This window comes from Gasterosteus aculeatus, chromosome 11, assembly GCF_964276395.1.
Source record: "Gasterosteus aculeatus chromosome 11, fGasAcu3.hap1.1, whole genome shotgun sequence".
Lineage (NCBI taxonomy): Eukaryota > Metazoa > Chordata > Actinopteri > Perciformes > Gasterosteidae > Gasterosteus > Gasterosteus aculeatus.
In genome coordinates this window covers 7,733,163-7,803,084 of record NC_135699.1, presented here as the reverse complement: position 1 = coordinate 7,803,084, position 69,922 = coordinate 7,733,163, and the positions used below count along the sequence as shown (strand labels likewise).

Genomic DNA, 69,922 nt, shown 5'->3' with positions numbered 1-69,922 from the left:
CTTGTGGCGTAACGTTGCTGTCATGCACATGACACAGTAACAGGTTTCTGCAGCCGGTTCCTGTTGGAGATGCACAATGCTCGTCCATTGACTAGCTGTCTGCACCGGACTAGTGGCTGTTCGCCCAGGAGCAGAGGGATGTTTTTGTGCGTTTGTACCCATTTGCTCTCTCCCCTCAAACAGAGCCTCTATTGTGATGTTTCTGGCACTCTGCGGTAACATTTGACTTGGGTTTTCTGCCAGTTCCTCGAGCCCGGCTCAAAAGAAAAAAAGACGGCGGGGGAAACTCTCTCCCTGAATTGTTTTTCCCCACAAAAGAGTATTTAGTGCCATAAAATAATAATAAAATGTAAAGATTTACTTTTAAGCCTATTTATTGCAAATCTGATCATCTACCCTGATTTGTAAAGCCTACAAGACATTAAAAAATGGTCTTTTCTGATGTGATTAGAGCTAGCACTTCATCTGAAAGTCCCCAAATGCCTTTTAAATGTCAGAATTTTCCGCTTGCTTTTGAAGTATAGCATCAAGTATAAGGTCTCAGCCTCATCATCCCCTCTTTCCGGAGCCATTCAGCTGCTGACATTCAGCAGGTTTTCGGCAGGTTTGATTGGAGGGCACCAGGCTGTGCGATCAAGCGTCGGCCCAGGTGACCGTCTCCCGTTTCCTCACAGCAGTTCACCGATCTCCTGCCCTACACGGGGGGGCTGCACGCCCGTCAGTCAACCAACCCCCCCCCCCAACTCCCTTCCTCCCTCCCTGCTGAGTGACAGCTCTGACAGCAAGTAGAGGGAGAGGGGAGACTGAGCGAGTCCGGTCACATCTGTTGTTTTACAGGCAGCCTGCATTCGGCCCCAGGGATCTCATTATAACCCGGCCTGTCGAGTGAATCGCACACGAAGCACTCAGCCACACAATCACGCAAAAACACTGCACGCTTTGAGACAAAAAGAAACGCAGGCGTATGTTGCTCGTCCACTACAGGCAGGTTCGACCAACGTGCCCACCCAGACGGACGTACAGAAGTTCACCGACAAACGGGCACAAAAAAGGTCAGCAAATGAAGCCTTCTGAAATGAAGCAGTGAGGTGTGGCTTCAGATTGCCCACTGGCTCTTCTTCTTCTTCCTCTTGATTAGCCGTAAGCTCATCTGCTTCACAATACTGGTTCTCACCGGCACGAGGGGCTCCATGCTAATTGTTGTCGCCTGCATTAATGCAAGTGTGGGTTGTGAGTGAGAGAGTCAGGAAAGTGAGTAAATGAGGAGAGCGCGCAGAAGGAAGGTGGAGTGTGAGTGATAGCATGGGTAAAAACAGCGTGCATGCTGGGATAGGCAAGCCTTCTTGTCACTCTGGCTCGATGCCCATTTACCCCCCACTGTTAATTACGTCGCAGTGCAAACACGCACAACATATTACATGCTATGCAGCCGCGCTGTCCTTCATTCAAATGACTGCTGTGGCGCTTTTCTATTTAACAAAACAACAAATGAGAGATGCTTTCAGTTTCTTACAATTTAGATGTAATTTCCTCCGCCCCACTCACTTAATTTCTGTTGTGTACGACGACATTGTTCTCGCCACAGCAACTGTAAAACCCCAAATGCCTTCCATGATCTTGGTCTAATTCTACATTGCACATAAACACTATGTGCACAACTAAAGCAAATTAGATGTGTTCCAGATAGCTGTGATTAATACCATAACTGCAAATACGAATAGATTCATTGTTTTGATAAACCAGAGCCATCGTTGATATCCTGATATACTGCGTGAGAGACAAACGCAGCAGTTAGTCTTCATGTACCTTCGGTATTAATCTTTTACATCCAGCTCACTAACAAAACAGCCATCTCTCATCTCTATTTCCTTCAAGGACTTCTGACACGATCCTTGTTCATCGTTCTCCCTCTCAATGTACATTAAATAATTCAGCCCACTCCTCGCTTTTAGTGAACACCAGTGACCCGTGCCCCCATGCGTCTTTTTTTACTGGGACGCCAGTAAAGCGTATGAGAGTGTTTTTTTTTTTTTTACCGTTTGAGATTTTCAGTCTAGTTGTTGGGGTCAAGATCGGGAGTGGACATTAAAATTCATAACGGAGCGATCCAAATCCGAAAGGCATGCGGACACCCAGAGAGAGACGAGACGATAAACAGGCGAGCCTCTGGTCGGCATGCACAGACAACAAGCCCCAGGCCAAAGCAAGGCCACCGTCTTCTCAGTCGACTCACCTGGGCTCGCCGGGGGGGCATTTCTGTCCAATGACTAGTCGACCTCACTCGCAGATGATTTAGACGGGGATGTTGCGTCTCACATCGCAAACTACACCACAGTTTCCCATTTATAATACAGTATCTCGCCAAAGGCTACAGACCATCTCAGACGATCCTTTTTTTAACCAGCGTCTCATCCGCTGTTGGCTAATCGGGATTGTTGCCTGTCAGAATGTAGAAAAAAGGTCAAAATCACACACGTGTACCTGTTCAAACACGTGAAAATGTGACTTTGCCGTCCGTACGTGACAATGCAAAAATATGTTTAAAACATCAATACAATGGATATGTTACATACAAGAATGAATGTATATGAATTACACGTATTCAAATCAAAGATGTAGTGTAGATCAAATACATGTTTTTCATATTTAATTCTACGCTGTTCTCTTTGTCTGAAACAAACACTGGAGAGACCGTGTGTGCACTTCCGAAGAAGTTATTATCTCAAGCAATTGTGCTATAAAAATGAAGCAACATGAAGCAAATATTACAGTAACGTCTTGTTTACCCAACGATTAGTCAAATGTGCAGTGCAAGCACAGATGATACTCAGTATTGAAAAATGGATACGATCATACTTTTACTACTTCAAGTCTGAGCCTTGGGCAGTTTTCGTTCCTGTACAGAGGGGGAATATAATGTGTGCTGTGAAATGCCTCATCGGTTCCTTTCATATTCACCTGACATTTTCCAAAACAAGGGGACCAAGAGAGCGCATAACAATGTCTGATCCAGCCAACTAAACAAGCCATTTTCTGCTTCATTCAAATACTGGAATACTTAATGGGCTTGTTCATCGATCCCTCAACAAACTGAACGGTGGAAAAGGGTAAAATAAGTCGAGAAATAAGCCTGGTACTTTGTCATCACATGAGGCAGGGCCGTGCCGTTATTAGGTCTGCAACGACCCTATTGATTTTCTGTAGTGTGTCTGCCATAATAATGAAGATGGCGGATGTCAATGCGGCCACAGTGTAATCAGCGCATCTGACAGCCTGTGATAAAGTGATAAAGATGAGACCGGCCAGGCAGGCGGATAGACTATTGGCGATCAGTCGAAAGGTTTTTGTTCTAAATGGTTTGATTTGTGGTCTCAATAAAAGACCCATCAAAGGCCGATCCGGTGACATGGTTTCTGAATACACCGCCTCACGCTCCCTTAATTAGCTCCAACAGCGACACAGCTTGAAACACACTCACAATCTCGGCATTGGCAGCCATGTTGAAGTAATTTTAACTTGTAGAGCCGCATGCGTAACAAGCCAAAAATACTATGGGTGGTCGACATATGTCTGTATCCTTATGGTTGAATTGCACTTATTGTCGCTTGGATAAAAGTTTCAGCTAAATCACATGTAATATTCATAACTGAGCCATATCACGATTCAGCACAATGCGATTAAGACATGCCAATATTTGAAATATCAGAATATCGATATATAGTTCGATATGAAGTTTTTAGTGCCATCTACCTGACACGGCTACTGTTATGCTCATGGAAGCTCTGTGTGATTTACAGAAAACATTTTTTGACATGCCCAAAACAAATTCCAAAACACTCCTGGTCATGTTTTTAGATACGGCCAAATATTTAAACACTGTCACTTTCCAGCGGTGGTTAAAAGGAATTAATTCCTTTCGTTAAAACCACTTAAATATAGTGAGGAAAAAAAAATAGACTTCCAACAATCTCTCAGAAATTACCTCACAAATATGCACAAACACACATGATAACCCAATGCCAAGTTGTGGATTCTGATTTGATTGCATGCACATTTATATTGAGGGTCATTTCTATGTATTTCTGCAGCTCTTCCGCATCCCTTGACATTTACATCATAAATAAGCCAAGGCGGCTTTAATCCTGCTGAATACAAATGATGACACTGCTCCACAAAGTTTCGCACGCGCTCCACGGGCACGCCGGCCCGGTGCCTCGAAGGCACGTGGTGGTCAGATTAGCTACACTCGAACCTGCTAAACCAAGAAGAGATGCTCCAACGTGCAGCGACACGCTGCCTGAAGAAAAAGACACAGCTGCTTTTTCAGAGACTTGCTGGTGATCAAACTATACGTTGAGCAAATGACTGAGGTACATCAACAAATGAATAATCATTTGACTTCTTTATCAAGCATAAATTGCCAGAAATGTGCTAGTTTCAGCCTTTTCCCAGGAGGAGGATTTGCTGCTTTCATCCATTTTAAATAATTACTAATTAAATATTTTCTACATTTAGTTGGTTCTCTAGAAAATTGCTTTTTTGGGGGGCTATTTTCTGATATGAAAATGAATTAGACGTATTGAACAGTAACTGGCAGACGAAGCGATGGAAATAATGAACATTTTCCATTAGTAACAGATGGAAGCAAATTTACTTGTACAAGAAAGTGTTATAGTGACCTGTAATTAGACAGAAGAAAAATTAACATCATGTTTGAACTTAACAGACGGCGCGTTCTCTTCTCCTGTCTGCGAGGTCCCAGAGAGGGGTGATCTATTCATAGAGACGCTGGCTCGCCGTGACTTACTGCTCCTCCAAAGCCTTTTCATCTTGTGAAACTTTCTGTCTTCTGCCTTGATGTGCAGAGTGCCGGCTCTCTGGGAGATGATGGACATCAGAGTCTGAACTACAGGCGCTCCTTTCTGTTCCGACTCAGGTTCTTGGTTCTGTTATTCCGCTCGTGCTCTTTGTTTTCTGCCAAAGAGAAGAAGCGTTGCCTTTCATTGATACCTCGTTCCCTAGATTCTGATTAGATGAGGTGGGATAGGTGCTCAGCATGTTAACAACTAATAACTCAATTACCACCTTTTAATTAAAGATGTATTTTGGCATATTTTTAGCTCGGCAGATAACACAGAGGTGTTTTTTTATGCACCGTGTCAAATTCCTTGCATGTCTGACATACTTTGGCAATAAATCTTCCTGCTTCCTGATTTTAAAGCTATGAAAACATTTGCCTGACTTCACATACACATGATCAGTCTGGTGACTCAACCAAATATTAACCAACATTTGATGTTGGTTAATATAAAATAACATTCACTAAAGTTATGGAAAGTTAGTCAACAATTATTACAGGTGGATCTATGCAGATGATATTTCTAGGTCACTTCACTGTGCATTATAATGTCCTACAGGGTGGTGGATCATCTGAAGACAATGAATGGAGAAACCGTTCTCTTCTTTAAAGAAAATGAACTCAAAGAAAATCTGTCCTCTGATTAGGACTTGATAACCGTGCGCCCCTGTGTAAATATCGTTATCACCACTCCTCCTCATTTCTGCAGCTCCTCCCGCTCGCTCTCCTCTTCACTTCCAACCGCTCCCTCTCAGACAGAGAAACTCATTACAGCTAAGGATTAAATTGATCAGTGTGAGGGGGGAGAGGCAGCAGGCCAGGTCCGTGCAATTTATGCCAACAATGGAGCTCATCGCTGCATATCCTGAATGCTTCACAAAAGGGAAACACTCAGCAGCAAACAACTGGCTGACACACACACACACACACACACACACATTAGCTCACTGTGCTCAGTTCATCTCAAACAAATGGACAAAGAGGAGTAGAAACAGCAAAAAAAAAAAATCTGCATGATGATGAGGGTCGGCCAGGAAAGTTGAAGGTTAAAAGACAGTTTCTCACACATGCAAACGGAACTGCAAAAAACAGACTCTGCAGGAAGCGCAGAGCCTCCTGTAATTGCCCTGGAAACCAGCGAGTAAACACAAGTGGGATTGGGTTGTTGCTCTTCGGCGTGTCTTCACAGTAGCCTCATCTCGCTCACCTTCTGCACCCTCGGCCTATCTTTATTTCCCAGATGGGTAATGTTGGCTTCAGTACCCGGTTTCCCTGACTCAGGAACCCTCATCTCCTCAAGGTGTGCGAGTCTGTGTGTGTGTGTGTGTGTGTATGCCCCATGTCCACTGTTGTGGAGGTTATTAGCGGATTAAGCATCAAAGTAGTGAATGCAGAGCTTTCCATAAATTAACTTTGCCTTTTGTCTCTATTTCTTCTTTTTTTGTGCCTCATTATTATTATCTTCAGGTGGAAAACTATCAAAATACGGAGATTTGGTCCCTGGTTATGGGTGATATTGGTACGTCTAATTGTTAACAGTAGGGAATTATCGTTGGTGGAGGGTGGGCACCTGGTGAAGTGGTCCGGCCTGGGCTATTTTTCTTTACTTCATTTTGAGGCTTTGGCTGCAGGCCAACAATGCTTTAGTGCAAAAATCATTTCACAAGCGGGTCTCAGGTGTAGAAAATTGAAAGAACAAAAAGAGAGATCGACAACTTTAAAATGTTTGCACAATACGGGATGCCTTGTTGTCTCTGAGCAGCGAGTCGGTTTTTCCAAGCGTATTCTCAGCTGCCTTATCGATTTAACCTTGTCCATAAAAAGGCTGTCTTTTGAAATTAGCACAAGCTGTCCAGGCCCTAATCCCGCCCATTCAATGGATTACATACCTGGAAGATGGTCAACAAACAAGGCAGTCAAGTGCAAATCCCAGCGAGTCCAAAAAAGCAGCGACTGGGAACATTGTGCCGTTAATTCATTTCCCCTCATGGGTGCAGTCAGACAGAGCAGCATCCCACTAGCAGAGACATGTTCTCTGCACAGAGGAGATAACTGCACCACACCTGGCGCCCAGCGCTCCCTCCGCCTCCAGCAGCACCTGCACACCTTTACGACTGTCCACTGCGGCGGCCACACACCCACAAACTGAATCACTGCACCGCTCAAAATTCACCAGAAGGGAGAGGAATGACAGGAAGTCAGAAATCCTGAATTCAGATCCTGATTAGACGACCAGGACTGTTCGTGTGGATGTTCTTGTCTCGTCACTTCTAAATGTGCATGATTTGATTTGATCAGAAATTTGATGCCCAATCTTAAGAAGCTGGCACAGCGAGGTTGTTTTCATGGCCAATCCCACCGCCGGGAGCGCAGTGCATCATCCCGCAGTGTGCCTGCCAAACGTTGATCAGGCGACCCACTGGTCAAGGAGATTATTATATTGACTCTGCACTCACAGTTCATGACAAGCATCAAGTGGTAACAACAGGTGATGGAGAGCTGTCCTACTGCACGATGGCCCACCAGAAGCAATCTCAGCCAAGGGCCCTTATCCCTGCAGGGAACAAGGCATGTGATTGTCTCTGCGTTGCCTGGATATAATATGAAGCAGATGCAGCGTGGATACATGGCGACAACTTAAAAGCAGAATATTAGAAATGCTCAGGTTGTAGCGGAGTCTCAGGGATCAGATGGATTAGCGGTGCTAATTCAACCACGCAGATAGTTTTGGTTTCACTGAGGAGTTTTTGACACATTAGTCATTTGTTAAGTTGAAAGAAGCTCCAGCGGCAGCAAGAACCAGGAAATTGTTTCAAAAAGGGAAACGTTGCTTTGCAAGTTTTTAAAATGTCACTTGGCAAAGCTTTGTGCAACAGAGGTTCCATTTAACTCCATTTTACTGTATTGGATACGAGCAGAATCGTCAGAGATTTTGCTGTCACGTTTCTAATGGGTAAATATTGCTAGAGTATATTCTGTTACACAGAGGAATATTAGGTCATTGAGTGGGAAGAATTGTAATTCAATGAGAAATATGCGCCTACAATGGCAATAAAAGGTTATTGCATTCATTTTTCAAATTTAATTTAATTAAACAAGCCACTGTCTTTTGATTATTATTCTTTGCTCATTAGAATGTCCACAGGAAAGTTCATCATTATATTTAACAAGACAATTCAACAAATAAAATGAACATAAAATAAAATACACAACTGACAATAAATAACTGGACGCGTGCAACTAAGCATTAAGCTGCAAAAATGTAAATAGCTTCACCGCTGCTGTAAATATACATATATATACATATATACAACATGTAGACAACATTAAAAATCTGTTTTACACACCCGGTGGGCTGGTGGATGCTGCGCACACACACACACCATTCCTTGTCACACGCTGTCACAGTCAGCGTGTTTCTCACCTGTCTGAACGTTATTCCAGGACGCATCCTCCACAATATGATCTGTGTCCGACTGGTTCTGGGTCCCAGTATAACCAGTCCGTTCAAATATACCCAGGCTGATAATGGTTAACTTCAACTGTAATGACCTGTAAAGTCTCCATTGTAGGTTCCCGCCAGAAGGCTTCCACAAACTCCATCAGGGAAAGGGAGATCAGGTGAGCCAGGAGACGCACCTGGACCTCATCGAGGACAGGGGACAAAAGGACAAGCAGGGACGACGTCGTGGCAGAGACGTGTTGGGAGAAGGAAGTCAGATAACGGCCCCATACAGTTTGTTTTATTTAGTTAAATGAAAAAGTAAATGAGCTTAATTATCTGTTTTTCATGTCAGTCCTCTGTGCAATCCTGTTACACTATACAGATAATTAACAAAACGCCCCAAAACTGTATTTTGTTGCACCCTGACCATTGATCAGTACATATTGTTCTGTAAATTAGCACGAGCGGTGTGCTGATGAGCTGCGTAGTCAGCCTCACAGATCCCCTTTTGGAAACGAAGCAATACAATCAATTGATTTGATCGTACGAGGCCAACAGCAACTTTGAGAGCCGTTTATTAGGCAGCTTCTTTTCAAAAACTGCTAATTCCGCGATGGTGTTGAGAGGCAAGGGTGCTGATCCTGAATTCCCTTCAAAACCTTCTCTCTATTCTTTTCAACGGTCCCCTCCGCAATCCCCTCTCCTCTGCGTTGCCGGGTGAGAAACAGCTGCTTCTCTGTTGGCCGACCTCCAGATGGATGACTGAGGAAAGTGAATGGGTTTTTAATTTCACTTGTTAACGCCGCTTTCTCTGTGGTCTCTCCTCCCCGAACCTCCAGTGGAGGAAAATAAGTTGGAGTAGAAAGTGGTGGAACAAACAGAGCCTGATTCGAACATTAAACCTTTTAAATTAAGAGGACGTTGATTATGCATAAGAGGAGCTAGTTTGAAGTGTGTCATTCTTCTTTTGTTGGGTTAATTGATTCCGAAGGGTTTTAATTGAGTATCTCTGAGGAGGGTTGAAGCACAGATGTTGTTCTGCTCCTGCCTGATCAGACCTCCTCCACCGCTGCCTGTTCTTAAACAGCCAAAACCAGAGTGAATGCGAGATGCCTCTGACGAGATGGCCCACAGACCACCATGAAATCCTTATGATTCAACCCTTTTCACATTCACTCTATTGCATTATCGATGCGACCTTTCAGTAAGCCACTACTTCCATCATCAAATGAGCAAACAAGGGGACGGGAGCATTTCAATTACATGTTTTTTTCAGGTGTCTCAGATATTTTGGACTGCACCTGAGATATTCATGTAACAAGCAAGCTTCTGTCTCAACATTTCAGACATCAGAGGACTAAAATATATAGGTAAAAAGGTGTTGACTTGTTGCAGCTATAAGGCTAATGGTGACATCCAACAGACAAGTTTAGCCAAACCTCCTAAAGGTCAGCTTCTATTGTAGACACACTAAAACAAGAGGAGCACGGGTGGGAAACTGCTGGAGTATATAACCCCTGGATGCTTTAAACTGAGTGCCTGCGGCATGCAGATGGATGAGCTGTGACATCCATCCTAAGTAAGATGGATTATAGAGAGCCAGATTGATTTGCATAACAAACTATTTGCTGGCTCTGATGTTTTGCTGCAGAGGTCCAGGTCGACCCGCCAGACGAGGCCCACGGGCTCCCATCACTCCAGGTGATGCGTTTCAAACATCCACTTGCTTCAACATAGTCCAGCTGGGCAGATGAGTGTGGAGGCAGAGGAGTGCGCGTTGTGGCTCGTACCCCCGCTGTCACTTAGTTAACTACATTGGCAAATATCCATCGGGTGAGATCACACGAGACACGAGACAAGACACGAGACGTCAATGACACACTCTGAAATGAATCTGTAGAGCTCTGCGGAAAACAAATAGTGTGACCTAGTGGGGAGAGACAAAGGTCGGGTCAATCAAATGACAACATGAGCAGGAGGAAGCGTCCCGTGCAGCATGCGAGGTGCGCTCTCTTGTGGAGAAACGGCAACATTGCAGTCCACACTGCACCATCGATTCTAAGGTTCATTTCTTCAAAGATACAAACAAATGGATAATGTACAGTTTTTCTCGGTTTGCGACAGTCAACAGGGAACAATTACACGAGAATTTCCCCCACGATTAATAATAAACCATGTGAAAGTACAAGCTTTGAGAACATAGACTTTATTCATTTCATATGAAACTGACACAAAAACTTAAAAAACATACTGACAGGCGCTTCAGCGAACCTTCACAGGGACGAGAGTCTGCGTCGCAGAGACGATCTCATTGGGGACCAAACCGATGGTTGTTACATCTTCACCTCAGTCAGTTGACATCATTCTGAGTATAAAACACAAACCTTCCCAGTGAACCCGCCAGCAGAGGCCGGGATAAGCCTGGGACAGCCGCCACACTATTTTTTGCTTGCAGGCTCCCTCTCTTTCTAAAACCCTCCCTCCTCCTCCTCCCTCCTTTTCTCCTTCATCCAGTTTTCCTTTTTTTTCTGTATTTTTTCTGACCCTTCATGTCCCTGAGCACTCCTTCTCTGATTGGTTCCAGACGTGCCACTGAGCTCTTCTTGCCGACTCAACATTCCACAGCTGGAGACTGCACACAATCACAAACTCACTCACACACTTCTCGTCCTCCCTTCCCCCTCGATCTTCAGTCCAACTCATGCAGCAAAAAAAAAGAAAACAGCTCTGTGAGACACCAAAAGCCTCAGACTAAAACAGCTCCCAGGAATTTCTGCAAGCAGAAAGCAAGAAATGCACTCAGAGGAGTAGAAGAGTTGAAGGCAGGTTAACTAAAAATGTGCTCATTACCCTGCGCAAATGTAAAATGACGTAGCAAAGGAAAAAAAATGTTCTCTTTCAAAATAGTAAATTCCCTTTTAAAACATTCTTTGGCTCTCATATATACAAAAATCATTCACTTGAGGGATCTTTTCCTTTGTGGGGCAATTAGTTAGATTTTTGGCATTATTCCCTTGAAAGTAGAAACATTTCCAAATGTCTTTACCATTCATATTTAAGTGAAAACACATAATAAAACCTGCATCATTAAAAAAGAGGAAAAAAAAGAATAATATCCAAGATAAAACACAGAGAATAGGAATGTGACTATAAAAATTATGAATCAGACATATATCAAACTGCAAACCCCTTTTCATGGTGCATCTTGGGAGAATGGCCGCCGAAAATTGTTGAATCAGCACCAGATTGTACATTAAGAGCCCAAACAAACACAAGTTTGGAATGACTAAAGGCAAGTGGATGACAAAAACTGACTTAGATCAAGATAATAGAAGAAAGTGCCAAAATGTATGCAGAGCCACAGGATGTGAAAAAAACTTTGGAGTACCTAAAAGACAATGTAGTCTACTTAAAGACCAGCTTTCAACACTGAGAACAGAACTCAGTGTTGGTAATGTGCACAATAGTGTCGAGTCCTCAGACGGTCACCACTAACTATAGTCCCCTGTCACCCTCCAAACATTCACATTTGGACGTCTTTGTCCTCTGCTCTTCGACCAGCTGGTGCTGACGTGTCAGATCCGAAAGGAGGAGAGAGGCGGACTCTCACACACCACGCATGCATCATCAGTAACAGTTCCCAACAGCTGCGCAGATAATGACAGATCAATGGGAAGGACACAAATGCAAAAAAAACAAAGACACCTATCAACTTCCAAAAAAATACTGTCATGGCGAAACAGAAGAAAAGAAAAAGGGAATTGGTTTCCATAGAAGACTGTGGCTTTGTATTGAGAAGATAAGAGACAAATGGTTTTAGTTAAGCGTCGACCCGTGGCTGTACTTTTTTCTGAAGGAAATTTACACCGAGCAAAAAATTGACATTGGCAACAGAGGAGATGGTGAGGAGTCATATCATAAAACCAATTTATGTTGAACCTTTCCAGCTGCCGCAATGAACTTAAACTCCCAGTAGATTCGTTCGTGGCCTGAATGAACGCTTCAGAGGGAAAAGCTGTAAATACGGATGGACCTGATTTGTCTGGAGAGAGATCGGTCGAACGGTTAAGTCTTGGCAAAAGAGGATTGAAAAGGCGGGGATTCAATTTAAAACCAATCTGCTGCGCTCTGCACAGCCCCTTCCAAAATACTTTTTGGGGTTTCAAATGACACAACAAAAAACATAAATGCCACGACGTCTGTTCTGAATCAGCCTCTCCTGGGTACGGTCTGGGTCGGGGGTCTGGTTTGGTATCGGTACGGCTGGCTTCCTGCTACTCTGCCTGCTCGTTCAGCTCCATGTCAGATACCAGGATGTTCTTCTCCGCCTGGTCCGCCAGGCTGGAGTTGGTCCGGCTGTAGCGGGCCCCCTCGTAGGACCCCTGGGACCCAACAGTTCGCCGACGGTACAAGTAGATCCCGCCGACTATCAGCGCTACCAGCACCAGGCCCGTCACCATGACAACGATCAGAGTGGGCAGGTGGTTGTCCTTCACTAGGGTTTGGATAGAAGGTAAGCAGAGTAAACCATTTCTTCTGAGTTTGGAGTGAACAGAGTAACGCGGCAGCAGCTAAACACGCTCACCTGTCACAACCGGCTTTTCAACAGCTGAGAAGCAAAGAAAGGACAGTTAGTAAAAAGGGACAACTGATCAGGGACATCATCATATCACAGGCTACTGCTATTATGTAATTACGTATTCACGTGACTTTTTCCATTACTCCAATTCTTATCATTATTAATCCACCATGTTCCCTGCTGTTATTATTGATAATGTTGCCTTACTGCTCTCATTAAAAGAATCCTCTATGTTGTTTTTATTGAATGTGTTACTCTGTAAGGTTGTTCATTATTACAACTCATGTGCTTTTGTCCATCCTGTGGATCCCTGGAAGTGTCATCCTTATGAATGTTTTCCCAATAAAAGAGGGCGGTTTTGGCCGGACTGATGGGACATGAAGTGTGGTATGTTTGCAGACTGTAAAGCCCTCTAGGGGCAGTTTGTGATTTTGGGCCATACTAAATAAATTCACTTGAATGAAATTGTGTTGGCTCTTGCGCATGGATCATTACGCTCAACAAACACAGTGTGCGTGATGAGGGCTTAATTGTTGACAAGCTGGTTTCGTTGACTAACGCGACCAGAGACGGCTCTGAGGATGACGTCCCCCTTGGCTAAAGCGGGCGTCTGTGTTCTTACTCCGAGGCAGCTTGCAGATGACTCCATGTGTGCGGTTTCTGCACGAGCCGGGCTTCCACAGGCCGCTGTTGCTCTGGATCCAGAAGCAGGAATTCGGAGACAGAACAGAGAAGGCCACATCGTGCGTCTCCCAGTTGGTGTAGGACATCTGTGTGTCCTCGCTCCAAACTAGTCCTCTACCTGTACCGGGAACAAATGCACAACACAGAGGAGCGTCAAACAAAACTCAAGCAGAAGTGTTTAGTTTTATGGGAAGATAATGCATCATATCATGCTCTGGCACACATCACTGTTGAGGTTTTCCATATTGGATTCAGATCTTATTCATTTACCAATCGTAATTAAGTACATTACACTCAAATGACCTAATTAAGATGAATTAATTAACACTCTAATTGACAGTAAAAAGGCAATAAATTCAATGTTCTGGGATAATTCTCCTGGCTTTATCTCAATTATTTGACATGAGAGAACCAATTTTAATTAATTTTACCATAGTTGTACATTTCAAATCAGAATCGGTTCCATAAAATCTTTTTATAAACAGCCCAAGAAAAATAAACAGCCTTATTCAAATAGCCGAGCCAAATTATCTGCAAGCCGAGTAAGATCATTTCAATACAAGCAGCCTAACATGAATATACTTGGATTTAAAATGACTTTGGAAAAAGTGAAGGCTAATGAGTTCGCTGCTGTAGAGAGCGATGGAACGGACTGTCTGATGCAATGTGGCTGGACCTTTCACACTGATGCCCAGCCAAGCTCCATGTGCCTGCTCTGCATAGCTCTGGATGTGTTCCCACACGAATCCATTCTCCGTCTCATCCAAGATAGAGAGAAGTTCAGCTCCCACTGCAAAAGACAGAAAAGAGAAAATAACACACGGACGTTGAACAAAAGGCAAATGGGGATTGATAATACGAGGAGCAGTGGTGCTGCTAACCCAATGATCAACACGTCTAAATTTAGGCCTATCGATGCATTTTGTCAATCATGTTTGCGGTGGTGAAGGTCAGAACTGGGTTTCAGTTCAGTATCATGAGCTGCGCCGGCAGCGGCAGGAGGAGAGGTACCTTTTTCACAAGATGCACGCGCGTCCTGCTGCAGTCTAAGACTTTGCAGGTTGAAGGCGTAACAGTGGTTTCTGAAAGACACCCATGACCACTCCCCCAACGAGTGGGGGCACTGGCCGGGGTACATCCAGTCATGACGCACAGGCTCATCTGGCAAAGAGAAATGGCATAGTGGGGGTTTTAGTTTGGTGCAATTTTGCCACATGCTAGATGCTATTACTGCTGTTACATTACACACAGACACACACACACACACACACACACACCACTAATTTGACAGATAGCAGCCTCCAATTTGGCGTCGCAGGGAGTCAAAGTCCACTGGCCGGTAGTGGTCATGTGACCGCATCCAGCCCGGAGATGGGGCTCCCCATCGTTCCAGTTTGAATACGACACTTCCTCGTCACCCAGCCACACGACGCTGCGGCCCTGGAAACGCAAACAATAAGTTGCAATTCAGTGTCGTTTTTTTGTCAGCCAGGAAACGCTGTTGCACCTTTGTGACTCTATTGATTTTATAATAAGATAAGACTGTAAGTCAATGGGCTCACTCCGTAATTGTAGATACCGATCCAGGCAGGCCGGCGCAGGCTGTTGATCAGCAGCGTGAGATAGGCCTGCTGGTAGGGATCCTTAGCCGTGGCAAGAGTCCCATTCAAAGACTCACAGAGGTGCAGGGCGCCGGTCCAGTCCAGACGCTTCTCCACAACCCGGTAGGTCACCCCACCCAGCTCTACTGGCTTCGACAGGGAAGCAGGGATGAGAGCCGGGGCCGCCGGTAGACCCGATTCTGAAGGAACGAAAAAGTCAAACACTTTTGTTTTTAGTTCCAAATATTCTGCACTGCATATTGTGCCCCGGTTCAATATCACACCTTGGGCCCTCTGACAGATGAAGCCATTGCTTTCCATCTCACAGGCACGGGAGGCCCACATGCCAGTGTTCTTCTGGGGGGTGCCATGAATCATCACCACACAGTTTCCCTGATGGAGGACAGTGACATTGTCAGAACAGGAACCGATCGAGGACAAAGCGCTGACATGTGTACAGGTAGGTGGGTGCCGTGGGTACCGGGCCCTTGTCGTGGTGCGGGCCGCTGTTGTCCACTGGCTGCCCGGGAGCCCAGTTGGTGTAGCTGAGTAAACTAGCCTTGGCCCACTGGAAATGACCTTTACAGTCTGATGTCAGAGCCACCCAGAGGTCAACACTGGCATTTTGAAGCAGGGTTGTGACGAATGCTATCAGGAAGACAATCGATGGCATCAGTATGCGTGTGTGTGAACAGTGACAGGTGCACAGACAGTTTAATATGAACATGAAAATATACCAAAACTTTTTCGAATTGTTGATTCTTAGGAGTCTCGTGACACTACACTACAGTGACAGTTGATAATTGATGTTCAAGAGGAGAGGTAAGTTCATTAACCTCCCTGCTTTCGACTTCACACCAGCTGTAGTCTGCTGTAATTACCTTGCTCCAAGTGATTGGACACCACTGCCAGTACACCTCCCTGTGTGTCACATTTCAGCTTGGCTGCAGACCATGTGACTCGGTGTGACTGATCAAAAACTCTGAAACACTACAGAAACACCAGATGTCATTGCGCACATAAAAGAAAATGGGGTTGAGGTTAGTTTTATTAAGAAAAAATTGGTACAGGAAATAAAACAGTAATAGGTACTTAATCTGATGCATTTTCAATATCCTGCATCCTGAATACAACAACACAAAAAGTGCTCTACCTTGTGTCGATGGGACGACCACCCATCGGGACAGCCTGAAGGTGAGTGGGGGGGCGATGGAGTTGGAGGAATGGTGCCGGTGACATTCACTCTCTTGCATATGTAGGGCAGGTCAGAGTGGCATTTTTCATCAGCCCACTCAGCTGTTTTGGGAGTGAAAAATACGAGCTCATTCACCTGCGTGCTGCATGTGATCTCGTCATCTTATCAGGCCTCATATTTGAGTGGTTCCTACCTTCGCTGGAAGACAATTTGACACATCTGCGATCCCGGCTGACCGGGTGCGGCCTCCCGAGGGCCCAGAACACGTAATTGAGCACCGAGTGGTCTGACCAGCGGAAGCGGCCATCGTTTTCATAGGTGTGAAGCCCCAGCCACCAGCTGTCGCCCTTCGCCTTCACCATCTGAATGTGAGAAATAAACTGTGAAAAGGCATGTCGAGGCCTCACACGTCTTTTTTAAACATGCAGGGCTTGAGTGTAAACAAGGCTGCAAGCACATTAAAGACCATGATGAAAATGATCTCACGGGTCGATGCTTGTTCGGTATTTCCGAGGGTGTCGTCCCCTCAAAGCTGGCTCGCCCGCTAAACTTTGACTAATTCATTTTCCATTTTGCATTATATTGACAGAGGTGAAGACGTTTTTGATCAAGTGTGCAGTGCCTTGTTCAAAGTGTTTGCCAGGAACGCTTCCTCCTCAGTGGAGTGGACGGAGGCCAGCGAGGAGTCAATCCAGGAGCAAATCCTCTGGGCCTGGTCCCAAGTCGTGCGTTGGTCAAAAAATTTATACTCGGCCTCCTGGAAGGGAATCCACTCCGGTGAAGTGCCTGACAGATGAGGGATGAAAGAAGGAGGAAAGACGGGATAGGAAGGTTTTCAAATAGGGCCTCGGGAGATCAGTTCAGTATGCTGAGGGAAGTTCAAAGCGAAGACGATGAGACTGACCTTCAGAGATTTCTGGTTGCTTGTCAACGCTACCTGAATTCACACAGACAAGATGAAAGCGTTTTCACGACATGCGCAGTGTTGAGTTAAAGGGAAGGGACTTTCATTGGTTGTAAAAAAGAAGGTCCAGTATTGTACCTTTAGGGATCTTGCAGATCCAGTCCAGCTCAACGTCACATTGCATGGCCAGCCAGGTCATAGTGCCCAGGTCTACTGCAGCGCATTGTCTGAAGTTGTAATCGCTGCGGCCAAAGTTCTGGTATGTGAACTGAGACGCAAGCAAAGAGTAAAAAAGGGGTGCGGCTCAGTACATGTGGACGGTTAGGTTGCGTTTAGTCTTTACTCACGACCAGCCCATCACTCCACTTCCAGCTGCCGTTGTCCATTGGGTTTCTGCGGTTCAGTCCAATCCAGAACCACTGCTGCTCGTGGTCCTCTGACTCCCTATGGGCCACATCATCATCATCAACGTCGTTGATTCGGCGTGTGAAATCAAAGGTCCCCCGTGGTCGACACTCACCCAAAGGCCTCATGGAGGATCTGCACAACAAAGTGTTCCTCCTCGGCGCTGCTGATGCTCAGCAGGTTGGCTCCGTGTCCGCGACAGGACAGGTGCGCTTGCAGCCAGTCCAGCTTCTTCTCCAGCTGGAAAGAGTGAAACACCTGCACAAAAGTAGAATTTGGTGCTGTTTTTTTTGTTAACGACAACAATTTAAAGGACAAATGTCGGTATTTCTGGTATTGTTTTATTCAGGTTACTTTATCATGGCTATTTATTCCAACCAGGTATACATATTGATAAAACATCTGCATTGAATGCTATGTGCTGTATCAAATCTCATAAATACATATTTATATGCCAAATGTTACAAGATGTATCGATGTATAAATGATCAACTTATCAAATTCAGAGTTACATACGAGGTCCAACCAAAACTACAGTACATACGTGTTCATAACCCTGATGAAGTGAATTTAAATGACAATGTTATCATAAGACTGGACATGTTTACACAATGAATAAGTTCTGTGGTCATTTGTGGTCATTTACAAACAATAAACTGAGACACGCGGGGGTGAACCTTGTAACAGTGGTGCAGGTTGCTGTTGCTCTTCCAGCCGCTGGGGCAGGAGCCGCTGAGGCTGGGGGTCGGCTGAGGGACGGGGGGCTCGGGGCTCAGGGACGCGTCCTGGTTTTGACGGCAGAGGAATTTCGCCTTTGAGGACACGCACGCCTTCACCTCCCACAGACCTGTTGCGAAGCCCGTTGCCATGGACACGCAGCCGCCGCGGACGCTGACTGAAATAAATACAGGGTGACGGGTAGGTGAGTGGAGAGAAAGAGACGCTGATGAAATGTGCGGAAATAGAGGAAAGGCAAAATAAATGGGGAAAAGTTGTTTCTTACAAGGCAATTATGAATGCATCATTTGCTGCAGACCTTGGTTTGTGTTTTTATTATTGTACATGTATCTAAGATATGTCCACTGAAGCTCATATAAATACTCTTTTCTCCTAAAATAACAAATATAGGTGTTGTGTTTAAACTGCAACTGTGGCCTCATAGGTGCAACCTGCGGGGGAATTTCATATACAATGAAAGTTCATACTAGAAATGTGACCAGAACCTGAAATTGAGCAACAAAGTGCCGCTCTGATCTGTGCCGAGGTAATACGGTTCATATCTCCGGCTCTTTCCGTGACTCTAAAGCCAGAGAACTGCTTTTTGCATCACCAGGTCTGGTTTAGAAATGTAATCAAAACTAGCATGACTTTTCCCAGAAAGCAGTCTCCTGTGTGCTGCCTCATTCAAAACACTAGGGAACAATCCAGTTTCTTCTGAGTAGATTCGATCCAGAATGGGCTCCGGTTCAGAATGGACCTCGTGTTGAGGTTAACTCATCACAGACACAGGAAGTCGATCGGGAACAGACGTTCTGCGATCATGTTGGCACTTTCCCCTCAGTGGATCATTTACATCCTCGTTGACGTGTGTTTCCTACCTGGCTGGTCCCGGTTCCAGTTGGTGTAGGACACTTCATCCCCACTGAGCCAGTGGAAAGAGCCGCGGCTGCCCTGGTCATGCAGCCCGATCCAGAACGAGTCGCCAGAGCGACCAAACACAAGGCTGTTGGCGAAGGCCTGCTCGAACCTTGAAAGATTTACAGGGGCTTTTAAAAAGGAAGCGCAGACGAGGCACAGCGATGTCTTTGTGTGTGTCTCGGTTGTTTGTGTGTTGTTGTTCGCACCTATTGGTGATGGTGACAAGGGCGGCTCCATGTTCCTCACAGGACTTTCTGGCTTCATCGAAGGTAAACAGATCCTCTCCCACCCAGTAACAAGCTGGGCTGTGCCACTTCCAGCCCTGAGCGGAGAGGAGGAAAATGAAATAGAAAAAAATAAAAATAAATCACAAACCATTAAAAAAAGGCAACCATCTTTGAAGACTAAAAAAAAGCTAATTCAATCATTTAAAATCTGGATATCCAGCTTCAGTTATTGAGGCAATACAGAGCACTTAAGGAACATTAAAGGGAAATGGATAACAGACTTAACACCAAACATTTTGCACGTAGAGACCAAGTAATCAAAGACAGACCTCAAAGATATACAAGTAAACGACAGCTGAAGCATCCGCCTCTGAATTGTTAAAAAAAATCTATAAACATAAAGCATGTCTCTCAGAAAGTGCTTGACAGTCAAAATAGAAGTGAGTCAGTTTTTACCAGTCGACTGGCTCTTAAGGCGCAGACTAAAGAGAACGCGTCCAGGCATGCATAAATAACTTTGCCTCAACCCCCCGACAGATCGCGTAGGCCGGCTTCAGTTGTCGACGTGTACAGATGCAGAGAACAGCCAACACACAAAAGGCCACAAGCAGGGAGGTTTTGCAAGACACTGTTGTCAGAATCAGTCTACGGTTTTGTATGAATAAACTCAACCTTTTGCACAATCATCTTTGGCATCTGGACAAAAGAAGTGTCGACTAGCGAGTCTCTGATTGTGTCTGTCTGCTGACAGGTAGTGTGCACTTTCTTTTAATGACATAAGCTACCTGCTCTGGTGGAAATTGATGCATTGAGAATAATAGAAGTGAACTAAAAGCCAAAAAGGGTAAACGGCGAGCTAAATCTCTGTAAAGCCCAGGAAGTGGTAGATTCAAGGGATGATTCTCTGTGGTTTCACCAATCAGAGCGACGGTGTTTTCAATATAGCGCCACAATTTGTTATTAAATATAATATTGTTTTGCTGTCGTTCCTTGAGAATTTCATGTTCTAGAAAATCTACAGTCTTTAAACAGTTAAATAATCCCCCAGAAAAGAGCCACTACTCCACTTCACTTATTGTGGGGTCTCCATGGCGACGGAGCGAACTAAAGCAGCTGTTCGCGCCCCAGGCAGCCTCTGACTGCACAGATCGTTGTCGTCGCATCGCTCTGTCCAACACTCGTCTAATGAGCAGGATACCTGACAGCGTCACACAGTGATGAGAAATCATTTCTTTGAGTAATGAGTCCAGCGCTGGATTGGGGGGGGGGGGTGTATGTGCGGTCAGCAGGTTTTCTGTCATCCTCGTTTCACACTGTGTAAGACTGAGCGCACCGCCTCGGGGCGCCGCAGGATAACGTGCCGAGCGACCCCAGTGGCGCTGCCGCCCATGATGCCTCGCTCCCCAGGGAGACGGGCGAAGATGCGTTACACCAAACAAAGGGTTATACAGCGAGAGCTGAATGTGGCAGCGGAGGGTCCACGCGGCTCTCCGCTAGGCAAAAAATACAACACTGCACAAGGTCACAAAGATACACAAACACACACTTTATTTTCATTTCTAATAAAGGATTGTCCACATTAGTCTCACGTTACTAAAAAAAACCTGTTAAGTGTTAACTTGGACAGTCAGCATCGGCAGTTATGGTCAGGTAGGGGCAGGTCCGGCATGAGAGTCTCATGTGGAAAGACGATTAAGGGCTGAAATCATAAACAGATATAGAGGGATTCTCCAGATGGTGATTTATTTCACCATGTGGGTTAAAGTAGTCAGGCCATATGGAGCATTTCTGTTGAACGTACCAAATACCCGTGTTGAATGAAAAATACATGTTTTAACTAATTTTATTGGGTCGGTGGAGCTGTGACTTGGGGCGGAAAGTTGACCCTGCATGATGAAGGAGAGCTCCGGAAAAAAAGGGGTCAAATGTGAAGGAAAGGCTGAATTAGTTAGAATAATAACTATGCCCCCAGCAACACCACAGACTGTCAGCAGCTGGAATAAGAGCACAGAAATACTACAGGAGATCTGAAAGGAGTCTTTGTGGAGTAAAACGGTGACATATAGAGAAGACAAAATATAAAAGAATTGTGTATGTGTAATGTGTAGCGGCACAAATAACTAACAGGAGTAAGATACGTAAAATAGAGAATCCTCCCTGACCAGTCGGATACGACCATCAATAACGGTTCTCAGGGGGCTTCTGCCTGCCTCTCCTCCAGCACAGAGTTTCAAATCTCGCGTTCAAACGTAGCTCCTCCCAGGTTGGACAACATGACATTCCTTTCTGCCCGCAGGCTTTTTTATGACCCTCTCCCCCCTGGACAAATCTAAAAAATATCTCTCACTGAGCCGACCAATCCCATTTCACTTAATATTACAATACCGATCACACCTTTGACCTAAAGTTTCTCCCTGTAAACATAACATAGCATGCATAATATCATTAAGAGCTGATACACTCGAATCGCGACACATCTTAAATCATCATATTTGATTACATCTTTACGTTTATCTATTATGTTTAACCGATTTGATATGGTTCAAAATAAAAACCTTCATTGAGGAGAAAATATGGAAGAACTCCATCAAGGAAGGTTGAATCATCCTTCCCCCAGGCTCACCTTTAGCTTTACATTCTGGCAGGATGTCTTGTGTACAGTAATGAAATGACTTATGTAGATATTCATATATATTCATATTGCAGACATTAATCTAACATAATAATATAATGACCACAAATGTAATGATGCATGTAACAATGAATGCAAACCAATAGAAGGAGTGATACCTGTTTGCAGTCTTGGTGCTGTGGACTCCCTTCACTCTTTGTTCCCGGTTTCTTACAGATGGAGGGCAGAGTCAGATTACACGGGCTGTCATCCCAGCGCCCCTCCTGCACGAGTAAAGCAAGACACAAAGAAACGAGAGACAACACAGCTGTTAACTATAAACAAACAAAGGAGACCCGCTGTCAGCGAGAGTCCCTTTGTCCGTTTGAGGGTCCATTTGAGACTTTGAGGGTCGGTGTGAAGGTGAAGGGGTTCACTCACGGCTCCCCAGATGGACACACAATCCTCCTGGGTGTTGCGGAAGTTGTTTGGTTCAAAGGGGTGCCAGTAGGTGAAGATGACGGGCGTGTGGTCAGTCCATTGGAAGTCCATTTGCATATCGGTGTCATGGAGCCCGATCCATAGCTGGTCGATATCTGAGTGTTTCAAGCCATTTTGAGGTGTTTTACTCGAGTAAAAGCAGCAACTAAACAAGTACAAGCATGGATTTAGAGAGGGTGAATCTAAGTAAGTAAACGCACACACGTTTTACCATTAACCTTGATGAAATGGGTTAAAATAGGGACACAACGATGACCATAATATGAAACTGAGGTTCCTTGGAGCGATTCCATGACCTAAATACTAGATTCCGTATCCCATGTGCTGTTTCTCAGCTCAGGGAAAAGAGTGAACGCCTTAGTTTCCACTACATTTCAGCTTGCTAGAGAGATGCAGGCGTGCATTTTTTTATGAAAAAAATGTAAACAAATCCCTCGCAAAGATTGATTCATCATTTTTCTTTTTTCAGTCTGAAAGGCTAAAAAAATCTAAAATATCGCAGCATTTTGCTACCGTGTATATTAAAAGAAATAGAAGAAATTATAATCTTCGTTAGTTACACAAACTCTATTGTGAGACTTTTATTTTTTCAGAAAAACTCCTAATTTCCACTACCAGTGGGTTTTGTGTTATAAACAACAAAGTGGATTTTAACTGAGATAATTTCATTACATTTCTGGCTCACATTAGCAATCCAGTTCAGAAGAAAAGCTAAAAGGGTAATTATTAAAAAAATGGACAAATGACCTTTCATCAGGTTGCGGATGGTGAACTCCAGCTCAGGTAGGGTGTGGATGCTGAGCAGGTTGGCCTCCATCCTCTGACAGGTCTTCTGAGCTGAATCCCAGTCAATCTTCTCAGAGGTCAACTTGTAGCAGCCGGCCTGGAAGGCCTGCCAGCCCACGTCACACTCATATTTCTCATCATCCGCCCACGAGTCTGTGGGAGCAAGAAAAAAGATGAAAACCATCAAACTCTGAACGCACTGCACCTGCTGTAAAAACGTCTAAAAACTGACCAGTGGTGAAGGGGTCCAGAGTGGCATTGGGCCTCTTCTTACAAACGTAGGGCAGAGCTTCAGAACAATCGCGGTTTTGCCAACGGCCCGATGACTCGGTTCTTATCACAGCACAGTTCTCCTCCTCGGCATGGTTCGGTTGTTCTGAAGGAGGAGAAAAAGAAAACAAACTCTTCAAAACGCCATTATTGCCGCGGCACCCTTGTTCAAGGTATTTAGCCCCCGGATGCTCCACTGTAAAAAGGGTTAAAGACTGCAAATGAAATGCGAGGTTTTTAGTTTAAATGGGTATTTAAACTCAAAACATTGTGTTACTAAAATCAGCCACTACGTTCGTTCAGCCTTCTGAAGACCAGAGAAACACAAGCTTTCAAAAAAGCCCAAAAGGTTGAATGTTTTTTTACAGTCTGACCTGACTCCCAGTTGAGATATTTGAGCGGTGAGGAGTCGGCCCATTGCCAGCCCCCATTGATGTCCAGGTCATTGAGGCCAATCCACAAAGCAGCACTGTAGCCGGTCAGGAAACCTAAAACGGCGGAAAGACGTCTTTCTCAGATGTTTCTTAAAAACATGTTTTTTTTCCCGTGTCATTTAAACGAAGACCTTATAAGAAAACATTTAATACTGTGCTTCCGCTCAGGCCAAACAACCTCTCCTGTGTCATGATTTCAACTGTGAACAATGTACTGTACAATTGTTATATAACAATGGACTACTATTGGAAAAAGGGTCTAAACAAGTCAATTATTCCTGCTGGTGGAGTTAATGTGAATACATTTCATCGCTTTAGATGAAGGGGTCAACCAAACAACTAGAAACTCTATATTTTGGTTTTATTTTTAAATTAAATTTTTCTCTCTCTTTAATCTTCTCCAATATATCAATAATTATTATCTAACTGAATTCTCAATGTTGATTATTTTTTGCCATCTGCCTATACCCGAGGTTCTATTTGCTGCAGGAGGCTACAAGACCCAAACGCACGCGTTGACCTCACCGTTGATGTACGTCTGCTCGTGCAGCTTGGTGATGCTCAGCAAGTCGGCTCCCTGCTGCTGGCAGCTGATCCTCGCCTCGCTCCACGACAGCGTCGCCTGGAAGTTGAACTGGTAACAGCTGTCCGTCAGAGGGTCCGTGTCCCAGAATGTCTCGCAGCCAGTGCCTGACAGCGAGGGAAGGAGAAGGGCGGGGCGGAGGCAAACGGTAAGGTTTAACAGTTGGGCGAGAGGGCGTTGTTGTGGAGAAGCGGGGGCCAATTTATAGGGCGTGGCCCGTCGCTCCGGTCCAAAAGCGATGACTCACTCTTCACAGGACAGAAGCCCCAACGCTCGTCTTTGCCGTAGTCGTGCGTGGTGGCGCACCACAGGTGACCGTCCTCGCGCCCGATGCCCGTGCAGTTGTGGAACCACTGGCCGTCGTACAGGAAGGGCAGATAGCAGGGGCGGCCGTGAGAGTTCCCCTGGATTGTGTAGATCTCTGGGGAGGAAAAAAAAGGGGGAAAACCTTTGAATCCCTGCACGCCGCAGGAGAGTCCCGCCGTGCTCGTGTTGCCTGAAGTTGCGGCTCTGAACTGCGCTGAACTGAAATGCCGCATCTGTTTTCCCAGTCGACTTGTGTAATCAAACACATGGGGAACAACAGAGGATGATGTTACAGTCAAAACAGCGATGTCAAATAGTGGTCAGCCCGAGGAAGAAGAAAGAAAACAAAAATAAAGCAGCTTATCAGAAAAATGCTGTTATGGACTTACTTTAAAAACGGAATGATCAGCTTTCATTTTGAAAAAAAAAAAAAGATTAGATCAACATATTTGAATTCCATAGCGACATCTTTCTGCACCATGCAAGTTTAATCTATAAACTACTCTGTGTATCTATGTTTCTACAGTCTAACAAAACACCCTAAGGTCGCTGTATTGGTCTCCAGGTTCCAAACGTACAGTGTGACCTGAAGAAAAGAGCAACATGGAGAGGCAGAGGCTGGATGAGTAGAGTTACCAGGGCGAGTCAGGCCAACGGAAAGTAGGGCAGACATGTTGAACGAGGGAGGAAAGATCTGTGAAGCTCCCTCCCCGACTTCCCTCTCTACTCTACCGCTGACTGGCTGCAGTGGAGTTGCTACTCCGCTGACTAATGTCGGAGGCATTCCTCTCTGGCGGCGAGTTACCTCGCAAAGAAACTCGTGAAGAGTCGGCACTTGAGGAGTTGAAAATGTCTAAGCGCCCAATTCCCTCCAGACATGTTCTGTTCTTACGTCTACGGCAGATCTGGCTTTAATTGCAGGGAAGCGGAGCCCGTTTTGCCGTTGACTCCGCATGAGAGGCTGAGCCTCGCCGTTGGGTTTGTTAGTGAACAGACGTGACATTTGATATTGGTAAGACTGGTAGTGATGGAGGAAATGAGGCTTAGCTGTGAACCACCCTGGTTTAATCTGCACCGAAAACTGTACGTAAATACAGATATTCTCGAGGGAAAGGACAACTCGCCGTGTTTACTGCAGTTTACAAACGCCGGCAGGGTTTTCTTTGGCTTTCTGACTGGCAGTCAGCCACTTGTCCTCAAAGATGCCCTGAAAGTAACATCTTTCTAAATCCATTTGATCCGATACAGCTGTGGCACTGAGGCAGCACAACATACAGGAAAGGAGCAGCTCACTGGGTCACTGTATGAGGCTTTAAACACGCACCCAATGGGTGAGGTTCAGTTCTTGTTTGTTTTTTTGGTTTTCCTGGTTTAGGTGTATTATTTTTCTGGTTTGTTATTACTGAAGAGTATTTTTGTTACAGTATATCACAGCGGGTCTTTTGACAATAAGTAAATGTTATTTTTCCATCGGCGTAGTGCAGAAAATAAGCTCTGTGCCAAACAAACGTCCACCATTCTTACAGACTCACATTTTCTTTGGTGATCACTAGTAGTCTTTTTGAGACGTGAATGCAATCGGCAGATGTAAAAAGCTAACCGCAGGTAACAACCAAACAACACCACATTGGCATGATTTAATTGTAGGTACGCTACACAAAAACCTTCACACTTACCACAAAGTGGTACACTCAACTATTACTTTAGAAATATTTAGATATTTTCTTATCTTGATTCTTTTAGTCTTTGGATTATTACTTTTATCACATCCATTTTTTCTGTTGCTGCATTTTAAATTGAAAATACCACAAAAACAACTTTGATTAGTGAAGTGGGTCTTTCATGTATTCTATTGTTGATACAATATTCTATGTTGCTCAGGATTTGTGATTTAAAAAGTTTAGAAAGTTCGACTGTCACCTGAAGAATCCAAATTTTGCAAATCTGATCTTCTCTGATTACAAGCACACTCACCGCGATATGTTTTAGAGCACAGGTCCTGCCCCCCACCATGCAGCGTCCACTTGAGATTTGGAGCAGAGGAGCTTAAGGACATGTTCCAAAAGGTGGGTATGGGAATGTAGTTGTTAAGGTTGTCCAACACCTGGTCACAGTTCCAGGTCCAGTGTACTCTGGGAGGCTCGCGGTCGCAGGTGTACACGCCCAGAGGAGACTTGTCCAATCTGGAGGTGACATTCCCAGTGGTCACGCCCAGGCACAGGGAGGAGCCCAGGTTGAACAGGCGACCCCGGGTCACCCACTTCCAGCGCTGGTTCGCTTCCTCGCAGGACGTCGACAAGGTGAGGGAGTGATCCCGCACTCCCAGGCAGGCCTTGGGGCCCCCATTGAAGAAAGCGAACTCGTCAGAGTCCAGCGGCCCTGTGCAGACGGAGGGAAACAACGGCATCAGTCGATGGGGTTGATTGAAACGAGGTTGCATGCTAGCAGCTAATGCAGCAAGAGAACGGGTCAGCAGACAGATCAATATGTCCAATAACGGTCGCAGCGCTGGGTTAGAACTAGTTTGAATTGTGGCCTTGGATGTTCCTGCATTATACGCTTTAGTGGTATTAATAATAATAATAATAATCCTGTAAAACCCTGCACACATTTTGTAGGAATCTTATGCAATGAACTGTGAAAAGTAGTGTTTTTAATTAAAGTTTAGTGCACCAGGTGTCAAGAATGCATTACTCAAGGTTGGACCTGGATTCGCCTTTCATCTTGTTCAGTACATTTTGCGATGCCCATTGGCCCTTGTTGGTCTGTAGGGTGACTGTGATACATCTGATCCAAATAACTGTCTGAATTACGTTGAATTAAACAAATACCGATGCTTCTATTGGTCTTGTTTCAGTGTAATGCTTGGAGGAACTATAGCTGCTGTGAGGTGTGGAATTGGACACCTTTGCAGCAAACGTTTGCAAAACACTGAGAGATACGGAAAAAACCCGTAGAACTTGACACATTCAGAGCAGTGGCTGGACGCCAGCCTCACTGACAGGAATACAGGAACAAAACACAACTCCCTTTTATTTGAAAATGTATGCGGCTTTCCTGTTGTCCTCCCCCCCCCCCACAATTATTTTACTGACCGATTGACTGATTCAAAGATTAGTTACCTAGAAGCCAGTATCGTGAAAATACTGGTGGTGTGTTGATGTGAGTCTGTGCGAAGCCGCAGGATAGAAAGTCAAGAGTGTAGGAGGGATTCTAAATTAAGAGTCGCTAAAATACACACAAATCCCTTCTCTAGGCCTAAGATGTAAGGGGAGCAAAAATGAGACCCTCAGCATTCCTACTCGGCCGGCTCGTGAGAGTGGCCAGGAAGTGGGGAAGGTAGGAAAAGATCACTGGGCATTTTGCTGAAAAAAAACAACTCTCCTATGTGGACACTTCAGTCTGCGGCGTTTCCTGACTCTAAGCTTAAACACTCCGAACCTCCAGCGCCGCTTTTATAGACACGGAGACAACAGAGTCACATCGAGAGCCCCATAAAAACTCCCTCCAATCTGGACCAGGCGACGCACACGCCCCCTTCTTGCACTCTGCGGTTGAGTTTCTCAGAAGTAGCGTGAGCTCATTTGGTCCCCAGCAAACACAGAAGAGGGAAGCGGTGCCACAGAGGTTCGGCAGCGTTTTGGAAAGGCTCTCTGTGGTGCGATCAGGTGTAATCAATCGAGCGTGCCATTTAAAAAAAAATAATTGTAATCCCTTTTGCAGTAACACCCAGTTGTTGGGCTGTAAAGCTCACTGCGAGTTCATTGTTTTAAATCATGACAGATTCAAACCACTCAACTCAACACTCAGTTGCTTTGGTTCAAGGGTATCATGTGTTTTTATGAGCCAGATCAAATGTAAAAAAAAAAATACAATTTTGAAAACACACGGAAATTCACGGGAAGTGGAAAAACATTCAAATCTGAATATTATAATAATTTTTTGATTACAAATTGAATATTAGAACTGGAGTTTTTGCGAGGGGGAATCTTGCTTAACAAATAGTTGAATTGACTTTCTGTTGACTGACCGATCGCAAGCATTATATTTTGCGTCCTCAAGATAGCTCATATAAACCCTCTGGGACAGGCTTGTCCTCAGTTGGCTGCTGCAATTCATCTCTACTCTGCAATTACAGTGGGGTGTCTACCACAACACACAATAAGATGTTGATCTACTATAATCTTAGCTCAGGATTTAATTACACCGTTTTTACTCAATACAAGTAAAAACTTTTCATAAACTCGCCGTAGCCAGAGCTAGACAATGCTGGCTTGCTTTCAAGAGACAAGGCGCACATGCCAGTAAATCGGTCTTATGCCGTTTTGCCACAGTGGGGATTAAAGCCACCTTTAAAAATAGACCACACTGCCGGCTCAGATGGTGCATATGGGAAGGTTTTCACACCAGAACAAGCCCGGTAACAGTCAGCATCACTGTAAGTGTTGAGTAAAGATCGGTGTTAACATAGTGACCGTATCAGACGGTCCTGGCGACAGCTTTTGAACCGGCAGACAACCTGAAGCTGCAGTTCCAGACAGCGAGAAGCCAAATCAAAGTTTTAATTCCAGTCTGAAAGGGACACGGGTGGATGTTTGATGTGAGGGAAAAACCCGTGGGGGCAATCAGAGGGAGTGCAGAATTCACGATTAACCGTAAGCCATTGAGCTCTGTGAAAGTTAAGCCACAACAGCTCTCCTGCTGGGATCTCATCCTCTTCTTTGGCCTGTCAACCGCCTAAAACTTCTTTCAACACCGGAGACAGTTTCCTGCTGAAGACAGGGTGGAACTCACTGGCAAAGACATGCGCCGAGAGATATTCCCAGAACCTCCACCTCCGCAGTTCTGTTGGACCATGTTTGAGGACAATACCCGAACGTGGGTGTCAAATAAACAGAAAATCTCGGTTTTAGAAATGAGGAGTTTAACAAACTTCTCCATATCACATTGTTTGGTGGAGTGTCACTCATTGCTGATGGCATATAATTAAAGCGTTCCTCTATTTTATACACTAATGCAGAGCGATAGATGGCATCTATCCTGTAACCCTCTCCTTATTTTGACAGATGTATGATTTTTTTTTATTTTTTTTATTCCTTTAACTGACCACTGTGATAATGTGGCAAACAACAAGGCAGGAAATTCCAGCCTGCTGTGTTTGTTTCATTGGAGTTTAACGGTGGTCCGGCCTCTGAAGCAACCCGAACTGTGCAACCTCATCCAATGAAGTGAGGGAGAGGAGCAGCGTCACTCCGAAACAGTAACTAGAACCTTTGCAGTGTGCATGAAATTTAGAAACCAAAGTGCAAACTGTAGAAAGCGTTGTATCGTCCGCACACTGAAGTAAAAGTATAACAACTGTGAGACAGTAAACGCCTCCTGCTGCTGCCTCCAAAGATATATGGGAAACTCATTTTAAATCCTACGTTAGATGTTCGTCGTGCCCAAATAAACTCAAAATTAATTAAAGTTTCATGCAGTTCCGCCAGTCATCAATCCAAGAGAGAAGATTTCCTATAAATCATCTTGTATCATCAATGTAACCCTGTTTCTTTCCTTCGATGATTTCCATGAGATATAATTCAGAACTGCACAAAACTCTCATTAAGTCACAGCGGAAAAGTTCATGACAACAGCTCCTCCATTTGGTCCAAAAGAGATTGAAAGGGGATTTTTTAACTTTGGCACTGAGGGAATTTGATGGCAGATGGTCGCAAGTCATCTGAAAGTTGCGAAACTAAGCCTCGTCAAAAAGGAGCTCAGGATTATTCCGGATGCAGCCGTATATTGTACGAGATACCAAGTAAACCTACACGATCTTGTTATTTAAATCTGACTAACTCTGCACATTGTCTTCACTGCTCTCTGCAGTGTTCAATACTTAAAATTCACCGGATGGACTTTTATCTCTCATTCTGTGCCAAACAGAGAGACCATGCCAAACTTCTGTTGCAGTCCACCTCATCATGTCATTAACTCGTGGAAAGGTCACCGACAGTGAGCCAGGTACGCTGGAAAAGACTTTCTAGAACTTAATGATTTGGTCAATCTAATATTTACCCTCCACAGCATCCCATAACGTATTATGGTCCACAGGACCAGACTGGATGTGTTAATTACAGCCCGTACCAGGGAGGTTAAGGTCACATCTGCCGGCAGGCTGCCGAATGGAGCGTCATCCAGGTTTACATTGCGAGCAAGCCGAGTGGGCAAAAAGCAGAACAACACAGAGAAAACCCGAAAAAAGAGCACGATGCTGTCGGCTTGAAATAAACTTAAAGTACACAAATAGAAATCACAATAGAGGCAGTACGCCAGGAGCCACTTCCCTACTGCCCCCCCCCCCCTCCCCTCCACATCTGGTTCCACTCACTGCGTGGACTTTTGGTTCGTGGCATATCGAGGCACCGAATCCCGAATACGCAGATATTCTCTCAGTATCTGCTTTATGAGGCGTTTTCTTACCGTTACGAGGACAAACGCATGCAGACTAGATCTCTTTTTTGGTTTTGTTTTTACTTTTACATCAATGCAGTGAAGCAAAAGTTCAATTTTCTCACCCGCAGCGCCGCCCTTCAGTTCCACACCGAGGATGAATAAATATAAAGTGCATTTGTAAAATGTAAATTGCCCGTTTGTCCATGTTGTCCTCGATCCCTTGTTTCGGTGTCGGCCGTTGCCTTGCATGCTCACGACTGACTTACAACACGCGCACGCACGCACGCACACACACACACACGCACACGCACGCGCGCACGCGCGCCGCAGAGAAAACAACAACCAAACGGAGGCGGAAAACAGGCGAATGAGGAGCAGCGGCGGCCCGCGGAGCTTCACCCCGACGACGGTGCTGCGGAGTTGGTGGCGAGTTTTTGGCCGCTCGAGCTCCGTCCGCCTCTCAGTCAGGAGAGAGTGAAATGAATGGAGCGGCGTCAACGTGTGTGTTTGACGGGTCCCAACGTGAGGTGCGCGGACCTCCAGGCGCCGCTTTGTACCGCGGTACACAGCGGGACAGTAAAACACAACAGTGCTAATGTTTATAAAATTTAATACAACTAAGTATTTTGTATTTATTTTTATTTCACATTTCCTTTGTATCCAATGATATGTGTTTGAGAGTCTTTGAGAGCTTTGCCTCGTTTTCAATAACACTCAACATGATTTAAGGCCTTAATGCACAAGGAGCATGCAAAAAATATGTCGTTTTCGGATTTTTTTTTAAAATGTATTATTATTTCAGGTCTATTTTGTCTGCATTTAAAAAAATGTTTTTGCATGTTTGTCTTGAGTTGCAAATTAGCTACAACCGAATTTTCCCAGGTTCAAGTTAAGATGCATTGGGTGGAAGTGGGGGAAGTTTCCGACAGGTTGCCTGAAGTGTGGCTTCGACCTCAGATTGCGAGGAGCAACAGTTGGCCATTCCCTTCGGATTAGTAGAGGGATTGTGGAAGTTTGCTGATCGATGTTTTTATTGGATGAAGACGACTTACGACTCGGGACTGTGGGGTCCTGCTGGGGCTGTTGCTAGGAACCAGCCGGCCCTTATGTGACAGGTGGGAAAGTCGGGGCAGTATTCCAGCATGTTTTCAGTCCATCTTGGTCCCTGTCGTAGTTGTCCCTTGGGACGAATTCTGTTTGCAATTTTCATGGACCAAATCTCAAGGCAAAGCCAGGGGCCGGACAGTCTGGTTCGGGGGGGGACCACATAATTGCTTCTCTTTGCCGACAATGTGAGTCTGATGGCTTCATCTGAGAGATGAGAGTTGGCGCTAGAGGGGGTTTGTTCTCATCTGGGTTGGGTTGAGGGGGTTGCTATACTCCAAGAGGGTCGTCGGTATCTCAGGGTCAACGGGTTGGTTGGTGTGGCGTCAGCAGTTATGCAGCCATTGGTGGGAAAGGAGCTGAGCCAGAAGTCAGAGCTTTTGCTTCAGCGGTGAATCTATATTCTAACAGCTAAGGTAATGCATTTAGGGAAGTGACTCGCAGAACAAGATTCAAGTAGATTAAAGGTATTTCCGCCGTGAAATGGCTTAGCTCATCCGAGGGGACGGGAAAAGGAGCTAAGACGTCCGGAGGGGGGGCCGGAGTAGAGCCGCTTCTCCTGTGTGTCAAAAGGAGTTAGTTGAGGTGGTTCAGGGATCTGATGCTTCCCGTTTGCATCGTTTTGGAGGTTTGACCCCTGGGGGAGACCCAAAGCACATTGAAGATATTATATATTATGTAGATATATCTCATTTGGTATTCCTCAGGATGACATGATATTTTGACCCACCCAACTCTGCCTGCTATGCCGTACCCTGATATTCATACTCTAACCCTCACTAATTCCTCATGTGCCGTTTATACGTGTACAGATATTTTTTGACTGATTTATACTTTGGCCAAGTCCACACGGGCAGAATTCTAGTTCCCTAGAACAGATATTTTTTTAATGACTTTATGTGAAGATTTACTTTGAATCTGTGTCGACACGTTGAACCGAGTGTTTGGTAAACAATGACGTTGTAATATCACAGATGGTCTCACTTTAACACCCTGGAAGTTCTTGTTCTTGTTTGATACTATTCCCTGGTTGATCTGGTCTTTTGCATGAGGAAACTAGTTCTCCACCGTCTCAGATTCTTCCTTTGCAGGATCCTGTTCCTAAAAGGCCGCAGATTTCTGTACACTTCATAAAACAAGACTCCCAATTAAAGTTTACCAGGCTTTCATTGACCTGTATTGTAAAGTAACTGCAACTACACCTCAGCATCTTTCCATACAAATCTAATTCCATTTTTCGAATTGGAGCAAATACGTATTAAACAAAAAATAAGCTAGTCAATAGCTATTTATGCCAAAAGATAAGCTCACTCAGCAAAAGTATTAGCCAATCAGAGGCTGAGTAGGCCGGTACGCCCCTTTGCCATTGGACGATTTGTGATTTAGCGCTTTAGGCTACCTTCTTTGTCTATTGCCACAACGAGCCAGCCCCAAATATACAGCAGAATATGGAAGGATGAACGGGTGGATCGGATGCATCACCATGAACATGAAAAGCATGTCCAAGGAGGGAGAGCAACTTGGTGTCTTCACAGAAAATCAATGTTTGAGGTCAGCTCACAGGGCACGCGGGCAATTTATTCAATTCGTGGCCTTTTATAGATTCACTTGCATGCCAACCTCTGTGCTAGAATGCTCAGTGAGTTTGTTTAACATCATGGTTTCACAAGAACTTGGGAAATGTTGTTTGTCATTTCCTGACAGAAGCATGGTGACCGTACCTGCTCTACGTTCATCAGGAGGCTTTCCTCCGACTGCTGCACTACACTGACAGCACATCAGCCCGTTCTCAATTAGAATAAAAGTTAACTACAAACGCTGAGGGTGGATGTGAGTCTTCTCTAAGGAATAGCTTTAAAACTATTTTGTTCGACACTTGAAAATGTATGGAGAAGAATACGATTTAAAGACTACAAAATATGACTTAAATAAATGCTCATGGTAAATACAATGAGACAGAACAAACACATTTCAACCAATAGTATTTAATGGTTTATGCAACCCTCTGCTAAGGCCCAATCTCCCCCAACAGTAAGGTAAACCAGTCACTTGCATTTTATTGGCCAAGAATAAATTCAAACATTGCTAAATAAATATGTGTGTTTATGGTATGGGGGTCAAACGACAACAGTTCTAATTAAAGGCAACTTGAAAAACACAAGTTTTTTTCCATAAAACTGGTTAAATTGAAATGTTAAAAAAAAAAAGAAAAGTAAAAAGGGTAATTTCTCAACAGCTTCCACTCCATATCAAGTGACACTAAAACCATTCTTTATAAAAAATGTAGGGTGGAACACTGCCACCAGCTGGAAGTTATAAGCTTTGGTCATTGGAGGAGACGGGGAGGGTAAGGGGAATAGTAGCTTCTGTGCCTCCTCTTCACAAACTACCTGGGTCTGGAATTTAAGCAGGGCAGGGGATCCCAGGACAGCAGGTAGGGGCGACGTGGTGCCTTAGATACTTCGGTCTCAATGCAATAATTGAAGACTGGTTCTCTTCAAAAAGGTTCATTGAGATGCGAACAAACAGAACGTTTGAGCTTGGGGAGTTCTGACTACCGTGGACCAGAATGGCTCATGCATGGGTGTATTCGGCAGTGAGTATGTGTCCCAGCGCCATCACAGCGCCTCCCATCTGGCCAGGCTGAAGTACTTCTACACTTCTTTATTTTCTCTTTTTCTAAGCAAAAAAAACAAAAAAAAGAACAAACCCAAACAGGAAATCCCACTTCCACCTAACAGAGTGCCCTGCCTCTTACTGTGAGAGTCGTCCAGGGCTTTGACCCCCAGACCAACGCCACCACTTTGAGAAAGCAGGGTGGGGGGGACGCGAGATGGATGAAGGGTGGCGTGGGTCTCCTGTGCCAACCCGTCCATGACTGCTCATCCGTCCCTTGCCGTCGTCTGACCCGTTTCTCTTTCTCTTCATGGCAAGGTGGGATGCTGTTGGGAGGGGGAGGGAGGGGTGGGAGACACACACACATTGCCGTCCACCCCCAGCCCGACCCCACAATTTCAAAAGGATCAGTCAGTCAGTCGATTGACGCAGGCTCAGTTTGAGGCGCTGCTGTTGGAGGAGCTGGATGTGGAGGCCACGGCCGTGCCCGAGGTGCCCGAGGAGGCCACCGACTTGCGGATGTGGGGCATGAGGAAGGGGTCACTGGCCAGCTGGTGCACATCGATGCGGTCCTCCTTACGGTAGACTAGACAGCGCCTTATAAAGGCCTGCAGAAAGACAGAGTGACAGTGGAATAACTGAGCAGGTACACATCTTAAGAACAGAAACCAGCCCTTTACCATTTTTATATGGTATGATATGAAATTCCTAAATATGTGTTAAAAAAAAGAAAATACGTGGAGGGTGTTGTGGTAGTGGCAGATGCAGATGCACGGGGAGACAAAAGCAAAGCAGAGGTGACCAAGTGCAGTACCTTAGCTTCAGGTGTGACAACTGGTTTTGGGGGAAACTGCACATCTGTTGCCTTTAGTATGGTGTTCTCCTGCAGGATGTCCTGCTGCGACTGGTTGTGGCCAAAGGGCTAAAGAGCACAGAGAAGGAGATGAACGTGCTAGAAACAAAACCAAAACTTGTACAAACTAAGGTTTTTGGTAAATTTTTTAAATGTTCCTAATATTCTTTTGTCTTAAGATAATTATCTTAACTGTTGGTGTTAATTTATGTATCCAAAGGAAACTATCCCCTTTGCATTTTGACCAACTTAATTGCTAAAATGTCTTCTTACAACATGGTTTTAGTGTCTTACCTTGCGGCCGTACAAACACTGGTAGAAAATGACTCCCACAGACCACACATCCACCTTGTTGGAGATTTTAGGGGGTTCTTTTCCAACCACAAAGCACTCTGGGGGCAGATACCTAAAAGACACAAGAGTCATTAATCTCATTCAGTTTCAACGGATGAAATAGTCACAACCCAAAGACTTGTGTACAAATAACTATTTCAGTTCTCCGTCCAAATATATGAAGTAGTGGCATTAGTACCAATTACAATAATTTTAGTAAACTCTGCATTGTGTGATTATCAAGCACAGGGGTAAGTTATTGTATTTATTTGTGTATGAGGCCTCTTGCATAGGTGACCTTTGGGTGAGATTGAATATCCAGCCACGTCGTAAAGGTGAAGCATGCATCAACCAAATTGATCCTGGAGCTTTGTACATTCATATACCAAGAAACACCTCAGTAAAATTATAACTATGATAATATAATAAAAGGGGGTTGTTGATTCATCACAATACATTTTTGCATATGAATCTTTGGCATATTGCTCTCTGGGTGGATTGTCTCAAATCTAGTTCATTGTTTTTAGTTTAAGTCCATTACTCTCTATTTCTTTGCATGATGCTTCTACAAAAAGGGGTTATCAAGTCTACGGATCCCAATCTGATTATGCATCCAAAAAACTCATACTGCACAAATTCTGCCATTTTATTTTTTTCTACAGCATTCAAAATGTCTCAACACATAATTACTTTTAGTTGCAGAGAAGTAATTCAGCCCTGCCCAACATATAGTTGACCATATATTATATCAGAAATGGTGGCACCCCTGAGGCACAGTGGCATCATCCGGTGTAAACGTACCAGTATGTGCCTGCTCCCTGTGACGTCAGCTCCATCCCGTCCACTGAGTTGTAGCTGTCATCATCCATGATCTTCGACAGGCCAAAGTCTGTAATCTTGATCTCCCCACAGGCGGTGCCGTTCACCAGGAGGATGTTACCTGAGCAGGGCGAGGAAAGAATTTACAGGAATCAGAGAAAAAGGCTGCATAACTAAAACAGATATTGACTGACCATCATCAGCAATTTAACTGCAGCGGTTAATCTAAATAATAGTTTTACTGCTATTTTAGTTTGAAGCAGAAAAACTGAGAAAGATTGTGTAAGCTCATAGAATTTAAAGAGCCTTTGCGCATTGGAGACTCACCGGGTTTAAGGTCATAGTGGATAATGGGCGGTCTGATCTCATTGAGGTACTTCAGGGCGTTGACTATCTGCATGATGATGGAGCGGCCCTCCTTCTCTGACATAAGCTTGTGCTGCTTCAGGTAGAAGTCCAAGTCATTGCCTTCGCAGTACTCCAGGACCGTGCAGAACCTGTTCAAAAACAAGGATTAGTCCTTCTCTGCAGGATTTGGTAAATGCCAGTTAATGCTCTACATAATAACAAAAAGCTCAGTTAAGACCTTCTGGACAAACACAATTGTTTAAATGGAAATTACTTACGAGTCAGTGTCAAGCGAAAAGTAATCGTAGAGTTTAACTATTCGTGGGTGGTCCAGTTCTTTGTGGATTCTATATTCTCTGCATGCGTGTCTGAAACAAAGCATTCCAATGGTTTAATAACTGGTGAAAAGAATATATTTGATGGTGATTGCATATGCTCCATTGTATTGCGAATGCAAATGGCACAACCCTTACTTGTGATAGTTTTCTTTCTTCTCATCCCTCCAGTTCTTGTTTAACTGGTGGATTTTGACAGCAACATACCTTTGTTCTGTCAAGTCAAAGGCCTGGGGAAAAACGTCTCAGATTAGTTACATGACGCATTTAGCACTTTGCCTTACAAATACCTGCCAACTTATAAGGTGTGGAACGGGCGACAACGGGGAGAATATGACACGGCCCATTTCCCCCCCCCCCAAAAAACGTGTGTAGAATAATTGATCATACAAATCAGGCTGGGTGAAGTTGGATTTTCTTAAAACAAATATGTTTGGCCGCCACACCACATCCACGTTGTGTGATGAAACCTCAAGCTTTTATAAGCACGGCCTTTTGATCGCTGTTAAAAATAACGCGTTAAAATCGATGCGATTAATGCAATAAAATATTTTAACGCAGTTAGCGCAACTTTGTTTACTTCTGGTTTGCCGGAATGAGTGGCAAAACGGACTAATTTAGGCACCGCTGTGCTAAGCTGGCTGCTAGGCTAAGCTATCTTCTGGGCTACTGCAATCTCAACATCTACCCTGCGCAGCACACAGTCTGCAGAGAACCACAACTGAGTCCCTAAAAGACATTGGTGTGGAAACAGTCCTGCCTAAATGTCGGGAGATTGTTTGGTACTTCAAACACAGCCGCCAAATGCTGGAGAGTTGGGAGCAAAGTGCATGAGGACAGCAGGAAGAGTCGCTATCAAATGTGTGTCGTTTTGGGTTTAAAATACGATTAAACAAGTGTCTAAAATACACACTAGTGTGATTACTCATTATTTGTAGGATTTAGTCTTTGGAAGAAAAACTTTTCATCTTAATGAATGAATTTCAAAATGTGCCATTAATTTTTATTTATTGACAGCCCTAATGTTAACAATTATGAAAAAAAGTGGTTCTACCTTAAAAAGAGGAAAAATTTTCTCTTACCTTGTAAACTTCACTGAAACCTCCCCGTCCAAGTAAATGGAGTAGCAGATACCGGTCATTTAGCGTAGGGTGATCTTTGAATCTGTGCAGGGTGAGTTTAAGTATTTAAAGAATGCACAGCAACACACCACCCAACAAACCTGGAACAGACTACTTAAGAAGAAATCGTACTGAGAATTATCCTCGTTGTGAATCCTTTTCAGCTCTCGAATGTGGAGGTTTCGTACTCGCTCCAACCTCTCCAGCTCTGCCTGGATCTCTGCTTCCTCCTGCAAAGGACAACAAAACGTCAAGATCTGGGCAGTTAACAGAGCACAGGAAGCATTTAAAAACGCAAATGCATTAAATCAGACATTACCTTTTTTAGATGGCCTAGTCGTAGCTTAAAGATTTCCTCTTGTTCATGGTACTCTGCCTGCGATAACCTGGAGGGACCCAGAACAAACCTCGCTTCAACTTTGAATACGCACGCAGCAGGAAAATGGCTGGTATGAAAAAGATGAATAACAAACAAAAGCATCGTACGCTTCACTTTCTGTTCCATTGGTTTTGCTTTTGCGCTTGTTTTGCTCCAGGCTGGGAGGTGGCGTCTGGGCCATGGAGGGCGGCTTGCGTTTGGCCAGCAGCTTCCTCTGTCTTTCAATGTCCTCTCTCTGGGAATTGATCCGTTCTTGTTGTCTGATAACAGAAGAAACATTGCAATCACATGTAGATCTACTGGATTTCTTGCGTTTGAGTAGGGTGTGATCTCATGAACTACAGGTGGAGGCTTTTAAGATGGCAGCTTTCTGTTTCAGCAGCACGGTCAAATTCTGCACACTCTTGCCATGCGGTTATTTGTGCTATACTTTGAATTCAGTAACGAAATGATACTCCCTCAAGTCTTGAAGCGTGTAGCAAAAATATAACAGGCAGATGGGGTGAAATGAGAAGTTAAAATACTAAATTCTCACTTGATGAGGTTTTGGAAGGCATATCCATCCGTCCACTGCTCAGAAAAAGACGCGCCATGTCTCACTGTGGTGAAGTGACCGAGTCTTAGCCTGTCCTGCATGCTTTTGTCCCTGCACGCCATCTTCTCCTGTTTGGACTAAAGGAAGAACGGAGAAATACAGGCGTCAAGGCATTGCTTTTGAATAACAGCTTCTAAAATTTCCCTCTTTTGAAAAAACACAAAACTGTCCACGCATTTGGGGAGCTTGTTTAAATTACATCAGTGCTCAATGAGAAAATTACTTTTTCAATCAGCAGCTTCTTGGACATGGTCACACACTTATTTAAGCGTTCCTTGTATCGTTCCAACATCCTCTGCTGTTCATCAATTTGTCTCCTGAGATCACAGTTTGCCTGCAGCAGAACATCAAACAAGCAAGAGAAAGGTCTGGTGAATGAATAAAATGTGTTTATTACTTCTACAAAGAGAAAGAATGTATCAACTATAAAACACGCCAAGACTGAAAAACCAAGACATACAGCATTATATTTTCAAAACCATGATAAATGGCAAGCAGAGTAAAGAAACTTAATGAGATTAGTACCCGCAGCAAATCGTCTATTCGGCCCTCCTTCTTCTCCAGGTCAGAGTTCTTGTTGATCTCCATTGCTGTTAGTTTCTCTATAGTAAGGTCAGACTACAGGGTACAGCCAGCAGAAAAACAGTGTTCATGTTAATGGTGGATCACTTTTGTATCAGTACAACAGGAAGTCCTAAAAGCTGCTGAATGGTTTCCACGTAGTGACTGTATATAAAACAACATACAGTGCATTTGGAAAGTATTCACAGTGCTTCACTTTTTCCACACTTTGTTAGTTTACAGCCTTTTTTCAAAAGAGATTAAATTACTTTTTGCATCCAAATTTTACACACAATACCCCATAATTACAAAGTGTAAAAAGCCCGTATAAAAAATTTCACTGTCATTATGGGGTAGAATTTTGAGCAAAAAAATAAATATAATCAATTTTGGAAGGCTGCAACACAAAAAAAGAAAAGAAAGTGAAGCTCTGTGAATGCTTTCCGAATGCACAGTATTTTGGTTTATACACCAATTACACAACAACTGCACATGGAATTATAATAAAAGCTAAATTGGATTTTGGGAAGCCATCTCTGATGGAATGTCAAGTACCTGTGTGGCTTTGTGGAGCATGTGAAGAGACGCTGGCTTCAACGAACACGTTGATTGCTCTGTGTTGGCCGAGTTCACGGAGGAGGGGCTTCCCTGCTGCACCTTAGAGGCAAAAACATTCATGAATGCAAAATAAAGAACACTTACACAGATAGAGAGGGTCTTAAAAACTGGATTTAATGACGTTAAAGAATTCATGAAAGCCTGCAGAAGTCAGTTATAATAAAACATCCGGCAAAAGAGATTTGCCTGAAGGTTATAACCATGAACTCTAGACTATATGACGTCATTCGATTTAGGCTTGTTAGTTATTGACAGGTTTCTTTTGCATGACAAGGAATGAGTAGTACCATGGTAATCCAAAAGATTTTCTTTCATCGTTTGACTGTTACCAGTTTTTGTAGGAACTTTGTACCAAAGGGAGTTTGAATCCGTAATGACTCGTGTTTACAGACTCCATCCGGTTCAAACCAGGGATGTTAAACCAAGCGTGGAAGACAGAACGACAAATGAAGAGAAAAAGCAAGAGACAGATGATAGAGCAAACGGCCTCACCGTGACAGGGGGGTTGGAAAGTGAGTGTTGTGGGGAAGAGCGGACCACTGGTGGAATTCCCCTAGCAGGGCTGGTACCAGGACCGCTGCCTCCCGCAAACTGACGAGTAAAGAGAGAAGAACCCAGCTCAATGCAAAGACCAAAAGGGCAAGAAAGGGGGTAAGAAAGTATGAAAAGTTAACACTCAAGCAAGAGTGTTTCTGGATACACATACAAACTCAAAGAAATCGAACTCACCTCAAAATAATCACTAATTTTATGTCCCCTTGCACCTGCTTTGCCTGGAGGAGAGACGCGGGGAGTTTAGAAAGAGACGGATATTTTAGATAAGTGACGAAAAAAAAAAAAATATATATATATATATCTTACCTTGGCTGTCAAAATGGTCTGCTTTCCGTTTCCTTACTCTCTGGTCGTTTGCCTTTTTCTCGGGAGTCTGTCAAGAAGGTGGTGTTAATCAACCGCATGTACATAAGGGCAACGCACGCAGGTGGTTGACGTGAAGAAACTTCTTCATTTGCAACTTCACGACTGACCTCCAGTTCTTTGTCACTGAGCGAGCCTACGCTGCAAAGACTCTGGTTGGACGACTCATTTTGGTTCTGACCCGAGCCCTGTTGAAATGATGGAAAAACACATTCCAAAATAAAACAAAGAGCAAATACACATAAGGATGAAACGCACATGCAAGAGATATCGTCACAGAAGCGTAGATTCAAACTGCGTGCACATTAGTGATGTAACGGACCGTTGTTGATCTGCGACCCGTACAGATCCACTCTCCTGGTTCGGCGCGCATGCGAACTGCTGATTCATTACACAATCTAAGCATCGTACAGTATAATAGTGTAATTCAGCGGAAATTATGATCAGATTATTTGCATTTTCAGTTTTTGTGCGACTGTTAATAAATACGTTACCACAATGTGTTCAGACCAAATCTTGTAAAATGCAGTTCTGGTTAGAATATTGAATAAATCCAGTGGTTAAAAAAGGATATTTATCCCTATAATAAATATTAGAAAGAGAATTTATCATGTTTAACTTCCTAATATATATATATATATATATATATATATATATATATATATATATATATTCAAATATATCTTCAACAAAGTATAAAGGATAACACTGACTTCAGAGCAGTTTAAAAGGTGTTTGGGGTGGTGGCAAAACCCCCCAAAACATAGCACTGTAGACCAGCTGCCACAACTAAACAAAACCGATGTGTATCTGCCAATGAGGACGATCAACCATTGGCATAAACGTCACAATCGATTCATTCTGAGGGTTCCATTTGCTCCCTTTGTATTTTATGTTGAGCTGATCTGTGAGGCTTGAATAGGATCTGTGAAATAACCCAAACCATTTTGTGTGCACACTTAGTGCACACATGTATATTATCATGCATGCACTTCTGTGGGAGAGCACACACACACGAAAATGATTGAGAAACTAAGGAAACGGATGCCACGGTTGATCTTACTACTGTCACCATTAACTTTCCACAGAATCTAAACCTGTATCAGTCCTAAAGCCGGTTCCCTAGGTGATGCCTGTCAGTCAAATGAATCACATCAAAATTCAGCAGGCACTGTCCAATCAGGGAGAGAGAGAGACTTAGTCATTCAGCGCACACTACAGTTCCCTCACTGAACCCTCCTAAAATGGCTGAACATTAGGCATGCCGCCGGGGATGTATTCCTTCCTCTGTCTGTCACCTTTAGATAATGTCATCCCTTTTTTCCGTGTTCACCGTGGTCCTACCTGTTCTTTTCCTATCTCTCACTCACTCCTCTCATGCACTCTCCAGCAATTTCAGTAGGTCCTGTGTCCCATTACCAAAAAGGTGTGCAAGCCATCTGTCCTCAAAGGAGAACCATTTCCCTTTTTTCTTTTTACAAAGCCAATGATAACAGAGAGAGCAGCATTGCCACAGAGCTGATCAAGGTCGAGAATAAAAACCATGCTGCTCTGTGACGTTGGTTTTTAGACCATTAACTAATGTTTCTTCCCAACCATTTGTTGGTAGTCTTATACCATCCCCCACCCCTCCTAAACATATTGCTTTTCTTGCCATACAGGGTGGCTGTGGCATGATGCTTTAGCGAGAGCCGCCATTTTCTTTGCGGCAGCAGACATGCCATTCTCTGGGCTCAGCTCTGCCCATGGCTGGCACAGGGCCCACCCCTGGCGCCGACTCTCGCTCCCTAACCGAGATTCCAAGATCACCTTCCACAAAAGAGAGCTCCATCCACGCCGGAAGCGAGACGATTGAAAGCTAAACACTGCCTCCCCTCACACCTGGTCAAGAACCATTTCTGCATTCCTCCTCCTACCACCCCTGTCCTGTCTGTGGCCTTTTTTGGCAGGCATCGCCCCTCGCATATGCAGCCTCTATACCGCAAGCCAGGGAGGGATGCCATGTCACACCAGCCAAAAAAACACAGACACAGCTCAACCTTGTTCAGAGACAGACAAAGAAAAAAGGAGTGGGGCCAAGCTTGTCCGGCCCAAACAGCAGAATGATACTGAGGTGGAGTGAGACAAAGAATGGAAGGTTAACAAAAATGTGCAATTCAAGAAAATCTGTGATTATAAGCAGCTTTGATAAAAGGAAAAAAAACAAAGTTGTCATGCAACAACTCAGCGACACCTGCTGTGAGACAAACCTTAGCCACCCCGACCCCAGTGAAGCGAGCTTCCAATAGCTCCTGCCGTCGGGGGTCCAGGCTATGCAGTTCTTCCATCATGGCTGCAGACACAAGAGCAAAAATTAAGTAAGGCTTTGTGAGGTCTGGTATATTCAAGTGGGAGTGACAGATCACCGTTTGAAAAGGAATCAGTTGTGATGAGTCATGACTGTTTTTAGCTATATGGATGTGGAAAATTCCTGTTCCTGAGTCATCAATAAGCCTGACAATAATGGGTTTCCACTATCACGCGTGTTGCAAAAGCGATGTAACTTGAGCACTCTTAGCACAAAAATGCTCTCAAATATAGCCAATAAGGGACACTAAATATGGATCATGTACTCGGGCCAGATGTGTGGTCAATGGCTGCAAAAGGACAGCATCATGTTATCACACCTTGGCATTAGGGGCCTTAGTTACATGACGCTGGAGTTATGAAAGGGCACTAATGGAGGGACTGCCAACTGCACTCACGGCAATAGAAAAGGACACAGTGGACAATAAGTACCGAGCTTGCCCCCCTGTGCAAAGGTTAACGTTTAAGTTAACGTTACACGCCCAACTGCTACGTCTACCAAACATAACATTAAAAAAAGTGTAAACTAACGTTATACTATAAGTATGTATCCACACACCCACGCTGCGTTAATCCTTATTCTCGTGTAACTTCACCTGGGATTGGGTTTTGCTGGCTCAGCTATGGATAACTATTTAAAATATCGTCATGACAGAGAGGTAGCTAACTCGGCTAACACCGAATACATTAGCTAGCAAGCATCCCACTGCTGGCCGTCACTTAACGTTAGCTAGCATTGCGATATACGAGCTAACAGTTAACGTTAGCTAGTAACGTGACATCGGACTTTGTCGAGTAACGTAACGTTGTTACCCCCCACCACCCCCCCAAAAAAAGGCAAATGGTAATTGTGGCTGCCCCAATGACAGCTGTCTCATTTGATAACGGCTCAGAAAAAAAAATCCGCAAGTACTGTCAGCAACGATAGCATTTTTTGACAAACACAAGTGAACTAGCGTTTGATAGCCAACAGGCTATCTTCTACTCGTCTGTCAAGAAGAAGCATCCTCTCGGCGGTGTGACGGGTGCTGCTGCCACGACTCCCGGACTCACCGCATCAACGTTACACGTTCAGACACATTGTTTCGCTTCACGGCCCCAAACGAGATACTTACTGCTATCAAGCCTCGGTCCTCCGGGGGGCCCCGTTAACCCCTGAAACTGTCCCCCGTTGTCTCCCCGGTGCTCGGCGGACCCTCCCAGAGTAGGCCGCATCCACAGCCGCGTCCCTCGCGTGCGGACTGTTAACGGTCGAGACGGGAGAAGCGCGCCGCGAAGCCGTGGGGCAGAAGACGGTCGATTTCCCCTCGGAGGCCTCGACAACCCCCGGGGGTGACCCTAAGCCCGCCTCGCTGCGCCGCGCTCCTCAGGCGGGGACCTCCATCGCATCCCTCTCGCCGAGGTCCATGCCGTGCGCGCCCGGTAACTCGCTCCACACAATGGCGACCCCTGACAAATCTGCGTTTTTCACCTGGTATCGCTAAATGATGTATTTAAACCACAGCGTTAGTTTCCTCCCCCAGTGGTGAGATCAATTTCGGGTCCTGGCTTTCAGCTCGATCAAAACAAAGTTCGGCTCTGGTTGCCTTCCTGGCCGCGGGGAAGAAACCAATCTGTTTGGGAAGTTGGTGCCGTTGCGGGCGTTTCGGTTGAATCCGGATCGATTCGGTTCGGTTCTCATGTTTTCACAATGTAAACAATAATCAGGGAAAATCTCATATTCTCTCGTGAGATCGTTCAAGTATTTTCACCTCCGTTCAGTCCACGCCTGCCCCAGATCTCCTCTCTGGACCAATGGCAAATCCCTCTGCACACAATGCGGTTTAACAGCGCCCACCCGGCCGACCACCGAGATGGTCACTTAGCAGAAAGTTGCCATTCCCAAGATGTTCACACCCACACAGGCAATTTATGGAATACCTGTACACTGGAACCACGATTAGAGATTCATACATGCAATACACCGGGGTGGGAAGTAGTTAAAGTACAATAGGGACTACCGTAATTGTTAAACAAAACAGATGTATATCTTTAATGATTTTTGTAGAAATAGGTGATGGAGTTATTCCTTAAAAAAAAATGCAATCCATTCATTAATTTCCAACACCAGGTGGTTAAAAGGCAGCATCTGGCAGATTAGAAACATCCAAACAAGGGTAACCAGCCCTTTACGAGATTATTGAACATATCGGCACACAATGAGAAATGATCATTCTTATAGGCAGTATTGCTGCTCCATCAGGAACACTGAGCCATAAAAAAAAAAAGTCCATCAACATTATGGCAGCGGAGAGACTGTAAGGCCTTCACAGCATTTTACAACTAGTTGCATCCCCTTTATTACAATTATTAGAATTCACAATAGAGCTTCTCAATTCCATGCGTCCACAGAAAAAGGTCAGAACCGCCTCGTTTTGAGCTCCTAGTTTCCATTGTAGTTCAGGCGATGGTCGAGCTGGGCGGATCTTCTCCCCGGACTTGGCCGTCGGATCCGAGTGGCTGAGCTGGAGCCTTTCGGTACTTGCACTGGATCCACACTCTGTACATGGTGAGCTGCTTGCCTCTATTCACCTGCAGCCGTCTGTCCACAAGGTTCTGCATTTTCTCAAGCCCAGCCTCAGTGAACATCTCGTGTACCTCGTCTGTAACAGAACGGACAGAAATGTTTTAATACACCTGATTAACAGAACGGTTCTGCAAAGTAATCCCAATCAATCCGAATTCATGTCTTTGTTTTTGACCTTGAGTGAAGAAATACACCCTCGTTCCATCACCTCGGACATAAAAGTTTTCGGAAAGACACCTTCCTGGAAGAAATAAACAGGAAACAACACACATATTGTTGTACAACAAATTGGAAACTTTAAACACCATTTCATTAATGCAGTGCTGTTTCAATCTGCATTGTACCATTGGAAGTACTGCAGATCGAGCAGCCAGACCATCTACCTTACAAGAAGCATTCTTGTCCTTTAAACACAGATAGTTACTCTGGCTCAGTCACCAGAACATTTTCCGGAATAATAATAAGCCATAATTAATGGACCTTTCCGCATCTGAACTTTCTGAACAGCCATTTGGACTTTTAACCATCTGACTGACCTTTCTTGAAGCGAAGCTGTGCCATATCGTAGCGTCCGTAGTCCCTGAGCAGCATCACTCCCCCGGGCTTCAGCAGGCGCGCTAATCTACTGATGGATGCCTGCATCCTGAGACAGGACGAGACTTTAAGACAACCCCACCCCGGCTACATTCAACGAATCACACCAAGTGAAAACCACAGAGACCAGAAGAAGAAAGAAAACAGGATGGAGTTCATACTTGTCGGGATGCAACGCTGATAACACAAAGATTAGCACTATAACGTCAAGGGTTCCCTCAGGGACGGGGTAATCGGCTTCCACGTCACTCAAGTCGTGAACAAAGGCGAAGCAGCGCCCGGGGTCGTACTCTGGATTAGTCTGGAGACAAGACGGCAATGTTAATTCACCAGTTTAGCTCACGGGCCTAGAGATGAATCCATCGATTGACATATCGTTCTTTCATTGATCCCGTCTCACCTTCACTAGCTCAACAGCCGTGCTGGAGAAATCACAGCAGTAAACAAAGAGCCCCGAGTCGCTGCAACGAGCACATGTTACAGTTATACCTTTAACTGCACATCATTAGGGCAGAATTAGAGTACAATTGTTGTCAAACATGAAAAGACGTGTCAATGCCTTGACTTCACTTACTTGTTTGTCTTCAGTATTGGAAAAACGGTATTGCCCACACCGCAGCCGACCTGCCCCAAAGAACAGCGATCATATAGTGTTTATTTTAGTTACTCGATGTCTAATAACAACACGTTTTCTCTACGGTTTCACAAATCCATGTCAGTAGAAAATGTTTCAAAAGGCAAAACGATTCCACGATGTTTGAACTCTGTGAGTTTAGTATAAAAGTAGAAGACTGTACTCCAAACATAATGTTGAAATCAAAACAAAAAAAAAGATTTTTGTCTTTTCGCTCTAGTAAATGGATGGATGAGTAACACTATTCTACTACAAAGGCTTTCTATGCATCTGAAACTAGAAACTCATGTGTCTAATCTAATCTTCAGTAGCGTATTACATTTGTTTTTGCAACTTACGTAACGAAGTTACCAAAAATGTTAACTTCTCCCCAGATTTCACTGATTTATTCACATATTTGGGGGCTCAGCCCACCAACAGACGGACAACGGAGGTAAACATAACCTATGTCATTCTGCGTTCTAATTTGGACAAGATCGGCTAATTTGCCTTCAAATTAAACTCTCACCTCCAGAATGCGATACGTGGCCAACGACCCTGGGATGTCTCCGTCGGTGTGAGACAAACTTGGAACTTCACTCCTGTGTTCTCGTTGCAGACGCTCCTGTTGGCTGTGATCCGAGTCAGAGACCTCAAGTCGGGATTCATTGTCGAGGCTACACTGGGGGGCCAACTCTGGGAACTCTGTGAACAGCCAGTGACGGTCCTTGAAGAAACGATTCTCGTGGATGGTGTAAAAACCATTCCAGAACTCATTTGCCCGGCTGTCATATTCCTCTGCAAAAAAAAAAAAAAAGGGGTAAGGCAGTGAAGCGGAAGAACAAACTTATCGTCTAGAACGTCTTGCCATCTTTACAAATCAACAGCAACACTGTTGAAATGTCCCCCACTCATCCCATAAAACCTAAACAAAATGAAATCAATACATATCGAACATTGGAAGCAGCTGCAGGTCTGATACTGATCGGCACCAACAGTGAGACCTTGTTTCTCCTGAGGTAGCGGCTGGTTGTTTTCTGACACTTTCCTCATCGCAGAGGCTTCCTGTTCCTCACTCCACTCCACGTTGTCCCTGCAGACAAGAGAGCACTGTCATCCGCTGGGTGATGAGTGATGTGGTGAATACATAACATATAAATTAGAGAATCCTGAAATACTGAATGTTTTCACGTGATCATCTGATCAACAACATATGGTTATTATGGTAAGTATATTAACGCTATTGTAAATGTTATTGATTGTATGTGTTTATATGACCAGTTAATGTTCTATGATCGTTATATGACCCTAGAAATTAACCTGACACTAATTAGACGTGTCCACTGGCAAGAATCAAAATCAGCTTATTCTTAGCCAACCAATTCAGTAAAAACATCCACAAAGCTAATGTAATGTGTAACTAATGTACTACAAATAATAAGAGAAAGCTCGAGGCCTCTGACAGAGATCCACAACAAGCATTTTTCTTGCGTAAATGACCCACCATGCGTTGTGCTGAAACACCTGCCGCGGGTCTGTGAGGAAACGTGTCCCGAACTGAGGCCTCTTACACTCTCCGGGGGTTGATTCTGACAGAATCTGCGCTGTTTCGCTGCTGCCTTCCTCCGCAGCGAGCACGGCAACGGGCGCCGCCATGTTGGAAGTGACGCGGCGGGAAAGGGGCAGTGCAGTTCACGATGATGCGTTAAGGGACCGTTGGATATATTGAAATTCAGACAAGAGATTTAAAATAGACGAATTTATGCCAAATGTTTGTCAGTGGCAACCAAAGTATGACCTTTACAGTGTGGTTCTGTAAGAATGTTCTCGCTTTGTTAGAAATATTTACCACCTGCATCTTCCCACTTTCTAAAACTGGTCACACACACAAAGCTTGAGGCACATTTTGTCAGCAAAGTAAATATACGATAGTTCCCTCTCACTCAACATGTAATGGCTGTGTTCGTTTTTGTACGCTCATGTTGTGAAAGAGACATCCTTCTGTATATCTCCCCTCATATTCAGTCTATAGTATCCTAAAAAGCCAATCGATAAATCGATAACCACAGCCAGTCAGATAAAAACCCAGCCCTGAAAATTGTCCTAAGGGCTACTTGACATTAAATATTGTTTTAATTCTTGCTTGTATAGATTTTTTTCGTATTCTACTTCAACTTATGTTATTCTATTGTATTCGTCCTCTTCCTCTGTGTAACACATGTGGCAATAAATGGCTTCTGATTCTGATTGTCTGCACAACGCTGTCACACCGCACTGCTGCTGCTGGTGTGCTGCAGCATTTGATCAGTGCAGTGATTAATCACTAGAGGGAGACATGTGCCATGGTTATCCGTGCTATGCTCCACCGGTGTCAATCGGTACCACGTGATTGTGGAGGATTCCCACGCTGATTGTCGCAATTACCTTATTATTTGTCTTAAATAAACATTTTGATTTTTGAATTTGACCTGCTGCAATTATCAATTTAGTACACAGGTTTCACCCTTTTCTTGTATTCTGGAGGTCTATGTACAGTGCCTACATAAAAAAAATACTTATTCATAACTTTATATCCTTAGCTCATGAGTAGAGATTTAATTATAAATACTTTCTGACTACAGAAATACATGGGGTTCAAGGCAATGACTTAAATGTGTTCATTTTATCTTCAGTGAAAAGAAATGAGACTATTTAAAATTTCTGCTCACATATCGAATTATAGCATATCCATGCACTGCAAGAGCCTCCCCAAAATTGAGAAAAGCGGTGGATTATTTGTTGGCTTAGCTATTACAATTAAAAGTATTTCCTCCTGCTACTACAACCAGACCAATCATCAATTAGCAAAATAATGAGGATGAAAAACATGTCCTTGACAACCAAAGTATACACGTTTTACCTGCATTCTTGGTGTAGAGGTAACCAGCTAAGGGGTAACACATTCTATTATTTAATTTCTAACTTAATCTCAGTTTTAAGAGGAAATAATAGACAACCGTGATGAATGTATACTTTTATCTCCCAAGTTATCTACCAATGAATAGTGTGAAAAACACAACTGGATTCAACACACATTGAGTGGACTGGCTGGGTGGGTGGAACGGGATATGCTGCGGGGCCGAAAGGAAAGTGCAATGTTTGCCAGTATGATATCTATCAGAATCAACAGCAGAGCAGGGCACAAGAACAATGAAAAAGTGTATTAAAAGCTGGATGACATTGGCAAAGGAACAGGAAATATCGCATGACGGGATACAATTAAATATAAAAGTTGTGATGGAAAGTGATCAAAGGATATTCTTCTGCACACAGAGTTTTAACATCATAGTGACACTGTTGAAAATATACACATGTAAACAACGCAGCACACAGTGAGATTAATGCTTTGCAATGACCCGTAATGGGAAAAGGGGACAGATACTATGAAGCTCCTGCAGAGCAGTTTGGGGATCCAGTGCCTTGCTCAAGGGCGCCTCTGTGGTGGACACGAGGCCAACAGGCACCCATTAGTTGTGTCTCTCTGAAAACTGGGAGGCCACACATTCCTTTAGATGACTTTATGGATCTGAAATATTAATTTATTAGTAACTTTTGTCATGTACCTCTGATCTCCATCAGTCAAATGTTGTCGGAGTCAGGCGTAACTCATCTATACATATATATATATATTACCCTCTGTGGACTGGGGTTAAACCCAAGGCCCTTTTAAAAACAGTAAAAAACTTAATTTGCAAAAGAGCAATAGTATGTTTTTGTTATTAACAATCATGGCCAATACCATGATTGTGCTCTAAAACCCGCTTATATATGAACAAACAAATTACAGGCATTTCAGAGTAACACAGTGTTGATCCCAATAAAATAAGCCTAACAAATGCCATTAAAGTCAATGGTAGTCGGTACAACTTACCACTGCTGACATAAACTTAAAAAACAATAAACACCACATAGATCACCTTAAACCAAGTCAGCCACGAGGCCGTAAGTGGATTTACTCCCTTTTACTGTAAACCGATACTCCACAATTCTGCACTGTTTTCAAAATGATTACCACAAGCTTTATTATTCATTAGAATAAAGGGAATTGCTCATGTACATACAAACCCTTCAAGCTTGTTTTAATCATTGTTATTATATAGTATATATTTACTTATAAAAAGGTCCTGTGGTTCTTCTGGACTCGTCCCTCAAATGAGAGTAAAGTAAACTTAAGAAAAAGTTGCACTCTAACTCTAACATTTTCAAAAAACACAGCTTAGGTTTAAATAATACAACCCACATGGTTGAGGACCCTGAAGAAAACTTTGTTCATGAATGTACTTTCCATACTGACTCATCACTATTAAGTCATGATGATCTATTTCTACTTTAATGTGAGCCAAACCCCTAAAGTTGCTTCCGTTAAGGAAACTCCTAAAATGACATGACATAGTGTAAAACAGAAAAAGTAATAGCAGTCAATTTCCAATTTACATTACCACAGTTTTGGTTTGTTTTTCTAACCAAATGTACAATTACACCCCGTTTTATCCATTTCTCTACTACTACATTCCGTCTCTGTCGCTGAACCCTGAGCGTTTCCTCGTTGCATTTAGTCGTTAGTTGCCCCGGTATGCCACGTTGGTGAAGGTGGAGGTGGCTCCCTTGTACAAAGGATTGTTAGCCTGGGAAATGAAAACACAGGGAATGCTGTTCAATCTGTTTAAAATGCATTGGGGACTGTATCAGCAGAGCTCCATTGTTCCGTGAATAAGAAGCAGTTAGTTGTTTAAATATTAGGGTTGTTTTTCTTTTCCTCACCGTGTCCCACTTGGCTTTGGCTCTCTCCTCTTCAAACTTGACGAACTCTCTGCGGTCATGGATGGTGACTAGCAGCTTCCAGATGAGCAGCCCAATGAGGCCCAGCAGCAGAATAGCTCCGGCCACCGCCAGGAGCACCACCAAAATGTCTGCACCCTGAGGACACTCTGGGGATCGAGAGACGGGAGGAAAAAGGGATCAACTTCCTGCTGGTTTCCAGGGTTCGTAAGGGAGGTCACTCACGGAGATCGGCAACGACTGCAGTGCAGTATCAGATGCACTAAGACGATGATATGATATAGTACATAATTACTACGGGTCTGGGTTACTGTGGCGTGGCAGATTGGAACTGTGGTTAGATGTGGCTGATGGTGTGTTCTCCTTTTTGAAAAGACTGCAGCACACAGCGTTCTTCCTTTTCTGTAGCCGCTCAGACACAGGCTATAATGGCATTCAAGAACACCCTCTTCTGTCCTAATAATGCAGCCAAATTAAGGCTCAGTTCTCCTGACAGTTTATGAGTCTCACAGTACCTGGCTCTTTGACCACATCCAGAATGGATTTTCCGCTTCCATCTTCGTAATACTGGAAGTGTACCACGCAGTCGTTCTCATCTTTGTATGAGCAATTCACTGCGTTTGCATGGAAACCTGGAGGAGATAATAGATAAGAACACTGCGTGACACATTGTTTAACAAGCGATATTAAAAAACATTGAATATTAATGAGTTCACATCTTTCAGCCACCTCTCATGTTTGAACCCTTCTCGTTCACTGGCATTTTAGCTGTTAGCAACAGGAGAGCCACAAGATCAGTGTGTAGTTCTCACCCAGTTCCTCCACTAAATTAATCTCATTTTTGCAGATTATACTGCAGCTGTTGTCTTCGATGTACTGTCCTCTCTTGAAGTGTTGGCACTCAACACACTCCCTGCAAGCACAGTTCCATTTGGTTACCTTCACAGAATGAACAGCGTGCATACTACCATGCTACTCATGCTTTTTTAGCACCAGCGCCGGGTTTAATTCAATTATTGGTTGATGGTGAAACAACAAGGCACAAGAAGGTTTTAGAGTGAAAGGCTACATCAAGATGAATCCATGAAGTGTTAACATCTGTCTGTCTGGACGGGAAAAAAGATTGATCTTTCTCTGTTTACTGGATTTGAAACAAATGTGTGTGGGAGAAGTTTGTTTTCATCCTGGAATTTATGAATATCATGGTGGAACAATGTTGCGCTACATAGTGCAACCAGACAATTTAAGATGACCCCTTTTTCATTTTGGACACAATATGTTTGGACACAACAGCTTCATGTCCGTCTGCTCGGGATGTTCATGCTCCCAAGGAAATAAAACCCCAAACCTTTCCTCTAGTGGCAAAAAACAGCCTTGACATATTTGTGCTGTCTAAATCCGGGCGGTTCCGTCATCTCTCTCCTTTGTTAGTATATTAAGAAATATAATTACTTTTTGATTGTGCAGGCATCTGGACAAGTGGGGCATTTCTCACAGGTGTCTCCGTAGGCACCAGGCTGGGTGCACTGACAGACGCCACACTGGCAGCTACCGCGGCCGCTGCACAGCAGGCCGATGCTGGACATGCAGGTGTCTACGACTGTGCTGCAGTTGCAGTTCTCTCCTTTCCAGCCCGCGTCGCACTGGCAGAGCCCACAGCTGCACTTCCCATGATCTGAAAGATGCAAAAAAATACTAGATTAATGCTATTATAGTCCTATTCCAATTTAAATGATTGACCAGTTATTGCATATTAAACTTATATGTCTCTTATAATCACATGGGCGTGGCGGGGGAAAGAAGACTGAAATAAAAAAATACGCAACTGCTAAATTATTCACTGCGTGTGTATTTATTTTAGGGCTGTTATGTCTGTTCTGCGTGCCTAGTAAAATGTGTGAAGCATGTTGCATGCTCGGGCAAGTCTACCTGTGGAGATGTTTTCTAGGTTTTGCAACAATCTCATAGTGACTGATGTGTAATTTGTTACGTTGGTTTCCGTGTAAAACATAACGTTGCCTAATGTTGTGCAGTAATGTACACATTTCTATTAATCACCCCAATACTGACAACGCAGGTTATGTTCTATTGTGAATGAATACACTAATGATTCCCCATCTCCTCTCGGCCAGGAACCCACACCGGTGCTCTACTGAAGTGAAGAAAGCACGAAAGCCAAATCATCAGGGGACCAGTGTTTCAGTGATGCAGCCATTTGCTGACAGAATGTGGAGATGAGCTTTTCTCCCAGGATTGCAGAGAGATTAAGCTACTTTTGAAATAACGGCAGAGCCCAAGAGACTCCACTGTTCTTTGCAATTAACCAAACAGGATTTAGCAATGAATGACTAAGAGCAAAGCGGGTGGTGAATCACAGCCAGTCTGGATCAGACTGGGGGAGTAACTGGTCATGAATTATTACAAAGGGTCCAAGGGTCCCTGATTCCAGAGCTCAAAACAAATCATCCGCTGTTGTAAACGCCATGATACAATTCCCCGGTCTACGCCCTGTAAACTCCTCTTTAGGTTGTTTGTAGCTTTCATTGTATCAGACCCTGTTAATGGTTAACCGTCTCACGTTTGACGCCCGGCAAGGCCGCCGCCGAGTAACCTTTTTCAAAAACATTGTAAAACTACATTTCCACTGTAGCTGTGGATTTCTTTTGAAGTCTAGATCACTTCAACTTGACACTGGGGCATAGTTGGGTTGTTCTCATTAGTTAAAGCTGATGAATACACACAAGGGGGAGATTATTATAAGTAATAGTAACAGAAATCCCGCCTATTAACTGGGTTTACGTGAAGGACAACGTAGGGGCCACGTCAACGGGACAGGCAACCGAGATAAAGACCAAACTGCAAAACCCCAGATTACACTGTTGAGAGAAGAGAGGGAACAGAATGGCGCGCCGTGGAGATGGATACTGGGGAGAAAGAGGGTTTAAGGCAAATTGCCAGCAGAGGAATGCAAACTTTCCTGTTCGCTCTTCCCTCATATTTATGGGCCCCGGGGCTGGACTTGCTGACTCCTGCTCCCTGGCCCTGCACCGATCCCACAGCCCTTCAGCAGGCGAATAATTACACGGCCACAGGGGATATCACAGAGACGGAGTTTTTCAATGCGCCGGCTCAGAGTAGCCCTGATTGAGCTGGGGCTCAGGGACGCTCGCTCTTTCAAGATAACAGCGGCACGACTCTACTGAGACACAACAACTTTGCGGCCGCCTGAATTGAGCTCTGTTGAATGTCTCACCTCCGTTGTGTGTGTGTGTGTGTGTGTGTGTGTGTGTGTGTGTAGGTCTGTGGGCGGGCAAGACGGGTGACTGTAAATGTTTTTATGACCATTACTCAGAAAACCAATCCACCTTGAGAAAGACTCTACCTTGTTGATTATGTCCTATGCTAGAAATAATAATCTACCACATCCTGCCATTGCTTAGCATCGTCTTTACAAATCAACCCCAAACAACAGTCAGATTAAATTAAAGTTGCATCACTGGGATTGGGCAACTGCACACTGAGCTGTGCAGGCTTGCAAAGGGGAGTGTGAGCACACCACCTGCTCCGAGTGGTAAGAACACAAAACTCCTTCCACACAAGTCTGCAGATCTGCCAGAGAATTTGGACATTCGTAAGCATTACTGTTTGTGCTTGGCAGCTAAATTCCGCCATTATTTACATGTGCAAGCAAACAAAGACACTAATAAAAAGTCTGTGGCTGATTTCTGATTTGTTAAGCTAAATATTAGACAACTACGTAAACTGACCAAGGTGTGTTTACAGACTGAGATTGACTGAACGTGCGTTCTCGTAGAGTCAAACTGGGCAGGAAAAGAAAGAGAAGTGAAGTTAAAACATGTGTGTGTTTATTCACGACTGCTCGAATTTTTTGTGTGTTGGTTTTCAATCATGTCACATAACTTCCTCATTTGTTTTTTTTTAAGCAAATCCCATATTGGTGTTGTAAAAACCCTGATTAAGACAGAGAAAGCATATCCACTCACCGGAGCACAGTGCCCCCTTGAAGCGCAAGCAGTTGAAGTCGTCACATTCGCAGTACTTTCCCCAGACCTGACCGAACTCATTCCCATGGCAGGAGCACTGTCCGCACAAGCAGTCTCCTCTCCCGCTGCAGATCGGCGCCCCTGGCTTCGGGATGCAGTTGGCGTCATCGGATGGACTGTAGTCCTCCACCGAACACTCGCACCTCGGGCCCAGGCGCCCCGGGTGACACTGACACACGCCGCACTCGTAGGTCCCGTTGCCGTTGCTGCAGAGGGGGCTGTCGGCTTTGGCGTCCGCCTCGCAGTCGCAGCCGCAGGCGAAGTCCACGGTGACCTCCAGCGAGTCCTTGAAACCTCGAGGCTTGATGGTGAAAGAGTGTCTCTTCTCTTTGGGACAGACGCGCAACTGCGCCTCCACGCTGAACGACACCTAAAGGCGAGGACACGCTTCCGTGATCATTTTTGCGCGTAGATCCCAGATGCGTATGAAGGAATCGCAACAGATACGTACCGTGTCTCCAATCTTGAGGCCGGAGCAGGATTTCAGTCCAGGAATGACTTCTTCATTCAGGCAAGTGGCATTGAAGGAGAGATGCAACTCTTCTGGGACTCCCAGTAACTCCAGCTCCACCTTAGAGCGGATTTTCTGCTCACAACACAAAGTTACGGGGTTGAACATTTACATTTATAGCAGTATCCTTTTCTTTTTTTTAAAGATTATTATTATTGCCTAAATCCTGGTAGATCCTTACAGCGTAAGCATCCACAATGAGCTTAATAACATTGCCAGAGTCATCGGACAGTGTTCCCACAGTTGTGCCTGGAATGAGCTGACTGTACTCCTGGGAAGACAGGCATGACAGCAATGCGATGACACAGTGTTTGTACTTTTCACATCAATAACCTACGCAAATTCGTGCAATTTCTTTACCTTGTAAAGTGGAACCACGTAGTCCGTCACGGCAAAGATTAAATTGATGTTGTTTTCAGACATTTTCTCGGTCATGAGCGCCAGGGAAGGATAATCCTGGGAGACACAGGAAACAAACAGCAAAGTTCTGTCCAACAACGAACTATACAAAACAAAATGACTGATGTACTTCCTTCCTGCTCTTACCAGCACAGTGGATTTGTTGTAAACATTCTCATTATCAAGGTGACATTTTCCATCATTGGGCTGGACGATTCCAGCTATGCGTCCATCCAGAGCGATGTGAGTCTTGGCATCGGTGGTGAAAACCAACAGGTGTGAGGCATCCGGACGCCACCCAATCCTGTCCTGATAACGAACCCAAAAATTAATGTAAAAAGTGTGAGAAAGAGTGCTGTAAGCACACGCTCAGTCTCAGCCAGCATATGTATGTGATTACGTTGTTGTACCTTGCACACCACGGCCTGCATGACAGCATCAAAACCTCCCTCTGGAGCATCTCTGTTTCTAGACACCTGCTGTTTCTCCACCTCCTCAGTGAAGCGAGCCACCTTCTCCGTCAGTGACAGCACATGCTTGAACCCGAATTGGGCCTGGCATTTCTGATGAATTCTGTTAAGCATTGAATAGGTGAATGGGGGGGGGGGCAAATCAGTGGAGAAGAACATTACACTATCTCCCCTTCAGTTCCACCGACAATATCCTCCACGCTTACCCATAGCAAGGGTTTTCCAATGCTTCCGCAGGGTTGGTGTACATGTAAGGGGAGGTGGTCTTGTCCACAAAGGCCCCAAACCCCATGCGCAGTTTGCTGGTGGTGTGGCCCATGGTGTCGGCAAGCTCACTGCCCAGTGTGCGAAGACGAGCCAAGTCATCCTTCATTGAAAAGGAAAGATCCATCAGATAGTAGAGGTCCACTGGGTAATCCTCCGCCTGTTTCACTGACACGGTGAAACGCTGGGAATCTCCTGGGAGGAAGAGAGCACAGGGCCGCGGAGAGTGAGAAGTGAATGGTCGGTTGAATGGAAACAAATGTGGGCCCAACCCTTTTGTTTGACTTTCAAGTGATAACAAATGAAATATTAGATAGTAATAACATGCGGAAATCCTTGATGCCTGGTCTTGCACACGTGTTAGCATGTGGTCTTATAGGTGGTTACTGTTTGGGTGGTAGAGTACCTGGTCGTAGGGTGATGCCCAGTTTCTGAGGCTTTATCTGGGTAACATCATCAGCTTGGCCCGAGGCTTTGTCGCTGAGCGGCGCGTTCTTGTCAATGCTCAGGGTGCTGGATGGAAACTCCACGGCTGCCGGACTGCATCCTCCTTTTAGCAGATTCTCTTTGTAGTCACAGCGGGACGCACCCGACCCCCCTTTCCCGTATTCCTGCAAAAAAGTGAGATTGAATTAGAAAATCATGCGAATCCACGAATGGTAAAAAACAACGTTGTATGTTAATATGTATGACACGAAGTAGAGGGGTGCTGCACTGAGCCATGAATAGGAGGAGGGACTAGACACCGCGGTGAACGTGTGGTGTTTTTACCTCCTTAGAGCACCACGCACATCGAGGGTGCACAGCCATGCACTGACGACACGTGGTGACTCCTTGTGACGTGCAGATGTTGGAACCTTTGATAATCACACAAAGAAAAATGCAACACAAAATCAATAGTGGAAGAAGTACTCAAATCCTTTATGTAAAAGTAGCGTTGCACAGTCGGACCGTAACACAAATACATACATATATAACGCACCTCAACATGACTAAATTAACTTGTCAACAAGGGTAACATGTGAAGTCTCACTTCAATCCAAAATATTAAATACGACTTTATTTGTTGATTCTGTTTTCTCCAAAATCTAATTCCAAAAAGTAGTTTAACAATAGGCATCAAACGAAGGTGGGGAAATAAAAAGTACCGCCATCTTCTCTTAGATGTAGCTGAGTTGAGTGGAAATACTCCAGTAAAAGATAAAACTGCATTTGAGTACATCTACTTCTATACAGCTCCTCAACCCCCCCCCCTCACATTTATTTTCGCTCCTTGAAGCAGAGTGACATATCTCTCACTTTGCACTTTGTGATCTAGGTCACACTGTTGACCACACTGTTTCCGTTGGAAGCACCATGCAGCATGTGTTCCACCATCAAGCACTGATAGCACAGCTTTCACACGCACCCTGTCACAAGAGGGGCCGACTGCGTGCCACTCACATTAACCACGCAATTTCTCTTTTCTTTTCTGAGAGTCATTGGACCTCAGCAAATTGCAGCAAACATGTCCTTTTTTAGCAGGTCAGCATATGACTCCAACGCTGTTGTGTTTGTTATCTACACCGGCCTGGGGGCGGGGCTTGCTGGAGGTAAACCCAGAATCACGGTCACCCAATGCGGGTGTTAAGGTCCCTGTGTGTAGCGTTCAATTTAAGATGATTTAAGGTAATTGACAAACTGCTGGAATTAGCTCTCAAACGATAGTGAAGCCCCCCCCCCCAGAAGTGCCACGCAGTGTGGGTTTTTGGCAGCAGTGATGAAATAAGTCTGATGTTGTAAGCCTCACAGTGTTTTCTATGTTCCGTCAGTTTTGGAGTTATTTGACGCAGTGTTTTAATTCTGAACAGAACCATGACATCGTGGACCTGGTGTTGGATCAGGAGACCCGGTGAGTCAGGTCCCCTCGCGTTGAGGGAAACCCATCCCGACTATTTTCACTCCCTTATAAGGAAAGGAGGCGAAAGCTCCAACAGAGGAGCGGGACGCGGCCGCGTTATTCCGCGTTCCCGTTGAGGACATTCCGCTGAAACGACCGGACTAATCCTCATGAAATGAAACCAGCTGGTGAGACGAACGCTCCGTGGTGTCTTATGAAAGATGCCCTACGAGCCGGAATGAAAACACCGGGCAGCTCGCGTAAGAAGGCAAAAGTTTAAAAAAAAAATTTAAAAAAGAATTTAAAAAAGTAGCGAAAGTAATAAAAAAACTTACCGAAAACCTTTGATGCCGATAAGAAGAAGAGAAACAGAATAACCAGACGGTGTAAAAGGTTCCCCATGACTGGAGGAGGGACGGAGGCGACTGGTCGTCTGTGTTTCCCTGCGCGTTTGAACGCCTTTCCTCATTCTTGACTCAAAGGGATGTTGGGTCATACGGCGTCGCCTCTTTGCCCGGAGCTCTGCAGGCTGTGAACGTTCAACCCCCCCAAACATGGACATTTGTTTTTACTGGTTTGAACGAAAGCCCTGAATCCTAAAACATGCAGCCCAGCTGTGACTGGCCAACCTAGTGGCCAACAAGTTGAAATATATTTATGTATTTCAGCCATTAACAGTTATTTTTTAATGAAATGACATCTCAGTCAAATTGAAAAGTGTTGAGCAGAAGGTTCATTCTTCTGTTCGACTCGTCCTTTGTTTCAAGATGCACTAATGAACACTAATGGGCATTCATGTGTATTGTTTTTAGTGCAAATCTCCACTGTATTGTCTGTGCTTTGGCCATGTTAGCAAACTGCACATAAAATAATGAACCTTTCTATTTGTTCTCCATATGTTAAGGGTGTCGCTGACTGTAACTTACTAATATGGAACTGAACGTGTAGCAGTAGACTGAATATTAACATTTGACGGTGGTATAAACACTGGAGGCAAGTGGACACACAACATGTACAGATGTGTTCGTCACGACACAACGCTGCTTTCAGTGCAGTTGCTGATTTGTGGCTTTGCAAGTTGTTAACAAAACAAATATTAAAATGCTCTTTTCACAATATATATAAAAAAACATTACAGTGTAGTTTATTGTCACATATATTCTGTTAATATAAAATAATTCACATATTGCCTGGCACTCTCCTGGATTGAAAAGAGCACAGCACAGACCCATAAAGTGCACACAATGTGTAATGCTGGCCTAAGGCCCGTCATTTACACCTCAAAATGAATAAATCACCACAATGTGAATAAGCCAACACTATAAAAATAATATATCAAGAGGACATATATGTTGAGTAATAGAGTTCGTATAGGTGATTGTGATCAGCGACGCTTTCAGAATTCATTTAAGGTCTAAAAGGAACTTACTTAGCCCCAAGCTACTGGAATAGTTATTCCCTGGAAACAGTCGTGCCAGGCTCGCTGTCCTCCTCGCCAAATTAATGAATCTGATAAGAGCCCGGCACAAAAACGCTCTTCTAATTCCTCTGAATGATGGAGCATGGAGAAAATTCCCACTTTCTTAAGAAAGAAAAGGCAATATACAATGGGATAGTTTCTTCTTAAATAAGAAAGAAAAGGCAATATACAATGGGATAAAAGTTTACTCTACAGAAATTAGCTTTGAGAAGTGTGTGTTTGTTCTTGTGTGTGTGTGATGGGGCTGACAGAAGCACACAATGCATCTTATCTCTGCTCTTGTCCATTTATTGAATCTTTATCTCTGTGCCCTGCTCTTATTCCCCAGCTTGTTGCTAAGTTACAGCCACACGTGTCCAAGACTTGCCGTGAGAAGAAATGACAAAAATAGAGAAATAAGTGGAAAAGCTATCACAGTCATCGGTTCTGTCGGTATTCTGTTCTCCATGTGGGCGGATGGTGCAGGTAATACACCGGAGGCAATCAAACCCCCTTCTCCAGTATTGACTGATTTGGATTTATTGGCTCCAGAGCCGTCCGTGGCGATCGCCTCTACAGATGAATGGCATTTTGGGAAGAGCATAGCGCCAGTCGTCCTGAGTAAAAAGCCAGACACTGGGTCAAACGTCAGCCAATTAAGACCGAACAAGAAGCGAGGATGGGGGCTGGAGGAGGAAGGGTCCCGACCTGCGTTACAGATCCATCTGGAGCCCTTCAAGCTTTTCACGGAGTCCGAGTCGCCGAGAGCCAATATAAAAATTGCAATGCTCTCAGGCCAACCACAACCGGATAACCCTTTCCTGCTTCATGGGTTTAGCCGGCGGATGGGAGGTTCAAGTGAGGAGATTGTAGTTTTTTCTCAGGTGAAGGGTTGGCGGGCTTACGAAATGTGCCCCATAGTCGCTGACGTTGGACAATATGTATTTATGTTGTGAATGTTATCGCATCTGCCTTCCCCTCTTCTAGCTCCAGGATCTACGGCTTACATTTCTCTCTCGGGATGACAGCATACGCATATATGTGGAGAAAGAAGAAATATACAAATAATACAAATAAATAGGTGGGGTTGCATGAGGGAAGGTGGAAAGTAAAGTGAGCATTCTGTTGGTTGTTTTAAGCGCATCCAGACTTCCGTTAAAGAAGCAAAGTTGACGAAATGAGGCAAATGGAAGGACAGGAAATAAAAAGGCAGATTGTGGCAGGAGGCACTGAGATGTATATAATGGAAACGATGTTAATGGGTAGCGGCAGCTGGAGTTCACCGGAGAGGAAGAAAGGGCATTTCTTCAATTAGATGAAATCTGTAATCTCTTTCTCAACCAGTAGTAGGTGCGCTAAGAACATGCAAGCGCACAAACACACACACACACACACACCTCTCTCTCTTATACCCCTCTGCAACGTGTCAAAGCAATGAAGTCACAATCTCCTTAAATTACTAACAACTGATGGTTGATTAGTTTGGGGTTAATGTGGGTCGCCCCTCGGCTGCACAGTATCAGTGTGTAAATAATTAAGAGTCCCAAAGGTGGCGACCCCCTTAAGGTCAAATCACAACCTCCTGCACTTTCCCTGCATCTTATGATACATGGTCTATGCACATACCAAATACACTGGGTTAATGCACTTTACTGACCTTGGTGTTTCCTGGTACATACTTACACACACACACACACACACACACACACACACTCTCTGCGCACACACACAGGGACATGGTACCTTCCCTGCAGTCCTGCATCAGCTAATAAGAAGCCTCTCAGAGAATCACTGAGTTGAGAATAGGGAAGTTATGAGGGAAGTGCACCTTCTGCGATGGAGGGACATGAAAGCGTGTGTCTCTTTCGGGTCCTGATCATGTCAACAAACAAAAGGGATGATGGTATAAAGAATAGAGGGGAGGTGGGTGTGGTCAAAGACCATCTCCTTGTTGCTAGGGATGTATTCACTTAGTTTGTGTTGCTAGGCTGCCAATTCCCTCATGTTAAGTGGAAATGTTTCCCCCCCCCTGTCTCCTCCGTCCAGGCACCTCATCGCTCCCTCCCTCTTCTTCTCCTCTAAACCAAAATAACTTCACCAGCCATCTGTCACTGGGCTCACAGGTCTCCTGTTGCTTAGGAACAAGTCAGACACTCTTACTAATGTCTATATGCATCCTCATATACATATACAGTATCTTGCTTTAGAGTTTCACCAACAATAACCGCTGGAACGACGCTCATCCCTGCCTGCGACTAGTGTATCAATGAAATGAGCAGCAAAGTTATACGTCTTTTACAGCACAGAACTTCCTGAGAGACATTTAATAATGCCATGGACATTGTTTTAATGATCTGGGTAGTTTGTTCCTCCTGCTTCACTCGCAACCACTTTTCCCCCATTCGTAAACTCTTTGAGGGTTTGTACCTCAAAGCCTCGTGGAGGCATTGCTGGAGGCTGCAGAGGCTTCTGATGTTGACAGAGAGACGGAGTGTAAGTACAAGCTACTTACCGTAATCACGCTGTAATGAATTATAGAACAGAATCAAACTGTGCAGCATTGATTCACATTCTGCCGATTAATTTGCAGCAGCTTAATCCGAAGGCTAATGAGATTACTTGATCTTATTGTACTAAAAATACTCATGCTTTTGGAAGGTACTTGTGCATGGAGCTAATCCTTGTTTGTACACAAGCTTTTCAGTTGGTGGCTAATAACTGCTTGCAGGAATCAGGAGGAATTTCATTGCCTTTGTTTTTCGACAAACAGCAGTTTCATTTAACAAGCTGTGTGGACATATTTGATGTATTTTGGTAGAACATCTCCCCTTTGGTTTCCATTATATTAGCAGATTCAGGGACTTGGTTGTAATCACTGAAATTTAATATTGAACAGTTTGACATTTGGTTAAAGTCCCACATTTCAGCAATGTAAGGGCCCGTTCCTTCTCAGAGTATTAAAGGGTCTATCAAAAATCTGTAGATATTTTCATACACATGGCCTCCCTGAGCAAGTATCCAATAACAATGTGTTGACGCAAGATATCTTGCAATCACCAGAAAGAGGGTAAACTTGCAAACAAGACAGAAATTTGAAGTAAAAAAAAAAAGTTATTTTTCTAAATTTTCAACTGTTGATCGAAAGTAACTACATTAACAGTAACAGTAACATTGTTTATATTATATTTATTATACTCATTACTATTACTTTAAAGGCTAGCGGGTACGCTGAGATAATATTGGGTACTGCAGACAGTCACACAAACAACACAAAGTAATTCAACGGTCATAACATTACATGCCAAGAATGCCCCCCCCCCTGCAGATGTCTTTCAATATACAGATCTCATTAATTTAAAAGAAGAAAGCAAAAGTTTGTATTTCTTTGAGAGGTTTTATCTCATCCGTAGTAACCTGATATCCCGGAGAGCTGCACAGCTGCACACAACAAACACTAACACATCCAATAAAGACGCCGAGCTGTCTGTTGTTCGAGGGTTTCATTCGCTGCCTTGGAGGAAATAACAAAAGCATGAAAGCATTTCTGGATGTGTTTGCCGTGGTTGATACATAGATTATTAATTGATGTCTTTGTTTCTAAGATATACTGTAGCATAATGCGTTGGTCTCTCAGCAGAAAACACTCTGAACGAAGCAGATGAAAATCTACAACCCATTTGTATTCTAATTGAACTGAATGGGATCAATATTGGTGAGACTTTGATGTGTTATTAATGTGCATAAATAAGTGCTGAGTTGGTTTCAGAAAGGATCCATAAAAATATCCAGGTTTAAAATTAGAAAAGTTCATTCTTTAAAAACATTCTTTTCTTGAATTAAGCAAAATCAACACTCAACACACTAAAAATGGCTTTTGAACTCTTTAAAAATGGCCATATACAAATATATTTTACGTAGTTATCTTTTTAAATGCAGGAAAGACATTTGATGGAAGAATTCCACAGGAACTCAGTAAAAGCGCAGCATTTATTGGAGCTATTAGAGGTGAGATGAGAGGCCAGGCAGAGTTATCCGTCTTGTACAACAGGCCAAGCTCATATTGTCTTCACAGCATTTAATCTGATCCCTCTGAAGAGTGACTGTAGCTGCAATCAAGGACCATAAAGGCTCACCTGCGGACCACTTGACTTCCGGGCAGCCGCACTGCACCTTAAGAGTTTAAGTATCAAGACCTCTAGTTCTTCTTCTTTAGTGGCATCAGTGTAGAGGATGTGGATAATAGTGAGAAAACCTGCAGCTTTAGAATGATTTCACAGAAAAAACGAGATAAAGGGACTTGAACTGCATTTACATGTTGAAGGATCCCTTTTAATGGGTAAAATGTGCATTCTTGTGAGTGTACATAATAGAGAAAACAGTCTAAATGCCAGATTAGGATTAATTCCAATTCTTTCTTTACTTCACTTTCTTCAGAGGAGTCATCTTCTGACTACCTCCCCTGGTGAGGAGTGGTGGTGTGGTCCACGGGGAACTCATCATCACTTTAAAACGCGCCAGAGACTTGGCACAAAAGAAGCTCTCGCGGGCGAACCCAGACGCAAAGCGACCGTCTCTTATTTCAACGGAGGAAACGCGTTTTGCACCTCGTCGAAGTCAGACAAAAACGTTGGACTTTGGGTTGAAGAAACTTACTTTTTGCGGCACCTGACGCGACGCTGTTCGCCCGGAGGAACTCTGCGGTGATGTGGACCTCCTCATTACGCAGCAAGTCGATGTTTGCCTGTAGAGCTGCACTTTAAAAAAAACCGTATCATTTGGCGGTTTCTTGCTGTTATTTTTCCACATAACGCTAAAGTTTTATTGGGAGTTTAATGTGCGACTTTCTCATATGAGTCGCGTGTCTGTTTAGCTGATTAACCCTCAAGGAAACATGAACGTCTCCTTCTTCAACGTGACACAGGGCGTGCTGTTCAACGGCAGTCAGACTCTGGCCGGGACTCTGGCGACGTACTCCGGCAACGGCACCGACCTCACGGTGACCGGCGACGGTGGAGGGTCTCTGGTGCTGGTGCAGGACGAGCGCAAACTCTTCGTCATGCGTGTGGTTCAAATCGCGGTGCTGTGCGTGTTGTCACTCACCGTCGTGTTCGGTATTTTTTTCCTGGGGTGCAACCTGATGATCAAATCGGAGAGCATGATTAACTTCCTGGTGAAGGACCGGAGACCCTCCAAAGACGTGGAGACGGTGATGATCGGACTCAGCTAGAGCACGCAGAGTTGGCACCGCGGAGGACCTGGAGCGGAGTTTCGGCGCAAGATCTGCATCTGCATGTATTTCTCCAAGACGCCCTCCCTGTTGTCCTAGTGAGGGAATATATGCAAAGACTTCTCATTTCCTTCAACAACAAAAAAAAAGGCTACAGCAGCCAGCGACCAATGTTCATGCGTAAAGTTTGTGCGTAAAACAAAACAAAAGCGGGAATTGTTTACAAATGGGCTTGTTGAATCTTTTGAGTGAATGTAATGTTGCCAACTTGAACAAAGTGATGATAATGTTTACAATCTGTTACCTCATTTTTATTGGTTAGACTTTCTTTTCTCCACTTTTTGGTAAAGTTGAAAATGTTTGTAACTGAACGCTTTTAAAAACCGTTGAACCGCATGATTGTGTATTTCTTTCCACGCCTGCCAGTGTAATATATATGGACGTGATGGACATCTGGGTATTCTAGAATCGTTTTTCCTAGTCTAGTTTGGTAAATATTCTCTGAATATTGAAATCTTGCACGATCATCCACGGACTCTGTTTCCGTGTACATGAGAGGATTTGATCCCTTTGGCATGCTCGCTCATTGATCTGTGAAGTGATTTCTGGAACTGTTTTGCACTTTTGAAATCACCGATGCTGCATGAATTATTTTGTACCAAAACAACAGAATATGAACTTGAAATTGCAGTATACAATTAAATGATGAAATTACCACATGAAGTATTGTCATCATTGGATGTATTGCTTCCAAAACTGTGTATGTTCTCTCTACTAAAACTGAAAAGGTGCTATACTTTTACCTCTAAAGGAAAATCAAATTTGACTTTTGAAAGCATGTGATCTTAATCTATAACTAATTAACACACTATAAAGGCACGTTTAAATTAAAAATCATCTTTTCTTTTGTGGATGTTGAACAAATGTCCATAGACAAATATCTTTTACATAGTTCTTGCTTGATATTAAGGAAAACAATTTGATGGAAAAATCCCATAGAACCTCAGTAGAAGCACAGCATTTATTGGAGCTATTAGAGGTGAGATGAGAGGCCAGTCGGAGTTATCTTGTACAACAGGCCAAACTTGTATCAGCATCACAGCATTTAATCTCATCTCTCTGACTATTTTTAAGTCATTTTTTAAGTGACTGTAGCTGCAATCAAGGACCATAAAGGCTCACTTGCGGACCACTTGACTTCCGGGCAGCCGCACTGCACCTTAAGTTTGGCATCAACACCTCATGTTCTTCTTCTTTAATGACATCAGAGGTGAGCATGTCTGTGAATAAAGGAACAGTGAGAAAACCTGCAGCTTTAGAACGATTTCACACAGAAAAAAATGAAATAAAGGGACTTTCATGATTATTATTACTCATTCTGTCTCTTAGTGTCAGTAAATTGCACATTTCTTCTCTCTCCTGAAGATTTCTATTATCAAGCGGAATTGAAAACCAACAAAAGGTTTCATTCACAATATTCGGTTTACATTTTATTCAGCTCAGTAATTTTGTTCAATTTGACTTCTTTTTCCTTAGTATTTCTATCTGCACACCCCTCTCCACTCTCGTGTCCCTCCGAAGCAACTAATGTTCTCATTATTATTTCAGTACTTGTTAGGAGAGCTGGGGAAGATGAATCCATACAAGCACGCATCCACATGTGCCTTTTCCCATCCATGCATACGTTACACACTGAAATACTGACCTCCATCAGAAAAACAACATGATTAAATACAACATATTAGATAATTCAACAGCTTTACGCTCTGGTTCAAACACAATAAATATTCTGCATGCATATAAAGACTGCTGTGTACTTAAACATGTTGTCACAGTAACTGTAACAACCCCGTGTGTGAAAAGCATAATTATTGCTAAGTTTTCATGGCACAAAAGATAACAATTCATATGAAATCATTCACGATTATCAATGCTTTCAAAAATGTCTAAAGCTTGAACACCATCTATTTTGAAACAGGGAATAATGAACATTGGCAGTAAACAGTCTGTGATTTCACACAAATAAATACCGTAATTTAGAGGAGGTTAAGAGGGCGAGCTAAATTATCTACTGAAACAACTACAATTATTTTGGAAAGGAAAAACTGCTTTTAAAAATATTCATGCCGGTTCTTAAGCCTAAACTTTCCTAATCTTCAAAGATGGTATTGTTTCCATATACCAGTGAATACCATAGTGAAAACGAGTAAGCATGCCTGCTATTTCTTACTTACTTACTATTCAGTAACACAATCCTCACAAGGTGAGTAGGGTGAGGGGGGGGGGGGGGGGGGGGTGCAGGACATGAATGGTTCACTGAGCCCTTTGAACACGGCAGCGTATAGTTGTGTCTTGTTTTACTGTAGTCAGGTGACTCAAACCTTTCTAGAAGCACCCATGCCTGAGCCAGTGCACACTTTTGTGTTTGCTGTCTTTTTCTCACTGAAATCGATCTGGTGTTGAGCTCATTGAGGCATCCTTCCCTAGTTGGAAATTACTGACTCGATCAGAGCTTTGTAGACTAGGATGTCACAAGATCGAACTATCAACTAGAACAATTGCATCAAGAAAATGCGCAGAAAGATGAAAAGCTCGGGCACGGTCAACACAGCAATAACAGTTCGTACGTTGACTCGAATTGACTATT

At 44.0% G+C, this 69,922-nt stretch overlaps 5 protein-coding genes across 16 annotated transcripts; 1 reads left to right on the top strand and 4 right to left on the bottom strand.

The window, feature by feature from the left end:
* Positions 1-10,493: 10,493 nt before the first annotated feature.
* mrc2 (mannose receptor, C-type 2) lies at positions 10,494-31,996 on the bottom strand. The gene is made up of 29 exons (XM_040191995.2): positions 31,588-31,996; positions 27,002-27,406; positions 24,969-25,142; positions 24,664-24,828; positions 24,079-24,192; positions 23,667-23,810; positions 23,396-23,587; positions 22,589-22,743; positions 22,327-22,431; positions 19,516-19,631; positions 19,270-19,418; positions 18,349-18,566; positions 17,787-17,929; positions 17,614-17,710; positions 17,405-17,534; positions 17,267-17,299; positions 16,985-17,148; positions 16,556-16,724; positions 16,321-16,463; positions 16,049-16,157; positions 15,649-15,815; positions 15,452-15,560; positions 15,129-15,367; positions 14,844-15,006; positions 14,578-14,727; positions 14,243-14,356; positions 13,505-13,684; positions 12,889-12,912; positions 10,494-12,798 (listed from the first exon to the last, which is right to left on the bottom strand). The coding sequence occupies exons 1-29, from the start codon at positions 31,712-31,714 to the stop codon at positions 12,578-12,580; spliced, it is 4,419 nt and encodes a 1,472-aa protein (XP_040047929.2). The 5' UTR covers positions 31,715-31,996; the 3' UTR covers positions 10,494-12,577.
* A 2,542-nt stretch (positions 31,997-34,538) lies between these two features.
* tlk2 (tousled-like kinase 2) lies at positions 34,539-46,294 on the bottom strand. Of its 12 annotated transcripts, none has more exons than XM_078083570.1 (21): positions 46,163-46,294; positions 44,315-44,397; positions 42,176-42,253; positions 42,009-42,075; positions 41,877-41,920; positions 41,640-41,738; positions 41,085-41,186; positions 40,494-40,586; positions 40,192-40,302; positions 39,909-40,045; positions 39,481-39,633; positions 39,314-39,380; positions 39,127-39,224; positions 38,956-39,037; positions 38,012-38,103; positions 37,817-37,906; positions 37,518-37,687; positions 37,173-37,311; positions 36,333-36,444; positions 36,000-36,107; positions 34,539-35,793 (listed from the first exon to the last, which is right to left on the bottom strand). In XM_078083570.1, the coding sequence occupies exons 2-21, from the start codon at positions 44,393-44,395 to the stop codon at positions 35,620-35,622; spliced, it is 2,097 nt and encodes a 698-aa protein (XP_077939696.1). In that variant the 5' UTR covers positions 44,396-44,397; positions 46,163-46,294; the 3' UTR covers positions 34,539-35,619. The 12 variants fall into 12 exon arrangements, with proteins under 12 accessions (XP_077939696.1, XP_040047939.1, XP_040047938.1 ...); XM_040192005.2 differs by having other exon boundaries at positions 41,085-41,180; positions 45,527-46,270; XM_040192004.2 differs by having other exon boundaries at positions 45,527-46,266.
* A 122-nt stretch (positions 46,295-46,416) lies between these two features.
* Positions 46,417-49,864, bottom strand: mettl2a (methyltransferase 2A, methylcytidine). The gene is made up of 9 exons (XM_040192026.2): positions 49,689-49,864; positions 49,189-49,277; positions 48,714-48,982; positions 48,146-48,195; positions 47,972-48,032; positions 47,733-47,872; positions 47,514-47,620; positions 47,153-47,218; positions 46,417-47,053 (listed from the first exon to the last, which is right to left on the bottom strand). The coding sequence occupies exons 1-9, from the start codon at positions 49,838-49,840 to the stop codon at positions 46,851-46,853; spliced, it is 1,137 nt and encodes a 378-aa protein (XP_040047960.2). The 5' UTR covers positions 49,841-49,864; the 3' UTR covers positions 46,417-46,850.
* Positions 49,865-51,184: 1,320 nt separating this feature from the next.
* Positions 51,185-61,128, bottom strand: itgb3a (integrin beta 3a). Its single transcript, XM_040192003.2, has 15 exons — positions 60,925-61,128; positions 59,482-59,567; positions 59,117-59,321; positions 58,653-58,905; positions 58,387-58,549; positions 58,124-58,285; positions 57,938-58,033; positions 57,759-57,848; positions 57,518-57,652; positions 57,007-57,436; positions 54,455-54,677; positions 53,815-53,915; positions 53,518-53,634; positions 52,985-53,151; positions 51,185-52,848 (listed from the first exon to the last, which is right to left on the bottom strand). Exons 1-15 carry the CDS (start codon positions 60,989-60,991, stop codon positions 52,783-52,785), a joined length of 2,361 nt encoding a protein of 786 aa, XP_040047937.2. The 5' UTR covers positions 60,992-61,128; the 3' UTR covers positions 51,185-52,782.
* Positions 61,129-65,289: 4,161 nt separating this feature from the next.
* On the top strand, positions 65,290-67,990 carry rprml (reprimo-like). Its single transcript, XM_040192046.2, has one exon. The coding sequence runs from the start codon at positions 66,940-66,942 to the stop codon at positions 67,273-67,275; it is 336 nt and encodes a 111-aa protein (XP_040047980.1). The 5' UTR covers positions 65,290-66,939; the 3' UTR covers positions 67,276-67,990.
* Positions 67,991-69,922: the final 1,932 nt, after the last annotated feature.

What these genes read in the sequence shown, in the direction of transcription:
- mrc2 (XM_040191995.2), bottom strand. Translation starts at nt 31,714, where the DNA reads ATGCAAGGCAACGGCCGACACCGAAACAAGGGATCGAGGACAACATGG. An exon ending in GATCTGCAAGATCCCTAAAG is followed by an intron (nt 17,300 to 17,404) that starts GTACAATACTGG and finishes GTGTGAATTCAG; the next exon opens with GTAGCGTTGACAAGCAACCA. An exon ending in TGCTATCTGTCAAATTAGTG is followed by an intron (nt 14,728 to 14,843) that starts GTGTGTGTGTGT and finishes TCTCTTTGCCAG; the next exon opens with ATGAGCCTGTGCGTCATGAC.
- tlk2 (XM_040192004.2), bottom strand. Translation starts at nt 45,626, where the DNA reads ATGCGGCCTACTCTGGGAGGGTCCGCCGAGCACCGGGGAGACAACGGG. An exon ending in CTGGGGTCGGGGTGGCTAAG is followed by an intron (nt 42,254 to 44,314) that starts GTTTGTCTCACA and finishes TCATTTCAACAG; the next exon opens with GGCTCGGGTCAGAACCAAAA. An exon ending in GAATAGACGATTTGCTGCGG is followed by an intron (nt 40,303 to 40,493) that starts GTACTAATCTCA and finishes GTTCTGCTGCAG; the next exon opens with GCAAACTGTGATCTCAGGAG.
- mettl2a (XM_040192026.2), bottom strand. Translation starts at nt 49,840, where the DNA reads ATGGCGGCGCCCGTTGCCGTGCTCGCTGCGGAGGAAGGCAGCAGCGAA. An exon ending in GCTACCTCAGGAGAAACAAG is followed by an intron (nt 48,983 to 49,188) that starts GTCTCACTGTTG and finishes TTTTTTTTGCAG; the next exon opens with AGGAATATGACAGCCGGGCA. An exon ending in GGTGTATTTCTTCACTCAAG is followed by an intron (nt 47,054 to 47,152) that starts GTCAAAAACAAA and finishes GTTCTGTTACAG; the next exon opens with ACGAGGTACACGAGATGTTC.
- itgb3a (XM_040192003.2), bottom strand. Translation starts at nt 60,991, where the DNA reads ATGGGGAACCTTTTACACCGTCTGGTTATTCTGTTTCTCTTCTTCTTA. An exon ending in TCATTGTGGATGCTTACGCT is followed by an intron (nt 57,653 to 57,758) that starts GTAAGGATCTAC and finishes TGTTGTGAGCAG; the next exon opens with AAAATCCGCTCTAAGGTGGA. An exon ending in CAAGGGGGCACTGTGCTCCG is followed by an intron (nt 54,678 to 57,006) that starts GTGAGTGGATAT and finishes TGCATCTTTCAG; the next exon opens with ATCATGGGAAGTGCAGCTGT.
- rprml (XM_040192046.2), top strand. Translation starts at nt 66,940, where the DNA reads ATGAACGTCTCCTTCTTCAACGTGACACAGGGCGTGCTGTTCAACGGC.